The 72089-nt window shown below is 42.2% G+C and overlaps 3 protein-coding genes across 4 annotated transcripts; 2 read left to right on the forward strand and 1 right to left on the reverse strand.

The window, feature by feature from the left end:
• Positions 1-15683: 15683 nt before the first annotated feature.
• On the forward strand, positions 15684-39944 carry LOC134842321 (tropomodulin-3-like). Of its 2 annotated transcripts, XM_063858597.1 has the most exons (14): positions 15684-15693; positions 31507-31675; positions 31833-31989; positions 32199-32321; positions 33832-33927; positions 34417-34431; positions 34960-35090; positions 35711-35818; positions 36401-36487; positions 37027-37086; positions 37552-37696; positions 38114-38365; positions 38596-38756; positions 39189-39944. In XM_063858597.1, exons 2-14 carry the CDS (start codon positions 31517-31519, stop codon positions 39738-39740), a joined length of 2046 nt encoding a protein of 681 aa, XP_063714667.1. In that variant the 5' UTR covers positions 15684-15693; positions 31507-31516; the 3' UTR covers positions 39741-39944. The 2 variants fall into 2 exon arrangements, with proteins under 2 accessions (XP_063714667.1, XP_063714668.1); XM_063858598.1 differs by lacking the exon at positions 34417-34431.
• Positions 39945-42691: 2747 nt separating this feature from the next.
• On the reverse strand, positions 42692-46942 carry LOC134841554 (uncharacterized). Its single transcript, XM_063857585.1, has one exon. The coding sequence runs from the start codon at positions 46940-46942 to the stop codon at positions 42692-42694; it is 4251 nt and encodes a 1416-aa protein (XP_063713655.1).
• Positions 46943-52909: 5967 nt separating this feature from the next.
• On the forward strand, positions 52910-54742 carry LOC134841555 (uncharacterized). The gene has a single exon (XM_063857586.1). It carries the CDS (start codon positions 52910-52912, stop codon positions 54740-54742), a length of 1833 nt encoding a protein of 610 aa, XP_063713656.1.
• The last annotated feature ends 17347 nt before the right edge of the window (positions 54743-72089 follow it).

The raw sequence follows: 72089 nt of genomic DNA on the forward strand, positions 1-72089 counted from the left end.
GTGGATGGAGGAGTAAGGGGATTCGACTTGGCAAGGAACCCTGGCTTGAGCAACAATACCGTGTATGGCGCAGGGGAGTTCCCACTACCGATCAGACCATCAGCAAGATCTACAGGCCAGAGCACGAGTAAGAGGCCATCGATGTCGCGAGCGCAACAAACGGGGGAAGCGTATCCTGACTTCAGTATCATGAAGAGAGAGCTTGAGAGGACTCAGCGGGAGAGGAACAAGGCGAACCTCGACCGGGATCAAGCGAAGCTTGAGAGAGATCAGGCGAAACTTGAGAGGGATCAAGCGGTCGTCGAGAAGGACCAAGCGCGGAGGGAACTGGATATGTTGAAAGCTTAGCATCTACAAGAACAAAGAGTACGAGAGAATGCCGCGAATTGTGAGCAGCTGAAGTCGGAGCTTGAGAGGATCCAGCAACGACAACGCGAGCTCTACATGCAGAAAGGGGCTAGGCCCAAAGAGCGGATGGTTACCGGCTCAAGGCCAGAGTCGCGTATGGAGGTGGACGAAGCTCCCAGATCGAAGGGACGATTTAACCTTGATCGCGCGGCTCAAGAGCATATGAATGAGGGGTTGGAGGTGTGGATACCAACTGAATCAACGTCCTCCCTGCGTGGCCTAGAGACACAAACGATACGCCCATTGATGGACGTCGCGCTGCCTGGATATACCCCAAGTTCAACCCTGAGTAGTAGTCAGGTGAGCGGTAGCTCGTCACGACTGAAAGAATTGAACAAGAGGCTACAGCTAAGGAGTCGTGAGAGTCCAGCAAGAGTGGAGCTACCCTCGACGTGGAGGGAACAACCTGTCAGGAGTGTGGTGATCTCAAGTTACAAGAAGAATACAGTAGGCAGATACCACAGGCACAATCGGATGGATTGGAGCACGGCGCAGAGAGATAGGAGGGATTGCTTCCATGACGCGGCTTGAGTGGAATACCTCACGCAGCCACGTGTGCCTGAGGGGGCGGTCCACCTGACCATAGGGGACAGCTTGTTGCGGGTGCTGACCCGGATTCAATCCCATTGGCAAACGGGGATCTTGAGTTTCGCTGGAGCTGCGACGCCACAGATGTTGGCAACACTTGAGATGCTAGGGATGGCAAGAGTATACACGGTAACTCTGATGGTCGGGACGAATGACGTGTCTAGGGGGAGGCAAGGAAGGTGACGAGGCTGCATGACAAGATGAGCTGCATTCTTGAGGAATTGCGGATTCAAATGGATCCTGCCATTCTCACGGTGTGCACCATTCCTTATAACATGAAAGCGGATCAACATGCGATGGAGATGAACACGAAGGAAGGTGCGAAATCTGAATGAAATAATCAGGCAGATACACCAAAGGAGCGTCCTCCCCGTTGGACTACTGGACGTAGCCGAGCAGATGGAGCGATCTGCTTTTCCCGACGATGCATCCTCAGACGGGATTCACTTTGACAGGCCCAGGGGGGTAGAGTGATTAAATGATGTCTTCCAAAGGCACATAAGCGCGTTGGATGCAGAGTTACTAGAGACGGCCCAAGTCACGTTCGGACCACCCCCAAATCCACCCTTCTTCAACCCGAGAGCTTTGTCCAGTCGCCTGGGAGTGACGGCCGATTCTAGAGACAGTTCGAGGAGCAGCCGGACCAGGTTGCCAGGCGCCGCACCTATGGAGGCCGAGGAGGCAACGTCATCAACTCCTCAGGGTTCGGTAAAATCCTCGGTGGTGGTGGCGGAGAAAAAGAATTTGGAGAGGCCAGCGGAGACCAGTAGGTCGAGATATGTGGAGAAGGTGAAAGAGCTGGACTTGGAAGATCTGGAGTGCAGGCAAGAGTTGGCGGAAGCTTTGGGTCTTGAGCGGGTGTCACACGAAGACTTGGGTAGACACCAGTGCGTGGACTGGCTGAAGGCTCACGAGACGCATTTCTCAAGAGCGAAAATAATGGAGACAGCGGATCTGACTGGGATTCCCACGAAATCGGTCATGGGACCCATCAACTATAGGCCTCTCAAGTCGCTGGGGAGTCCGGGACTCGTGGTGGAGCCTCCCAAGCATCGAACCAGCATTGCCAGGATTAGGCTGGCAACTCCAGTACAGTTGAGGGTGGTGGACAAACTGTTGGACCCAAGGGAGATGGAACTACCGGACGCCGCTTATGAGAGTACGAGATTAGCAGACGATCCTAGATACGAGAAACCCTGCGGGAACACACAGCTGGACAAGATCTTGGCAGTTTATGACAGAGCAGATCCAGCCGCTGCAAGGGTGGTCATCGTGGCGGGATCGGATTTTGAAGGAACGTCTCCCAAGCTATTTTGGCCGGAAACTTTGATATACTCACTACCGGGAGCGGAGCTAAACCAGATGTTAACCTTGGTGGTAGCAATAAAATCGGAGATGCCTTGCGAGCCCGAGCTATTACTGTTTGCAGGAATGAATGATCACTTGCATGCGACAGGGTTTCTTGAGCAGCTCAAGGGTGATGAACCAGCGCCGAAGAGAATCTGGGAAGCTATCCAGACGTTATTTGCAGCGATGAACGAGGTACAAGAGAACGCTGCCTCACGATTTGGCTCCAAGACAAAAGTAGTGTTCACGACGTCCCCCGGGTACGCGAGCATGCCTCCCGCTCTGCAATTTGTATCTGCGGTCTTAATCTTGATAGCGGAAGGGAATGGGTGGCGTATTCTGATGGCAGCTCCCAATCGGGAGTTGGAACCAACGAACTTGAGACTTCGCAAGTCAAAACTGGCGGCGGCGTGGGCGCGGCGGCGTGGACGCGTTGAGGGGCTTCTACGAGTTGGCAGACATCCTCATTGTATTGGACGAGGTCCTCTTGCTGGAGATATCAAACTTCGCCAGGAAAACTTAGGCTCAGTCCGGCTATAGGGGATGATCATCCAATAGTGACTCACCTGACGGCCAGCCTGTGGTTTCGAAGCATGGAGTTAACTATCACAAGCTCCACCAGTAAGTCTAGGGGGCCGAGCAATGAAAGGAAGAAGAACGTGGCTGCAGCGGAGAAGCAACTGGAGTCGATGGTGTATCGACTGACACAAGAGAGAGGCAGATGGCCCTTCCTGACACCAAGATTGGAAAACGCTACGGAGAAGACAAGAAAGGATGCCCCACCCCTTGTGAAGCAAATCTGGGATTTTTTGAGGAGCAGCTGGAAGTGGCCGAAAAGAAGGAAATGACGGTGGCCAGGTTCGTCACAGCGGCCAACGAGGTCACGATTGGAGGATTCTGGAGGGAGCACGCAAGGGGTGAGCTGAAGACGATGAGGGATCACGAGATTCTTGAGTTCTTGAGTCCTTGTTGGGGAAAGGAGTTCATGGCTGGAGTGTTCAGCGCAAAAGAGACTATCTTTGGAGCCTTTATACAGGAAATCTTGAACATGCCCACCAGTCTGTTGTTGGCACTGTACCTGGTTTACCCGAGGTACGTATTCAAAATGGGCCCAGCGTACATGTTCAGTCGGGGCGTCGACACACTCCGGATTGACGGATATTTGGCATTGGTGCTTCTAACCCATGGGGAACTGATGTCATTTCATCGGCTAATGAAATACGGGGAGCCCCTGTCGATGGGAAGAACACACTCGAGTATTGACACCTATTCGTACAAGTGTGCTGCCGGGCTGACGACGCTGCTAGTGCAGTACCTCCTGATGCAAAACCGACACCTGACTGGTGAAGAAAAGAGCCCGCAGACGCGAGATGAATGGAGGAAAGTGAATGGGGGCATGCCTCTGTTGACAGACCTGTGCCTGGCCATGAGATCGGACCCCATGGGGATAATCCGGGGGCTAGAAGAGGTCGTAACCTGCATTTATGGACCGGCTGTGACGTACGCGTTTCCAGATCCTCTGGTGACAGCTTAGCGCTACTCAGTGACCCACTTGAGCCTCATAAGCATACTAGATGGGACGACACTCAATTGGTGTCAGTAAGAGGTGCTAAGGGCACAAATGAGCAACACCGGAGTTGGTGATATACAGTTTCCGAGGACAACTGCAGTGTAGGATGGGAGGTAAACGCGAAGGCCCCATCGAAACCTACCCCAAGTTCTGGAACCTAAATCCCCTGACAGCAAGTGGACAAGAGGTCTTGAGAATTCCCGCATGGAAGAAAAGCTTTGAGTTGGTGAAAAGGGAGCTAGAGGCAATATTGGAAAAGGAAGTCCTACCAGCAAGCATTCCGGAGTTTCCAAAAGTGAGGAGAATGACCCTGGGAATGAACAGCTCCCTGGTGGTCCCGTCGCTGTTCGCGAGAGCAGCAGCAAAAGAACAACTGAGAGAGTTCATTGATGGCTGGGATCCCCTGTTCATCGGCTACACTGCAGCGGTTTATTTTCACACTAGCGATACGAAAATAAATTCATGGACAACTCAAGCCAAGAAAATGAGAGGCTCGATGCCCCCGAAATTCGAGGTGCGAGAAGTCTTGAGAACACTTGAGCGGGCAGGTCTGGAGAACAAGTTGCCGGTGTGGGACGATGGCAGGATGATCGTGGAGGAAGGACACATCGCACTAAAAGGAGATGAGATGATGTTTGCCACGAGAAGATACTGGGCACCTTACGGACTGGAGCAAGTGGAGATGAGACAGGAGGGGAAGGAGATGGATGCAGCAGGCCCACTGTATGTGGCTCTGACAGAATATAAGAAAACGGGTTCGACGACACCATCACCCCTATCGGTGGGCTCTCCTGGGGATAAAAGGAGCGGCCCTGTAGAAGATCGATTCAGGAGGATTCTTGAGAGAAGAGGAGTAGAATCAGGAGAGGAAAGCATGGACGAGACTCTCAGCGAGGCAGGAGAGGATATGGAAGTGGGAAACACGCCGGAGCCAAAACCATCAGAGGAGGAGTTCACCACTCAAGAACTGTTGAAGGATCTGAGCGGAGAAAATTGGGCAGACACTGCCACGCCACATCTGACCTCATCTCCCCGCAAGAATCTAGAGTTACCACTGACGAGCGAGAACCCTAACATGGGAATGATTTTCCTGAGCGCAGAAAGAAGGGAGAAGAACACCTTCGAGGGAAACAGGGATGCGTTCCTAGGCACTGTGGATGAGGACGCTTGGCGAGAATTCTTGAGCGATTTTAATCGAGAAGTGAGTGACGAGATCACATTGGATGATTTCAAAAAAGAGCTGTGGGACACAGTGGTGAAATTCGGAGAGCCTGTCCTGATGGGGACAGGTCTGGAAGAGAAAGCTAGAGGAGAACTGCTGAGCAAGATGGTCGATTTGAGGAAGGCATCACGGAAGACCAAAGAAGACAAATGTAAAGACAGCTCTACTCTGAAACAAAAAACTGACAATAAAATAATTGAAAGGGTAAGGGGGGATAAGGTCGAAACTAGTAATATAATTAAAAGTACTAATATCCTTAAGGCTCGAGCAGGGGGGAGGCAAGAGTTGGAAGGGTTGGATGGAGACAAAGAAGTCGAATCAGTGATGATAACGACAACGCCCCCGAGTAAAGACGTGAGGTCTCGCAAGAGGAAGAGAGACGTGGAGGGATTGGGCAGTCCTTCAGCGGATACGGTCTCGGAGAAAAACTTGAGAGAGACGGCCCCATGGTTCTGGCACGATGGAAGACAGCAGCCTACAAGAGTAGCTACGAGCCAAGGAAACTGCTCGACGTGGAAAGAGAGATGGAGATCCCCACCAGCTCAACAACGGAAGAAGACTTCAAGCCTCAGAGGACAAAAATGAAACGAGGTTCGACGAGCGGGCAGACTTGGGAAGTGGACGTCGGCAAAGAATGGGTCTCAAATGAACACCAGGCCACTGGGAAGCAAGTGACTAGCGATCCTCTTGAGAAGAATAAAACGAGGAACACCTCCCGACCGTGGTGGGTGGCCCTGGAAACATTGCAGGAATTGGAAGACTGCCTAAAGAAGCTCGACAGTGGAGTGTCACGCAAACGACGCAACTGGGCTACCCAGCAGAAGGCTGATATCAACAAATTGGAATTGGGTAGCCAACTGAAGAGAACTTGGCAGAAATTGTTGAGGGATCATTTTGAAGAAGCGATGAGAACATCCTCATTGGCATCGCCGTTGATGGCGAATCCCTTCATTAGAACCGCAGGCAGCTGATGTTCGCGTGGAGCCTGTTGGGAATAGAGTTAGAGACACTGACTTCGTACGATAAGTTGAAATTGGGAGGCAAGAATCTAGAGGTGTATCGAGTACTGATGCAACACGTTGCTAGGGATAACTCAGGCTTGAGTCTGGCAAGGAGGAAAGATGCTACCTGTTTCTTGAGGTGGATAATGTCGATGATGACTGATAGTACCATCCTAGCATGTCACCAGAGAGCAATCTGAAGCAAGACGGTGGAAAGGAGAGTCTCCGCAGTCATCTTGAACGTGTACCAGAGTACTGGGATAGAAAAAGAGGATGGTTCTAGGCAGTCTCTAGAGAGCCACAGGAAGTTTGTTGAGATACGGAGATTCTACAACAAGAAGTTGGAGGAGAAACACGACGTACACCGTAACTTGGCTTCGTCAGGAGAGTACTTGAAACCCAACAAAAAGGGAGAGTACCAGTATGTGTCTGGAGTGATGGGGATGGCGTACAATCCTTTCTGGGACTCGGAAGCAGGAGGCGCCCACAGAAACTACGAGGTGGCGGAGCTGCTGAAGTTCTGGACAGAGAAGATAGTGGAGATAGACACTGTAGAGAGAGAGATTGACCTAGTCTGGGTTTGATTCTCCAGAAGACACCAGAAGTAATAAGTGTTCCGCACTCAAGTAAAAGAGTCGAACTAAAGATGGGTAACGGGAACGGCATGTTGACCACGAATCTGGGAGTGGTGTGGAAATTGCTGAGGCCCTCCTGGTGTCCACATCCCCATGCGAGCCTGATCGAGGAAGTAACGGAGCGAGTGAGACTAGCACCGACAGAGGATGAAGATTTGGCGACATTGAGTATACTGCATAGACTGATCCTGCCTCAGGTGAAGGAGTCAAGTGAAGTGACGAGTGGAACAGGGTCGGTAAAGAAAATGGAGCCGGGCAGTTGTCTTGATTCGACGTGTGGGAATGGCAAGCACACCTGCGATGGACCATCATGTGTCAGGATACAGTCTTTCCAGAAAGAAGACCTAGTCACCTGGTTTGAAGACATTACCGAAAGGGAGAAGAGTGAGGTACAGATAGTGGCTGAGTGTTACGCGAGTACCACGGTGAACCTAGCAACAGCTCTGGGATTCTTCTCAAGAATGTGCAGTCTCCAGTCACTGGAGAGGCTAGAGTCAGAACACCACTTGTTGACCGCGTTGAACGTGGAGTCATGGCCCGGGGTGTTGCAAGTGACCCAGAACTACACCAAGAGTTGGATGGTTGGACTTGAAGCGGAGATGGGATTTCCCATGAGCGAAGCCTATGGTCTGCCTCTAAATGCGAAGTCCTTAGTGGGGTCAGTGATGGCCAACCTATGTGGCAGCCACTATCCATTACACATGGCGATGGTGGAAGTATCCAGCAAAAGGGTATTGATAGACAAAGCCTTCTCAGTGCCCAAAGGCGTAAGACTGGCTGGGATGTCGCATCATTCACACAAGCTGTTGAGGAAGATCCGAGGGACAGTGCCGAAAGAACAGAGGGACGACTTGAGTGAAATCTGGGGTGAGGAACTTCTGGGTTTGGAGGGTGAAAACACAAGTGACCATGAGAGACAAAACGTGATCGGGAAACCCATGGTTGGTGCTCCAAACCTGGAAGTGATCGACGCGATACACGAGAAAATGATGGAACTTGAGCCTCTCCTAGAAGCCTCCGGAGAACGCAATCTTAGGAGCATCGACCTCACACATGGGGATTGTCCATGCCACTGTCTGGCGCAATTAGTGTGGTACCCAGACCACGCCAATCTCTGCCTGATCTGGGATGTGGAGGAAATCAGGTCGTTGGGACTGCCCGATCATCAGCAAAAGGTGACCATCTTGGTGGTGAGCACGATGCTGGCCCTACGATGGATTGAAAAAAATATGGCGAAGTATCGGGAATCGAAGACGCCAACGGCAGAGTCGATTCACGCGATAGATTACAGCAGGAGACTTGAGTTGTTCGAGACCGCATGCAAGGTGTTCGCCATACCAATGGAAGTCAGACACTTGTGGAGCCGCTTAAGGTTCTTTCCTTGGTTTTGCGTGACGTTAACGTCCTGGTTATACATGGTAACAAAGGATCATATGAGGAAACATCAAAAGGAATATCGACAGTTCCAGGCTGAGATAGGACCAGAGGCCTTCAAGAGACCTCTGTTGACCCATCGGAATGCGATCACGACGGGGTGGAAAAGAGTGGGTTGAGTATCCAGAAACAACACCAGAGCGAGGGAGTCGATACTAGAGGAGGACTTGGCGAAGAATGTAAGCATGAGTCTTCACAATTCCTTCTGTTTGAACCGAGAGTCGAAGGGGAAGAGCTTACCGAATCAAGCGAAGAGATTGCAGGAGCAAAGGGAGTGGATGCGATCCTATGAACAGCTGAAGGCTTGGGAGGAGATTGTGATCAGCTCCGATGATGAAGAGGCACTATTGAAGCAGATCACGGTGCCAAATGTATGTGCCAGTCGGTCATATTTGGAAGTTTGACCTTGAGAGAAACAAAAAAACACTTGATTTAGGAGAGAAATTTAATTTTTCAAAATTTCCAATGGAGCATGTCATGCACGATTTTCTCGCGATAACTGAAAATCAGAAAAGAGAAGTCAGAACAATCGAGTAACAATCGCGGGAAAGTTGCTAAATAAAACGGTGGGAAATTGCTATTCGCAATTTCTGTCATAATAGAACAAGAGTAGAGCTGTCCCATCTAAAACAGAGACGAGAGCATTCCCACGAACTGGATTGTTGTGATTGGAGTACTATTATTAACTGGACCAGAGTGAACCTTCGGTGGAAAGGTGGACAGCTAGAGTGTCCCAATGGTTCACGAGAACTTACAGTCTAGAGAAAAAACTTGTTCTTATTATTAAAACTGACTAACATTAAACTCATTTTAGTTACTTTATTAATTCTTGAGTTGCTTACCGACTTATTTACTTCCTGGTTCTTGAGCGTGCTACAATGTGAGTACTTAATTTAAATTCTTAGAGTGTGTTTTATAATTGTTATGTTGAGGTAAGGCGAGTTTTAGGTTGATCCATCTGAAATGGATCAAAGTTCCACTGTCTAACAAAAAAGTAACTTAACGGATTGTTCCAACCCGGTTTTTAACGGCGTTCATGTATTTTGGGTATCTAGAGACCTAAGTATGGGGACGTTTCTAATTCTAGAGTGGGGGGTATTTTAGTAGTAGCCTTTAAGCTGTAACGGGTCGTAGTCTCATGTCACAAACGAACCGAACTGGCTCCGACCGTTCTTGAGGTAGAAAAACACAAGAGATGGTGTCCCTGACCCTTGAGCCAGTGGTTATAGGGCCTATTTTTCTTAAACCTCATGTGTGACTGCAGTAGACGAATGTTACATAGTGTTTTTATGGCGCTCCTGGGTGTTTACGACATCGAGACTACGGAGTCGAACCCACTTGAGACAGCTTCGGGCTGAATGCCCATTCTAGAGTACCGGCGGTACGGTTCGACAGGAACGTGCAAACCTTCCGGTTGTACCGTGATAGCTTTTTAAGAAAACTCGAGAAAATTTCCTGGTACGCTCTCCGAACGAGGCTTAGCTAACCGAGTAAAGGGGGGCAACTAGGGGGACAAAAACACGAGCAAAAAGACAAAAAGCAAAACAAAAACCAAAAAAGAATAGAAAAAGGAACAAAAACCATAAAACGAAATAAGACAGTGACTTTGACACCAGATTAGTTGGATCAAACCTTTATATTAATTAAATAGTATACCCATACTGCTTTACAAGTTCGATCGTTTCGATCAACCTAGCAATTTAAACCAGTAAACTGAATAAAGTGCCCGAAGTGGGGCGTTGTCAAGGGTTTTCAGATAGCTTGGAACTTAGCTGGACCAATAGGAGACTTGACTGGAAGAGGTGACCAGCCGAGTGGGAAAGTGGTTCAGGGACACTTGAGCTGAACCAATAGGAGACTTGACTGGAAGAGGTGACCAGCCGAGTGGGAAAGTGGTTCAGGGACACTTGAGCTGAACCAATAGGAGACTGGACTGGAACAGGTGACCAGTCGAGTGGGAAAGCAGCCAAGAAGGATTTGGCAATTCTCGAGTTCTCAAATTGGGCAGAACGGGTATCGTTAAAATCCACATTACATTATAGGAGATAAGTGTAAAATAGGATAGGCGACATCCCCCGGTTTTGAGGAACGTTTTTACTTGAGCAGGCCTGGAGACAGGTCTACGGTTTTCTCTTGAGAGGTTTAGCACCCGGCGCTTAAGGTAATTTTAGGCTTAAGAAGGGGGGCTAAAAAGGGGGGAGGTTAGAAGGGGGGCTGGTTAAGTTAGAGGTTGGCGGTTGTAAATTGTAAAAAGGGGGAAATTAGAGTAACTAATTAGTCGACATCGTTGACTTAGTTACATTAGAAATTAACACGCGTTGGTAATATTAGGCGGATATCGAAATTTGAACTTGATTTAAGGAAGGTACCCTGGTCGGATTGGTAGGGGGGAAGGGACATAGACAGTTTTTGTAATACCCCATAAGATCGCTAGCAGGGGGGAAGGAAACGCGTGGCAATTAGGTGCAAGACATTTTTTCGATAGAAGGTAGACATTTGTCACCTTTGAATTTTAGGTGGGCTCATCTTTCTGTTTTTATTACTTTTTCTTGCTTAGATTTTTGTTGCATTTTGGTGAGGATTTGTGTTAAAATTTTGTACGAACAGGTGATCACAAGATACCTGCGCACAGGTTTTGGTCTCAAGTTACTTGGAACATTGAAATAGAGGTAGCCAAAAAGAGAAATAAGAAAAAGGGGGGTCAGCATTTGGCTTTTAAGAGAGGATTTTGGGAAAATTTTACTAGAGCTTGAGTGGTGGTACAAGGTACGGCGAATCAAGAAGTCCCCATAACGAAGAGGGAAAAAGTCCCACCACCCAGACACTTGTCAACAGTCTTGGGACAGTGCCGAAGAAGTCTTAGGACAGAGCAGTCTTGGGACAGTACAGTCTTGGGACAGTGGTCTTGGGACAGGGTCTTGGGACAGGGTCTTGGGACAAGGTCTTGGGACAAGGGTCTTGGGACAGGGTCTTGGGACAGGGTCTTGGGACAAGGTCTTGGGACAGGGTCTTGGGACAAGGTCTTGGGACAGGGTCTTGGGACAGGGTCTTGGGACAAGGTCTTGGGACAAGGTCTTGGGACAGGGTCTTGGGACAGGGTCTTGGGACAGGGTCTTGGGACAAGGTCTTGGGACAAGGTCTTGGGACAGGGTCTTGGGACAAGGTCTTGGGACGGGGTCTTGGGACAAGGTCTTGGGACAAGGTCTTGGGACAGGGTCTTGGGACAAGGTCTTGGGACGGGGTCTTGGGACAAGGTCTTGGGACAGGGTCTTGGGACAAGGGTCTAGGGACAGGGTCTTGGGACAGTAGTCTTGGGACACTAGTCTTGGGACACTAGTCTTGGGACACTAATCTTGGGACAGTAGTCTTGGGACAGTAGTCTTGGTACACTAGCCTTGGGACAGTAGTCTTAGACAAGAGTCTTGGGACACGGCCGGAAAGTACTGGGACGGTACCGAACAGTCTTGGGGCAGGAGAAAGAAGCCTGGGACGGTACAAAGAAGAGTAGGGACGGCAATTGGAAGTCTTGGGACAGTGTAAAAAATTGAAGTAAAATTACAAGAAGTGTTTTAAGACAGAATTAAGATAGAACAAGACTAATTGGAACCAGGTACGGTTGAGACCACAAATAAGGAAAGTTTCTCGAAAAGTTAATAAAGAGAACTGAAACAAGGTTTTCACCACGTTGTATATATTTTTTTCTTTTTCTCTTCCTTCCCGAAAGATTTTATTCTTAGAATAGGATTGTGTATATAGTAAAACTGTAAATAAAAGCAATTGTAAATAGAAATAATGAGGCGGAGCAGGGTACCGGTAGCTGAAAAAAGACCTACCGAAGCAAAGTATAATTCGTCGCTACGCAAAACAACATCAATGGGCCCAAAGATAACAAAGAAGAACTTTTCAGTTAACATGGCCAGACAAGGAGTACAGCGGAGAGAGCAAGAGAGGGCATGGAAGGGGAACGAGTAGAACCCACCATCGAGATTGATCTAGAGACACCTGATCAAAGTGTTGATGAAACAAGGAAAATAGCGACGGAGTCAACTCCAATGCCCAATGCAGAAGAACCAAACTCGAAACCCATAGAATTCTCACCAATAGACAACATGGAAGATGCAATAGGCAACACCGAAGAAACGGTGAAAGAAGACTCTCAAGTAAAAAAGACATCTTTTACAGAAAGGTTGGCGATGATGGTCGGAATAAAAACGAAAGAGAACGTGACTGAAGAACCAAAAGCTGAAAGAGCACGAACATTTGGAACAGTAAGCACGAAGACGACAGAAGCCAATCCGAGAGAGGAACAAACTAGAGCAGAAGCGACGGCCGAAGAAAGACCGACGGCTGACCATGAAGAGGCTACTCTTGAGCTAGGTGACTTGATGGCGAAACTGAATCAGATCGACAAAAAGCTGAAGCACAGCGAAGAGGACAGAGAAGTGATAAGAAAAGAATTAAGATACAACAAAAACGAGTATCTGGATAGTTATTTTAACCTGGCCAAGGCAACAGAAGAGAGACTCAAGGAAATGTCAGATAATGTAGAAACCACCAATGAAGAACGAGATAAGAACATCAAAAAAGATTTGCAACAGTTAAAAAACCGATATGATGATGTCAACAGCCAATTAGGTAGCCTGGAAAAGAGAATGGACACAATGAGCAAAAATCAGGCCGAGAGTTCGTGTGCAATACAGGCGAAATTGGATGCAATCTTGAGTAATTCTACCTCACAAGAAAGACCGGCAGCGGATCGCGCGCAAGGCACCAGAGTTGACTTTGTGGAACCACAAAAGAACAAGCGGCAATCGACACCGTTGCCCTTAACCCGGGATACGGTGAGCATAGCACCAACAGCTGCTAAAACAATCATGAAGAATGGAATGTCAAGTACAACGACTGGTCCGGGGGACTCAACAGCTAACAGCAACGCAGGTCCGGATGCTATGACATGGGCAAACACTTGGGAGATGATGAACAGGACTCTAGAGGCCTTCGCCACGAGGAACACTAAATCGAGCGATAGGAGAGATGGGAAATCAAGAAAAACATTCAAGAAGCCAAAAGAATTCAAAGACGACTCAGATGGATGCATTGACACGTGGGTGGAAGTGATGAGATTACATCTAGAGCAAGACAACTTGAACGATGAAAGACAAGCATGCACAGCCATACTCAGCAATTTAGAAGGCACAGCATTAAAATGCGTGGTTGCGAAGAAAGAAGAAGAACGCGATACCGCGGACAAGATCTTCGAGATATTGCTGAATCGATTCGGGTCAGGCATGAAGGGTCACCAAGCGATGATGCGATTTGAAAAGAGAAGGCAGAGGGACGACGAGTCAATAGATCGGTTCCTAGATGATCTCGAGAGCTTGAGAAGAAGGAGTGACCCAGAGGAGTCGACAAACAGAAGAAACTTTAGCATTGCCTCGAAGTTCATTGATGGGGTAAAAAGTGACGACTTAAGGACAATGTTAGCAACATACTACACATTGTCGAAAGACAGCGCACCAACCCCAGAAGAAATGAGACAGAAATCAAGGGAATACATGCTGATGAAACCCATGAAATACTCGTATTCAGAAAACAGGAACACACAAGGGGGAAGTCAACCGCAGAGGTCGTCATGGTACAAACCTAGAGATGACATGGACAAGCGCAGATCATGCGCGAACTGCGGGTCGGCGGATCACCACGTGGCTGACTGCACAACATACAAACAAGGTATGAAGAGTCTAGGATATGCACCAGATCAGGAGGACATGAGCCAGATGGAGGAACACGAGTACTATAGTGGCTTAATCATCAAGATAGGCGCAAGATGCTTCTTCTGTAACCAGGAGGGGCACTTCCGAATGGATTGTCCCTTGTTCTGGGAAGCGGTCAAGGACCAGAGTCACCCTAAACATAAGTTGGCATTAGCGGCGGTGCAGAATCAGCGGAACAGGCAAAACGAATTTGAATCGAGGAACTTAGGAGCACCAAGCACGGAATTGCCGACGAAGACAGTGAAAGCTGTATCACATGTTAATGATGCCATAGAATCCGCGGCAGGGAACTCTCTAGAGATAAATTATGAGAAAGCGGCGACGGAAGCAATTGCCAAAGTGAAACAGGACCTGGCTGCGAAAGAAATAGAGCAACGACTAAAGCTGGAGATAGAAAGACAGAATTTTAACGAAGCATTAACTGGATCGAACCAAGCACCAGAAGCTGTACCGGGCTCAACAAAGACCGGGAATTGTAACACTGTAAAAATGATTACGGGAAAGCCATTCGGCATATCGAGAATCGGGGCTAGAATAATGTCGATAATCACAGTGGGCGGCCACGAGGTAACCAGAAACTTGAGCGAACCGAGTGACCAGACAGTAATGCATATTGATGTGTACGCAGATTACTTGAGTCGTATAAGCCCACAAACGACTTCTAGAGCGCTGAGAGCACTACTCACGAGAGGGGGCAGCAAGTCGGTACGTGTTGATAACAGGTATACTGAAGCTTATGGTCCACACGAGGTGATGCTAAATATAGATGGGATTAACATCTACACCAAGACGATGATAACATGTGACGAAGACCTAATTGGGCAAATCTACGTAGGTAAAGAAGAGTTGAAAGTGAGATCGATTGGACACTGCGCCATGCTTGAAGAAGATGCAATGCACATCGGAACAGAGGCAGATGTGACAGGGCACGTGCTAGATATAAGTGGCAAAAAGACTCAGTTGCGTGGGTTGCTTGACACGGGAGCAGTCTTGAGCGTTATACCAATCGAAACTTGGGAGAAGATGGGCTTTGACAAAGGTGACTTGATAGACTCGAGAATACGGCTGTCAGCTGCAAACAAAGGGGCCCTACGGGTGCTGGGCAGGACGCCGATAATAGCCCTCAATTTGGGGGAACGTAACCTGTGGATGAGCTTTATCGTGGTAGAAAACCTAGATGAATCTGACCAATTCATTTTGGGCAGAGACTTCATCAGGAACTTCGACGTAACGATTGATTTAAATAACGCAATGTTCAGGATACGGAACCCGGATAGGAGGTACGCAATCAAACCGGTAAATTTAATAATGGTAAATGAAAACAAAGCACCGGTATTCTTGAGTAGGAGGGTGAGGCTAAAAGCTAATGAAGCGGCAATCGTAAGTTTGAGGATGAAAAATTACAATGAACTAAGTGACAACAAGCAAGTGTGCATAGTTCCGAATCCTAATAGTCAAAGTGCTGCTGTTTTAGGAAGATCATTTTCGATAACGAAGAGCGGCCTCTGCGTCAGTGTCTTGTTGAATACCCTTGATATACCGATCACGATACAGAGAGGGAGGAAACTGGGATATGCTTTACCGGTTAAAACTCGATATGAAACAATTGAGAACTCAAAACAAAATGAAGTTGTTGATTGTCCCAATCACAGGGACAAAATTTGTATCTTGAGACGATTGCAGAAAATAAAAGATTCTTCAGGTCTTATTAAATCACTTAAGTCAGAAACGGATGATGGTCTTTCGAGCTGTTCGAACTTTCCAGAGCGACCCACACTAGATAAAATGCAAAATGAAAAACCGGTTCTGCCGGAGATTGAACATTTGAGGGGCAAACTGAAAGATGAACAGCTCGAAGCCATCAAGGACGTACTAGAGCGGAACGAGGATGTTTTTTCGAGGCATAAGGCGGATATCGGGTGTTGCAATTTCGTTGAGCATGAAATAGAACTTGAGGAAAACGCGGTACCACACAGGGAGGGGGCGAGGCGCATGACCCCACACAAATCGGACGCGTGTAGAAAAGAGATCGAGACGTTACTAGAGTATGACATGATAGAACCATCCAAGTCACCGTGGGCGTGTGGAGTAGTGATAGCCAAAAAGAAAGGCGACCAGTTGAGGTTTTGTTGTGACTTTCGATACCTGAACTCCGTCACGGTGAAGGATGCCTATCCCATACCTAGGATTGATGAGAGCCTCTCGAAGTTAGGTGATGCAAAATTTTTTACTACTCTTGATTTAGGCTCAGCCTTTTGGCAAGTACCACTAAGGAAGCAGGACAGGGACAAGACAGGGTTTGCCTGCGAGTTGGGTCTGTTTCAATGGAAACGGATGCCGTTTGGACTTTGCAATGCCACAGCCACGTTTCAGTGGTTGATGGCACACGCGCTGATAGGCGTAACGAAGAAGTATGGCAACCTGGTAATGTGCTACGTGGATGACGTGGTAATAGCGACGCCAACACTGGAAGACCACATTGAGAGACTAGACGAAGTGTTTGCATGCATGAAGAGGTCGGGGCTAAAGTGTAAACCATCAAAGTGCGAGATACTCAAGGACTCATTAAAATACTTGGGCAGGATGGTAGACAAGCACGGCATCAGACCTGATACGGACGCCGTGGAAGCAGTCCTGACCTGGAAATCACCGAAGACAGAGCACCAGTTGATGAGCTTCCTGGGTTTCGCTAACTATTATAGAGAGTTCATCAAAGGCTATGCAGACAAGGTATACCCGATGCAACAATTAATGAGACACAAGGGCAAGAAGTTCACGTGGAACAACGCAGCAGAAGAGTCATTCCAGAGGATAAAGAAAGAGCTATATGAGGCACCAGTACTGGGTATGCCGACTGAGAAAGGGATGTACGTGCTGGACACGGATGCGTCGGTAGTCGCGATTTCTGGGATTCTCCACCAAGAACAAGAATGGAATGGGAAGACAGTCTTGAGACCAATAGCGTACGGGAGCAAAGTCCTGAGTGACACGGAAATGAAGTACGGAGCACCGAAAGCTGAGATGTTCGCGGTGGTTACCTTTGTCGAGAAATACAGGGCATACTTGGGCAGTGAACCATTCAAGTTGCGAGTCGACAACAGAGCACTGAGCTGGCTGAAAACGTACTCAATGGACCAAAGTTACATTGGGAGGTGGATAGTTCGCCTGGACGGATACAACATGATAATTGACCATAGAACGCGAGATAAACATCAGAATGCCGACAGCTTGAGTAAGAAGACGGAGTTCTATGAGAGACAAGAGCAAAGAGAAGCAGACAGGCCTGAAATCAAAGATGGCTTCTCATTCATGGACAAGGAAACGTACGACAGTCTTCCACTCACGAGATGGCTGGACAAGTCAGGCAAACCGATAGAAGATCATCCTGAATTGCCTAAAGAGCCTCCAGAGAAGACCATCTTAAGGAAGAGCAAGAGGATTCCGATTGAGATTATACTCAAGTCGAAGATCGTGAAGGAGACGCTCAAGGCAAAAGGCTATGATCTTAACCAGGTGGAAGCAGGAACTGCACAGATAGATGATGACTTAATGAGGTTGCTCGAGAAACTATCAGATGATAAGCCCGTGATCCAGGAGAAGGGTACAGAGAAACCGGAATTCACTATACTTCGGAGAAAAGAGACAGTGAACGATACTGACTCATCAAGAGGAAGCGTCACTGACAGCAAAGATGTCGTGCGGTCACTAGTTGACAAAATCCCCGAAGACATTCTGGAGCAGACCAGGGTTAGGAAAAAGAAAGTGACGTTCAAGGAAGATACTGAGCACCTGGGACCAGGTCAAGAGTCCGGGGAGTGTTCCAGGTTCACGGAAGAAGGAACCGGAGAAGGAAAATTGTCCGGGGAGCGTGAAGGATGGGATGAAGACTCGGATGAGAGCAGCGAAAACCAGGACAGTCTGTGCATGATACTGGCGGAAGAGAAGACAAGGCACCACGACAGGGAGTTACAGACGGATCCATCATCAGGAACGTACAATCTGGAGATACAGGAGATACGAGGTGGTGAGGAACTTGAGAGAATTGCGGTTTCAAGGAAGCCATACAGAGAACTATCATGCAACTCAAACGTCAGAACAAATCTGGTGCCAGAAGATGATATGAAAATCGTGAAAAGGATGATATGCGTGAAGCTGAGTGATGACATCCACAAACCTGGTGAGATGAATGGACAGATCATGGCGCTAAAGGAGCATGTCAAGGCAAGATATAGGCTGTCAGACCTAATAAGAGCCCAAAAGAATGACAAAATGACAAGTAACCTCTCCAAATGGATCCAGTCGGGGGTCAAGGAGAAGGGGGAACTCGAGGAAGACAGCTACAAGATCTTGAGCCAGTTCTACAAAGAGAAAAAAGACTTACTCTACCACACAGCTGATGGGGTGGTAGCATGCAAGAGGAAAGATGAGGAGAAGATATTACACAAACACAACCTCATCATACTGCCGCAGTTGTATCAAACGGAGGTGCTTTTCAGATCGCACGACCAGATGGGCCACCAGGGGATAGACAAAGTACAACAAAGGATACTTCACAGGTTTGATTGGCCAGGAATGAGAAAAGCTTGCGAGAGATGGGTGAATGCCTGCCTGGCATGTCTCCAGGTAAAAGACCCAAGGAAGATGAAGTTTCCCCTCAAGTCTGTTGAGAGCTCAGAGTTCAATGAAGTGGTGCAGATAGACCATCAAAAAATCTGCATGACGGAGTCGGGATATAACCAGATACTGGTTATAATAGATCACTTCACAAAGTTGGCGGAAGCGGTCCCGTGCCAAACAGCCTCGGCCGAGGAGACATGTGATCATCTGATAACGCATTGGATATCGCGGTATGGTTGTCCAATGACTTTCCAGTCGGACAACGGCAAAGCTTTTGTAGGGGACTTGACAAAAGAATTGATGAAGAGATCGTACATTGCTCAAGCACACTCGACAACCTATCATCCACAGACCAATGGGTTGGTAGAGAGACAAAACAGGACACTGGTCAACATGTTAAGGGTGTACTGCTCAAGATACATGACGGACTGGGACAAATACCTGCCACAGGTAGTAGGAGCCTACAACAGTACACAGCACTCAACTACGGGCATCAGTCCTTTCATGATGTTGACGGGCAGGGAGAGAGCAATGCCTCTGACATTCTTTTACCCGGAATACGAAGGGAAAAAGACGTCGCCTCAGGCATACGTGAAAGAAGCGATCAAAAGACAACAGGAATTGAACGAGCTATGCAGGAGGAACACGGCGCAAGCGCAAATGAGGCAACGCAGGAAATACGACGAAAAATTATTACGAGCAAAGCCATATGAAGTGGGCCAATACGTGTGGGTCTTCCAAAATGTCATACCGCCCAAGGGAACAAAGAAACTACTCAAGAAGTGGAGGGGACCATTCATGATAACGGAGGTTCATCAACAAGGACGGTTCTATCGCTTGAGTACTGGGCGAGCGGCACATTATGAAAATCTGAAGCCTCACGTCCCGTCTCCAGAGGATTGGTGCATACCGAAGGACATGGAGGGTCTTGAGTATCTGGTGGTAGAGCCAGCGTGTGAAGTGAATGAGAAAGGCACTAGAGAGAAAAATGATGGTAATGAGAACTTGAGTTTGGACGACAATGAAAAGATAGGAGTGGAGTCTGATGCAGGATCATTTGTAGAAGAAGACTGGAACGACCCGGAGCAAGACGAGGTGCCGAAATGGATGGAACCGGATCGAACAACACCACCGGAAACCAGGACTGGCAATCGCAAACGCACAGGCATGAGGTACAACAGGTACGGGGACGACTTCTTGATCGATAAGATACAGCCAGACAAATTGGGCGAGGAATTACTGAAGGCAGGCGAACTGGAAGCTGGAGAGGAATGGCAGGTCATTGACGATGGTGGTCATTATCTGCAGGATGATTACTCGACGCCAGAAGTAGAAACGGATCTCGAACAGAGTGAGATAGAGAGGAGGGAGAACACGAACTTGAGGATTCTAGAGTGGATGCGTGATGTCAAAGACGAGAGCCGCAAAGGACAAAGCATTCAGCAAGTCGATGTATCAGCAGCAAATTACATGAAGACAGAGGACCCTCTTTTCGGATGGACGGCAACAGACAGGCCACTGGACATTCCTCAGGACAATTCAGACCCGACAACATCGACGGGGACGTCGATAAATATTTTTGTCCGGGGAGTGGGGGTAGGACTTACCCACACCGAAAATTTGATGATAAAGAAGCTCAAGGAAGTGAGAGAAACGAGCGAATTGGAACTGGAGGAAGAAGAGCCAGAGCCTACTATAGGTCGGAATTTCAAAACGAAATTCGAAATACCCAATGAAAACTCGGAGAACATCATGATAACAGATAGCGACTTCATCCTGTCAAACAGGACCAGCGCGATCTGCATCACGGCGGACATGAGTTTCAAATCAAGATTGGAAGCTGACTTCAAAAGAGAGTACCAGCATGTAGAGTTTCTGTTCAGACAGAGACCAGGACTGGGAGGGATGGCAGCGCTTCCACCGTCAGTGGCACAAGTCCCGGGCAAATATCTGTGCTTCCTAGTAACGAGGGTCAATGACAGGAACACAATCGATCCCGAACACATGATATTGGCACTAACAAGATTACGAGACTTCATGATTGAAAGAGGGATAACAGAAGTCTCAATGCCGGTGTATGACCCGAACAGGGGCAAACTGAGCCCGAGGGAATTGTACGCTATCCTACATGTGGTCTTTGCAGAAACTGAGATAATGGTGTATCTTCATAAGAAGTACTACTTGAGCATCGCCTGAGTCGGGTACATGGGGGTATCGAGTCGGGTGTGAGGGAGGAGTCTTGAGTTAGGTACTGGGGTGCGGCGCAGGTAAAGGGATCTTAAAGATATGATTGGCATGACAATTAAATTTTAAAACGAGTTAATGGTGCTAAAACATAAAATGAATCTGCATGCTTTTAAGGGAATTCCAATTGAATTGTTTTAAGTGATATGAAAATGATAAGATTTTAACCATACTGGTAAAAGGGGGGTCTCTAGGTTAGGAACATGACATGTCAAGTTTCAATATGCTTTCTGTTTTCAGATCAAGTTTGAAAAACAAAGTTGAAAATCCAACTATACTCAAGCGAGAAACAGAGAGAGAAACCTTGATTGAACTCGCGATAATCGGCACTTACAGCAAGTATTTGCAAGGGAACATTTCGAGAGAATTCTTGAGTTGGGTAATACTTGAGTCGGTAAGGTAATTCTTGAGCTGGTAAGGTAATTCTTGAGCTGGTTAACACCTACCTGTATACATCCCGAAGTCACGAAGAATGGCAGACCGATTATGGAAATCCGTGCCCGCGACCCTGAAGAAGCCCACTCTTGATGAGCTGTACAGACGCCTGAGGGACTTGGACTACACCCAAATAGACGAGAGAATGGCGGTGATGCTGAATGCCATCCTCCAGTTGGAGGACCAGGGTGAGTGCAGGGAGTCTGCAACGGAGGCTGTCTTGATGATCGGCTACACCACCGAGGGAATATCGAACCAAGAACAGACCAGATGGTTGTCTTGGAATGTGGATGGAGGAGTAAGGGGTTTTGACTTGGCAAGGAATCCTGGCCTGAATAACAATACCGAATATGGCGCAGGGGAATTCCCACTACCGACTAGGCCAACAGTAAGGTCCACAAGCCAGAGCTCGAGTAGGGTGCAATCGATGTCACGAATGCAACAGACGACCGAGGCATATCCGGATCTAGGTGTTCTAAAGAAAGAGCTCGAGAAGACGCAGAAGGAAAGGAATAAGGCGAACCTCGATCGGGATCAGGCAAAGCTGGATCGGGAGAAGGTTCAGCTGGAAAGGGACCAGGCGGTCAACGAGCGAGACCAGGCTCTGAGGTTGCTTGAGATACAAAAAGCTGAACATCAACAGGAGTTAAGGGTGCGGGAGAACGCCGCAAATCGTGATCAACTGAGGTCGGAATTGGACAGAATAGAACAACGACAACGCGAGCTTGATGCACAGAAGGGAGCCAGGCCGAAGGAGCGAGTGGTCACCAGCTCGAGGCCAGAGTCACGTATGGAGGTGGATGAAGCCCCCAGAGCAAGAGCACGGTTCAACCTTGACCGCGAGGCCCGAGAACACATGAGTGAAGGGTTGGAAGTTTGGATACCGAATGACGCAACATCTTCCTTGCGTAGCCTAGAGACGCAACCCATACGCCCACTGATGAATGTGGAGCTGCCGGGATATACCCCAGCCGGGTCTGAGAGAACTGGGCGAGAGATTGCGACAAAAGAGTCGTGAGAGTTCGGCAAGACCGGAGCTTCCCCCGACGTGGAGGGAACAGCCGGTTAGGAGTGTCGTGATCTTGAGTTATAAGAAGAATACAGAGGGGAGGTACCACAGGCACAATCGGCTGGACTGGAGTACGGAGCAGAAAGCTAGGAGAGACTGCTTTCATGATGCGGCCTGGGTGCAGTACTTGGCGCCACCCCGGGTACCAGAAGGTGCGGTTCATCTAATCGTAGGGGACAGCCTGGTGCGGGTGTTGACCCGGATCCGATCGCACTGGCAGACGGGAATCTTGAGTTTCGCTGGAGCTGCCACGCCACAGATGTTGGCAACGCTTGACATGCTGGGGATGACCAAAGTATACACGGTGACCCTGATGGTCGGGACCAACGATGTATCAAGGGGTGAAGCGAGGAAAATAACAAGGCTGAACGATAAGGTGAGCTGCCTTCTTGAGGAACTGAGGATTCAGATGGACCCCATCCTGTTGACGATATGTACTGTCCCCTACAACATGATGTTTGATCAGCACGCCTTGGAGATGAACGAAAAGGTGCGGAACCTAAACAAGGTGATAAGAGACATCCACCGGAAGAGTGTGCTCCCTGTCAGACTGTTGGACGTGGCAGAGCGCATGGAGAAAGAGGGATTCCCTGAAGACACCTCCAGTGATGGAATCCATTTTGATAGACCGAGGGGAGCAGAGTGGCTAAACGACGTCTTCCAAGAACACATAAATGTGCTGGAGGCGGATCTGCTAGAGACAGCCCAATTCACATTAGGACCACCTCCGAACCCACCATTCCTTGCCTCAAGGGCCTTGTCTGGTCGCTTGGGACCGAGAGTTGACACTAGAGACAGTTCAAGGAGCAGCCAGACCAGAATGGAGTCTGAGGAGGTGACGTCATCAACACCTCCAAGCTCGGCGATATCCTCAGTGGTAGTGGCAGAGAGCAAACGGGAAAATAAGTCTATGGAGACCGCTCGCTTGAGATATCCTGAGAAGGTGAAAGAACTGGATCTAGAGAGTTTGGAATGCAGGCAAGAATTGGCGGAAACCCTGGGGATCGAACGAGTGTCACACGAGGATTTGAATAGGCATCATTGCGTGGACTGGTTGAAAGCTCATGAGGCGCACTTCTCGAGAGCGAAGTTGATGAAGACCACAGACCTGACTGGAATTCCCACAAAAGCGATCATGGGACCCATTAACTACAGACCTCTCAAGCTGCTGGGGAGTCCTGGACTTATAGCAGAACCCCCCAAGCACCGAACTAGCATCGCCAGGATCAGGTTGGCAACCCAGGCACAGTTGAAGGTGGTAGACAAGCTACTCAATCCGGGAGGAACGGGATTGCCAGATGCCGCTTACGAAGGCTCGAAATTGGCGGAAGATCCCAGGTACGGGAAGCCCTGTGGGAGTACCCAGCTGGCCAAAACCCTGGCAGTTTATGATAGAGCAGATCCAGCTGCTGCGAGAGTAGTCATTGTGGCGGGATCAGACTTCGAAGGAACGTCTCCCAAGTTGTTCTGGCCGGAGACTTTGATATACTCTTTGCCAGGAGCTGAATTAAATCAGATGTTAACTCTGGTAGTGGCAATAAAGTCGGAGATGCCCTGTGAACCTGAGCTGCTGTTGTTTGCAGGGATGAATGATCACCTGCACGCGATGGGACTTCTTGAGCAACTAAAGGGCGATGAAATTCCGACATCGAGGAAGATATGGGAAGCCATTCAAGCGTTGTTTGCGGCGATGAATGAAGTGCAAGAGAATGTTGTCTCGAGATTCGGGTCCAAGACGAAGGTGGTGTTTACCACATCCCCTGGATACGCGAATATGCCACCCGCCCTACAGTTTGTGTACGCGGTCTTGATCCTGATAGCAGAAGGGAATGAATGGCGGATTCTAATGGCAGCCCCCAATCGGGAGTTGGAGCCATCGAACCTGAGGCTTCGCAAGTCAGAATTGGCGGCGGCATGGGCGGACATATCTCATGCACTAAGGGGCTTTTATTGACTAGCCGACATCCTGATGGTATTAGACGAGGTGCTCTTGCTAGAGATATCGAACTTTGCCAGGCAACTCAAGCTCAGCCCAGTCATCGGGGACGATCACCCGGCGATAAGCAAATTAACGGCCAGCTTGTGGTTTCGGAGTATGGATGTGAAGATCACAAACTCCACCAGCAGGTCTAGAGGTCCCAGTAACGAGAGAAGAAATGTGGCCGAGACGGAAAAGCAATTAGGATCGATGAAATATCGTTTGACTCAAGAGAATGGCTGGTGGCCATTTTTGACACCAAGGCTGGAGAACGCCACGAATAAGACAAGGGAGGAAGCACCACTCCTCGTGAAACAAGTCTGGAGTTTTCTAGAGAAGCAACTGGAGCTGGCCGAAGTAAGAGACATGACGGTGGCTAGATTTGTCTCGGCCGCCAATGAAGTGACGATTGGAGGGTTCTGGAGAGAGCACGCCAAAGGCGAATTGAAGACTCGGAGGGATTACGAGATTCTCAAGTTCTTGAGTCCTTGCTGGGAGAAGGAATTCTTGGCAGGAATATTTGGTACCACGGCGACTATCTTTGGAGCCTTCGTGCAGGAGATACTGGGCATGCCCATCAGCCTGCTCTTGGCCCTGTATTTGGTCTACCCCAGATACTTGTTCAACATGGGCCCAGCATACATGTTTAGTCGGGGAGTGGAGGATTTGTGTCGTTTCATCGATTAATGGAATATGGAGGGCCTCTGTCTATGGGGAGAGTCCACACGAGCATTGAAACCAGCTCCTACAAGTGTGCCGCAGGGTTGAAGACGTTGCTAGTGCAATACCTCATGATGCAAAATCGGCACATGACGGGTGAAGATGAGAATCCAACTTCGAGAGAAGAATGGAAGAAGACGAACAGAGGGATGCCTCTGCTGACGGACCTATGCCTGGCAATGAGGTCGGACCCAATGGGGATAATCCGGGGCCTAGAGGAGGTGGTGACCTGCATTTATGGTCCAGCAGTGACGTACGCGTTCCCAGACCCCCTGGTGACAACGTATCGTCACTCTGTAACGCACTTGAGCCTTATCAGTATACTGGATGGGACGGCGTTAAATTGGTGTCAGCAGGAAGTGCTCAGAGGGCGAATGAGCAACACGGTACTCTTTGGAAAGGTGAAAGATGCCGAACTAATAGTGTACAACTTCAGGGGGCAAATGCAATGTAGAATGGGAGGCAAGCGAGAGGGTCCCATCGAAATGTATCCCAAATTCTGGAACTTGAACCCATTGACGGCGGACGGACGAGAGATCTTGGTAATTCCTGCCTGGAAGGAGTGCTTCGCACTGGTGAAGAGGGAGCTGGAGACCATAATGGAGAAAGAAATCCTCCCAGCCACCATGCCTGAGTTCCCAATAGTCAGGAGGATGACCTTGGGAATGAATAGTCCCTTGGTAGTTCCCTCCATAATGGCGAGGATGACGACGGAGGAAATGCAGAAGGATTTCACTGATGGCTGGGACCCCCTGTTCATTGGCTACACGGCGGCGGTCTACTTCCATACCAGCGAGATGAAGGTAAATTCGTGGACGACGCAAGCGAAAAAGAGTAGAGGTTCGCAGCCCCCAGGGTATGAGGTGCGGAAGGTCTTGAGAACTCTAGAGAAGGAGGGACTTGAGAGCATGTTGCCCATATGGGATGATGGCAGGATGATCGTGATGGAGGGGCACGTCGCACTGGTGGACGACATGAAATTTGCCACGAGAAAATATAGGGCGCCCTATGGCTTGGAACAGGTGGAAATAAGACAGGAAGGAACAGAACTAGATGCAGCAGGTCAACTGCATGTAGCACTGACGGAATACAAAAAGCTGGATCCCACGACACCATCACCACTTTCCGTGGACACACCTGGAGACAAGAGGAGCGGACCCGTCGAGGACCGATTTAAGAAAATTCTCGAGAGAAGGAGACATGAGTCAGAAGAGGAGAGTATGGATGAAACTCTCAGTGAAGCCGGTGAAGACATGGAAGTGGGGAATACGCCTGAACCAGGGCCATCAGGGGAGGAGCTCACCACTCAAGAGCTGTTGAAAGACTTGAGCGAGGAGAATTGGGCAGATACTGCCACACCACCCCTGATTCCGTCTCCCCGGAAGGATCTGGAATTGCCATTGGCAAGTGAGACCTTCAATATGGGGATGATACTCTTGAGCTCGGAGGAAAGGGAAAAGAACACTTTCGAAGGGAACAGGGACATATTCCTGGGATCACTGAAGGACGATGCTTGGCAGGAGTTCTTGGAAGAATTCAATCAAGAAGTGGGCAGCGAGACGACGCTGGACAAATTCAAGGAGGAACTGTGGGACACAGTCGTAAGATTTGGAGAACCGCTTCTGATAGGAACGGGCCTGGATGAGAAGGCGAGAAAAGAGCTACTGAGCAAGCTGGTAGAGCTGAGAAATTCACGATCTAAGACTAGAGAAGAAAAATGTGAGGACAGCTCTACTCGGAGACAAAAAACTGTAGATAAAATGGTTGATAAGGTTGGGACTAGTAATATGATTAAAAGTACTAATATCCTTAAGGCTCGAGCAGGGGGGAGGCAAGAGTTGGAAGGAGTGGATGGAGAGGTCGAATCAGTGATGGTAGCCACAACACCCTCAAGTAGAGATGTGAAGACTCGCAAGAGGAAGAGAGAAGTGGAAGGATTGGGTAGTCCTTCAGTGGATGCTGTTTCGGAAGGAAACTTGAGAGAGACGGCGCCCATGGTTTTGGCTAGATGCAAGACGGCGGCCTACAAGAGCAGCTCGGAGCTCAGAAGACCACTTGAAGTAGAGAGGGAAATAGAGGTTTCCACCAGTTCGACATCGGAGGAAGACTTCAAGCCTCAAAAGATAAACGTGAAGAGAGGTTCAACGAACGGACAGACATGGGAAGTAGATGTCGGCAAAGAATGGATCTCGAAGGCACACCAGGCCACGGGCAAGCGAGTGACAAGTGATCCATTGGAAAGGAACAAGACGAGGAACACCTCCCGGACGTGGTGGGTGGCTCTTGAAACATTGAAATCTGGGGAGAAGAACTTTTGAAGTTGGAGAGAGAGAACACAAGCGATCACGAGAGACAAAACGTGATCGGAAAACCTGTGGGAAGTGCTCCAAACCTGGAAGATAACGACACGATGCATGAGAAAATGATGGAGCTTGAGCCTCTCTTGGAAGCCTCGGGGGAGCGTAACCTCAGGAGCATTGAAATCACCCATGGAGAATGCCCATGCCACTGTTTAGCGCAAACGGTGTGGTATCCAGATCACAAGAACCTTTGCCTGGTGTGGGATATGGAAGAAATCTGGTCGATCGGACTACCGGATCACCGACAGAAGGTGACGATCTTGGTAGTGAGTACGATGTTGGCTCTGAGATGGATAGAAGAGAATATAACGAAGTATCGGGAAGCGGGGACGCCAACGGCTGAGTCAATATACGCGATAGACTACAGTAGGAGACTCGAGTTGTTTGAGACTGCGTGCAAGGTATTCGCCATACCAACGGAAGTCAGACATGTCTGGAGCCGTTTGAGGTACTTCCCATGGTTTCGGGCGACGCTAACATCCTGGTTGTACATGACAACGAAAGATCACATGAGAAAACATCAAAAAGAGTATCGACAGTTCCAGGCCGAGATTGGGCCGGAAGCTTTCAAGAGACCCCTGTTAACCCATTGTAATGCAATCACGACAGGATGGAAGAGAGTGGGTAAAATGTCTAGAGACAATACCAAGGCGAGGGAATCGATACTAGAGGAGGACCTGGCGAAGAACGTGAGCTTGAGCCTGCACAACTCCTTTTGTTTGAACCGGGAATCTAGGGTGAAGGCACTACCCAACCAAGCAAAGAGGTCGCAAGAGCAAAGAGAATGGATGCGATCCTACGAGCAGCTGAAGGCTTGGGAGGAGATTGTGATTAGCTCCGATGATGAAGAGGAACTGTTGAGACAGTTTGCCGTATCTAGTACTTCAGGGTGCAGTACCTCCAAGGCAAAGAGTGCGAGATGAGCAGGTGGCTCGAATGGATCTTGAGTCTTGAGAGGGAAAGGGGGGCTTGAGCGTGGGTCCGGGTGAAACCAGGATTCATGAAAAAGAAGTTTTAACAAAGCAAATATTGTTATTAATATACTAAATTTATTATATAAATGGAAATACTGCATGACAATTTCCTGATTAAATGGGACAAAAGAAATTTTAAATGATTGGCTTAAAAAGCGAGAATTCGAGGGTGCAGGTGTGTGCAGATTTTGATTGCTGTTTAGCGATAGTGTGAAAATTTTACATGGCTGTGAATTTTGGGGTGTAGATAAACTTAAGTCTGCTGCAAACTTCTGTAAATGACCACTGGCACTGTATCTTGAGTAACACTCGGTTTTCTGGGACTCACTGGCAGAAGACAGCACGCGATGAGGACATCGATCTCGAGTCCGGGGAGTATGTGCCAGTCGGTCATATTTGGAAGTTTGACCTTGAGAGAAACAAAAAAACACTTGATTTAGGAGAGAAATTTAATTTTTTCAAAATTTCGAATGGAGCATGTCATGCACGATTTTCTCGCGATAACTGAAAATCAGAAAAGAGAAGTCAGAACAATCGAGTAACAATCGCGGGAAAGTTGCTAAATAAAACGGTGGGAAATTGCTATTCGCAATTTCTGTCATAATAGAACAAGAGTAGAGCTGTCCCATCTAAAACAGAGACGAGAGCATTCCCACGAACTGGATTGTTGTGATTGGAGTACTATTATTAACTGGACCAGAGTGAACCTTCGGTGGAAAGGTGGACAGCTAGAGTGTCCCAATGGTTCACGAGAACTTACAGTCTAGAGAAAAAACTTGTTCTTATTATTAAAACTGACTAACATTAAACTCATTTTAGTTACTTTATTAATTCTTGAGTTGCTTACCGACTTATTTACTTCCTGGTTCTTGAGCGTGCTACAATGTGAGTACTTAATTTAAATTCTTAGAGTGTGTTTTATAATTGTTATGTTGAGGTAAGGCGAGTTTTAGGTTGATCCATCTGAAATGGATCAAAGTTCCACTGTCTAACAAAAAAGTAACTTAACGGATTGTTCCAACCCGGTTTTTAACGGCGTTCATGTATTTTGGGTATCTAGAGACCTAAGTATGGGGACGTTTCTAATTCTAGAGTGGGGGGGTATTTTTGTAGTAGCCTTTAAGCTGTAACGGGTCGTAGTCTCATGTCACAAACGAACCGAACTGGCTCCGACCGTTCTTGAGGTAGAAAAACACAAGAGATGGTGTCCCTGACCCTTGAGCCAGTGGTTATAGGGCCTATTTCTCTTAAACCTCATGTGTGACTGCAGTAGACGAATGTTACAGTATCTGGGTCTGGTACCTCGAAGGCGAAGAACACAAGGTGAGCCGGTGGCTCTAAAGGGAATTCTAGAGTCTTGAGTCTTGAGAGGGAGGGGGCTCGAGGGTGAACTCGGATGAAATCTGGGTTCACCAAAAAGAAATTTTAACAAATGAGATATTGTTATTAATATGCTACATCTATTATATAAATCAAATTGCTGCATGACAACTTCCTGATTGAATAGGACAAAAGAAATTTTAAATTACTAGCTTAAAAAGCGAGAATTCACAGGTGCAGGTGTGTGCAGATTTTGATTGCTGTTTAGCGATAGTGTGAAAGTTTTATATGGTTGTGAATTTTGGGGTGTAGATAAACTTAAGTCTGCTGCAAACTTCTGTAAATGACCACTGGCACTGTATCTTGAGTGGCACTCGGGTTTCTGGGGATTCACTGACAGTGGCAGCACGCGATGAGGACATCGATCTTGAGTCCGGGGAGTATGTGCCAGTCGGTCATATCTGGAAGTTTGACCTTGAGGGACACGAATATACGTGATTTTGGAGTGAAGTTTTATTTTTCAAAATTTCGAATGGAGCCTGTCATGCTCAGTTTTCTCGCGACAACTGAAAACATAAAATGAAAAATGAGAACGACCGAATTTACAATTGCGGAAAAGTACTTAAGAAAACAGCGGGAAATTGCTATTCGCAATTTCCAGATACAAAAATAAGACACGAGTAGAGCCGTCTTATCCTGAAATAGGAGGCGAGATAATCACGAGAGAAGAGTACAATTATTCGAACTGAACCAGAGTGAACCTTCAATGGAAAGGTGGACAGCTGGAGTGTCCCAATGGTTCAGACTAAAACTTCAATTCTAGAGTCAAAACTTTATTCATTTATTGAAACTGATTAGTATTGAACTTATCAAGTTATTTTATTTAATACTCGAGTTGCTCATCAATTTAATTACTCCCTATTCTCGAGTGTGTCGACAGGTGAGTTCCAAATTTAGTTTTCTTGAGTGTGTTTTATGATTGTTATGTTGAGATAAGGCGAGTTTTAGGTTGATCCATCTGAAATGGATCAAAGTTCAACTGTCCAATAAAAAGTAACTTAACGGATTGTTCCGACCCTGTTTTTAACGGCGTTCGTGTGTTTTGGGTATTTCGAGACCTAAGTATGGGAACGTTCTAATTTTCTAGAGTGGGGGGATATTTTGGTAGTAGCCTTTAAGCTGTAACGGGTTCTAGTCTCATGTCGCAAGCGAACCGAATTGGCTCCGACCGTTCTTGAGGTAGAAAAACACAAGAGATAGTGTCCCTGACTCTTGAGCCAATGGTTATAGGGCCTATTTTTCTTAAGCCTCATATGTGACTGAAGTAGGCGACTGTTACAGAAAGAAAGCTTTTGTGGCCCAGTTTTAGTTTTCCAAATTCAAGCTCAAATCCTGTTCATTCTGACCGGCTGATACAACAAGAGATATTGTCTGTTCCTTGGAAAATCGTCTAAAGAGTCTATTTTCTTAGCTTCTTATGCGAATGAAGTGAATGACTGCTACATTGAACGATATTTCGCTGATCGCCTTATTCAATAGCTTTCTTATTGTAGATCTGTGGTTTTCAGGGGGATAATCCTGAATGTACAACCTCTGTAAGGCAATTGATATGGCTTCTTTCAGGGCAAATTTTGTATAAACTTCTCGCATCAAGAGATATTTTTGTTTCATCTAATGCGGTGTTTTCAATCGATTCTCTGGCATCTTGGGGTTCGACTTTGGCTCTTTTGATCTTGTCTAAAACTTTGCCAGTGTTTTCTTGAAGGTTTACTGAGCAAAGTAGTATTTTTTCTTTATCGCTGATGTTTTAAGATATCATAATGAGTTCGATCGCGGCGAATAAATTGAGAAAGCAATGGACTATGACTGCAGAAGAGCGGGAAGAGTATCTGCAGATAGATGAATCAGAGTATTTAGATGATCTGAATGATGAAGACATTGAAGAATTGGCTCAGTTCCTGGATGATATAGACCCAGAGGTTAGAATTTTAAAAAGCAAATAGATTATTACTCCTTAAGAGTTATTTAAGGGTAAGGACGATTGTCACTAGTCGTGCGGTGGTTTTAAGGGTATTACATGATTTTATTCCCTACATTACTGGTATGTTGTTAACAATCAACGCTGAGTTTTTGTAGAACAACGCGCTTCCAGCAAGAGACAGGTCAAGGTACCAAGTTGACAAAGAACCAACTGACAAGTACAGCAGAGACAATCTCATGAATTACATTGACAAACTGGCAGAGGAATTCAAGCAACAAGAGGGATATGTGCCTTTTACGGGGGAGAAAAAAGGTTAGAAATTGTCGAATTTATTCCTAGCATACTAGCTAATCATGTATTTATTTAAATTTACGGCAAAATTAGTTGCAATATCGGTGACCCCTTTTATTTCAATCGGATAAGTAAAATGTTGAAATTTCTAAATCTGATATTCAGACATAATTGACTTAATTAGAACTGTTCTGCGATTAGACTGTGGTTATATAATTCAAATGTTTTAGGCAAAGTTTGGATTGAGCCCGAAAGCACAAAAGTTGACGAGCCAGAGGATATTAAATTAGAAGACGAGAGTTGGGAACATGCATTTGAAACGGTAACTGGAGACGATCTCATCGATCTGGCGTGTAAGTTAATTTTATGCAACTTTGAATCTGTTATATGTTGCTTTGAATGATCCTTTTTACAAAAAAAATCTCGTATTAAAAGTTTTTTTTTCATGGTATTCAATATTGATTTAAAGTCAATAAGCGCATTGAAGAGACTCTTTTATAATTTGTGATGATTTGTTCGTTTTTTTCGTAAGTTATAAAATTTGTTCACGCTCAAATGTGATTATTCGCGGTGTGGCTTATGATTTCTTTTTAAGCTCAAGTCATTTCTTTGTTAAAAGGAAGGCAAACTGCACTATCGAAGAGCAAAAGTGTAAAGGTCACAAAAAATTTGTCGACTTTTAGTTTCAAACGTGGATTTTAATTTTCAGATTTCCTTGTGGAATAAAAAAGTTTACCTATTGTTCTAGTTTTTTTTCTTAAATTGTATCAAAAAATGTCAATCATAGATTGTTCTTGAAAAAAAGTTTCAGTTTAAAAAAAGTGACTTTTTCCGTTTCCTTGCATCCATTGAATAATTTCCAACTGGCTGTTGGCAATGATTTTTAACGATTGTCAACTTTTGCAAGATTAAGTGTCAGGTAATTTAGAACTAGATTTATTTTCCGTAAACAACTTTTCTTACAATTCTATAAGAAATTGAACTTGCCGTGTTATTGAACCCCAACAACCAGGCTCATTCCCACTTTGTCTGGAGGCAACGTGAATGCCTTTGCACCGTTTTTCCGGGTAAAATTCTATTTTTGGATTTTGGTTTGTCTGCTTTTGTCGATTATATTTTCAAAATATGATTTTTTTTCTGATTTGAACACTTCTTACTTTAATTGAACACTAGTCTTGTTATTTTGTCAGTTTATTTTGATTAAGTTTTCTTTGTTTTTTTTGTTCGGTTAAAAAGATACCGGCTAGTGTTGTTTCGAATAAGTCTTCTTCTTTTATGTCATTTGAAGGACAAAAATTGATTCTTACGATTTTTGACTAAATCGGGACGGTTTTGGTATTAACCACTCTGAACTTAATCGCTCAAAAAATTTGATGACAATAATTATAATTCTCTATATTTTTTTTGTTTCTGCTCACATTTTTGCCTGCCAAATTTTTTTTAGTTTTGTGATTGCTCTTCAAATAATACTAAAATGTTTTTTAATGCTGGTGGTAGATGTTTTTCTGAAATTAAATTTTTCTATTTTTGTGTCATGTTTTTCAAATTAAGAAGTTTTTCTAAGAAGCGATTTCCGTGTCATTTTTATTCACTAGCTTGCAATGCTACGCTTGCTTTGAATTGCAAGTGACGCAAAGCAATGCTTCGTCTCTGTGTAAATAGCGTGTTTTCTCAATGATTTCATAAAAATGTTTACGAATTTACGTTGGCAATGTGGGAATTGCTGAAGCGCACGCTCAGATAAATATGCATGAAACAAGCGAACTATTCGTAAATCGCTCTGTTGAATTTTAAGTTTTTTGTGTGCATTATTTCCGATATTCGTTTATATTTTCATATCATTGTGAGTTGTTTGTGTTTCAGCCATTCTGGGCATCCATCAGATGGTGGACCAGACACAGTACTGGGCAGCTCAGACTGCAATTAAAAAGGGAGGATTTGACGACAGCCAAGTATCTGGTGAGTCATGAAGAGCAATACTTTTTTTGGAAGTTCATTGATTGTCTCGAATTAAAATTTGAGTTCATTTTCTCGACAAACAATATGTTTAGGGTAATTAGTTACTTTTTTGGGCCTTTTTTATTTATTACGCCTTAAATCATAAAAATTAAACTTTCAAAACTGAAATGGAAACGTAAATATAAATACTGGATTCTGATAGGCTGAAATGAAATACTTTGTAAATGAAGCGCTGTTATATGTTTTTGGGCGAGATAAGTAAAACAATCTAAATCGGCATAAGTTATAGGGTTCAAATGTCGGGTTCAAATAGCCGCAGCATTATTACAGTAAAATATATAAATTAAATTAGTTCATATTCCAGATTGGTTACGTATCTGTATCTGGTCACTAAACAGTTATCTTGAAGCAGATGTCGTAATTAACTTCTTTTTTCTTTGACCGAATCTGAATTCTTTTCTCACCTAGTTGAACTTTCTTCGGTTTCAGCTCTGATACCTCATGGCAAGTAGTATCTGGCTTAGAGATGGTTTGCTGGCTGACATTGCACGTCTATCACGCTCAGGCATAACAACTACTTACGGGTTAACGAAACTAACGTGTGCTGTTTTCTTAGTACTTAACTAATCAGCGGAGTTTTCTCGGAAGTTTGGTTCGCCCAGCTGACGCAAAGATGTTCCAGAAATTAACGTTGTTCTTTGGTAAGTGAAATTAACCAGCGATTTTTTTTTCTATTGATACATCCTAAAATTATTATTGTAGATATCCACCTAAATGGTGGTGGGCAGAGATGTTTATGAGGAGCGGTTGTGCTTTGTTGCATACAAAAACAGAAATTACGGGAAAACATTTTATGAAATTAGGACGATTATCTGGATCATTCTGTTTCAATATCCAACTCTCATAGAAAAGCATTCTTTAAGCTTTTTACAATTCCGTTTTTGTTTTGAAGTAAAATAAATACTCGGTTGCTCTTTTGCAAGAAATCATGGGTTAGATAATTGTCTATGGTCTTTACGGGTTTTGTGACAGGTGTTCCGACGGTGTCTGTGCCCTCCCGCTTCGACCCGGAGGCGAAGAACAACACAGACGTAGAGTTAACTGTACAGATGGTTAAGGACAATGACCCCAACTGCACAGAAATCAACTTCAATAACATACCTGTTAGTAGACGGACTGCTTGTAATGAAAGTTGAATATATATATTTTTCACTATCCGAAAGACAAGTTTGTTGGTGAGACTATGATACTGACTTGTAATTATTGGTCGTGAAAGTAGAGTAAGAAGGCTTGTAACATAATAACAGATGGGATTGCTTTTCCGTGGACAAATAATGAGTGTTATGGAGTTGCTACGTACGGAGTTTCAATCTTCACGGAGGTTAAATGTGGAGGATAGAATTATATGGAGTTGATTTTCACGGAGTTTAATTTTGAGGATATAATTATATGCCGGATGTTCAAAAATTCGACAAATCCGACAAAATTTTTCAAAAAACTTGGGGTCGGATTTTCAAGTTTTTCGAAAAACTTCGTCGGCCTCTTTTTCAGGTTGACTAAATTGGTTTTTCGAGCTCTCCCAAAGCACTAACTGTTTTGGCCAAATTTTTTGGGCCGCAGGCGATTTTTTGAAAAAACAAGCCAAAAAACGCATTTTTAGGCACTGCTTGAAAAATTTGAACCAAATTTCACCACTCAAGGTTAGTATAAATGAACACGAAAGAGGACCCCCAGTGTTTGACTTTTCAGCCAATAATAACTTGGTTGTTTTTTGTGTGTTTAGAAGATCCCAAAATACGTCTATGTTGAGTTTCTGGAGGCACTGAAGGCTAACACGGTAGTGAAGAGAGTCGACTTGGCCAACACAGGCATGGACGACATGCTAGCCTATGTGAGTCGCAAAATTTGCATTTTTAATGGAATGTAATACAATAGAAGCCCTTTTATAAACCCTATTAATTGAACAGTTGAAGGGCGATAACTAGAATTTTCTTGAGGCGGGCGGTTTTTCTAAAGGTTTCTTTCGGCTGATTTTCTGAAAATGTCTATCGGAAACTTTTCTGTTGGTTTCTATCGTTTTTTGGCGCATGTTGCCCCTCACTGTTAATACGTAGGTGCCAAAGGAGCGTTTAGAAATATCTGGGGCTCGTTCAGCCAAACTGAACGTAAAATTGTAACAAAGGATGGTAAGGGTCTTAATATTCTGAGCCCCCCCCCCCCCGTCTTCAACCAGCTCTTGGAGAGTAGCATGTAGTTAATCTCCACGGACATGTAGTTGCTTTTGCGGACGCCTACCTTTGTAATCTTTGAACAGAAGATTGAGCAATTACACTTTCTAAATGGCTAAATAACTGATTGATATCATGAAATTAATATAGAAAGCTGTAATGCTTACAAGGCAGTCAAGGAAATAGTTAATTATTAGTTCCGGAAGTTTTGAAACAAGGTATTTTACTGAAAACTGTGTTTTTAGGCGCTGGCAGATGTGTTGGAAGCGAATAACGTGCTGGAAACTGTTAACGTGGAGAGCAATTACATCACAGGCGAAGGAGGACTCACGGTTAGAAATCGACACTTCGATTGCCTCAAAAACTTGTCTTCGAGAAACCCGTGTACCAATTCTAATTTCCCCATCTAAGATCATTGTTTCTTATCAGTCCAAAATGATATATTTCTCATGGAGAACTGTTATTGGTCAACTTAGTTAAGCCCGAAGTCGCAAAAGCCAACTTTGAGGTGAAAATATTTTGCATTCGAAAATTAAGGGAATTTACAAAGCAAAAACGAAATGTTTTAGGTGCAAGTGATATGTTTCCTCGGTTCATTCTGCTTTCCCCACTTGTGAATTATCAAGGGGATTTTTTGTTGATTTTGTCCGATTGTTATAAAATTTGACATGCGGACTAATGAAGCCATGACAAACATATTTGGTTCTCATATGTAACCGTTAAATACCACTCCTTACACCATAAAACTGATGCTCTTACAAGGTGCTGTTGAAAAAGGAAAAAGAGCCGTTTGCTCTTCTTGATACAATGGAAGATGCTGTTACCACGAAGCACGACTTTTCCTTGGAATCCTTATTTTTTTTTATTTCAGAGAATCGCAGAGATGGTGGAGGAGAATCTAGTGCTCAAAGAGCTCAGACTGTCCAATCAGGTTAGTAGAATAAAATCGGTTTATTATTCAGTTTGTAGAAGCAGCGAGCTGGAAGTTCAGTATTCGAGCGCTATAATATGGCAATTAACAAAATTATATTTTCAAAAATCCATTTTTTACCTAAGTGTTGACACTTATGTTACTAGCCTGTCTAATGACACTTAAGTTAATTTTGAATGCTGATTTATAACATAAAATGTAATATTAGATAAGGATCGTGTAAACCACCCCCCCCCCCCCCCCCCCCCTCTATGGTACCTAGTAAACAATTTCCACAATTTACCTTGAAGAAATATTTCATCAGATAAGCATATACGATTTTTGTAGCTTTGAGCGAACTTCACCCGTTTCCCTTTTGTAATAGGTAAAAGACGGATAGTTATCAAGATGCTTAGATATTTCAGGATAAGCTACATTGAAGACAATTCAATTACTTAAGTTAATTAATGGGTTTCTTATTTGCAGTATCAGATTGCTGGACAGAAATGTGAGATCAGAATAGCGGAGATGCTAGAGGCGAACAAGACCATACAAAAGTTCGGATACAACTTCCACATGCCAGGACCCTGTTCGAGAGCCATGAATGCCCTCAAGCGAAACGTCGAAATTAGTGAGTAGCACTCTTATAGAATAAATCTGATAAAAATGAATTTTAACTGATTCCTGGCAATAATATTTTTTGGTTGTTGTAGAAGTAATAGCTGATGCTGAATTTGAGAGGATTGATTTGAGTAATATAAATGCCAGGAGATAGCACCTGAAAATTTTGGACTGCCAGTCGCTCGGTAGAGATTAACTTATAAACGCACCTGATTAATGCTTTGAAAAGTTTGGAATTCGGAAAAGCTTTGCATAAATTGGTCGGATCGCTGAATTTTTTTAGAGCTGAAGAATTGACTTATGAATATTTCGTGAATATTGATCACATATTCCGTAATTGATGTTCGAAATATGTTTTACTCAGTATTTGTGCTGTAGAAGGATAAAAAAAAACGTTGTCATTCAAACTTCTTTGATTGAAATTTAGGTCGTAAAGTGGAACGCGGCATTGTGGATGACCCGACTCGGGAGCGAAAGCCGACGCCAAAACTACGAGATGACCTTCTGAGCCAACTGGCGGAGAAGAAGCGCCAGACGATCGCGACGCTGAGGAAGAAGCGTGTGGAGATGGAAAAGGAGGAGATTGAGAGACGGAAACAGGAGGAGTCCAAACCGAAGAAGCCAGTGTACCTGACGCCAGACCACGTGCGAAGGAAAAGGGCCGCTGACGGAATCACGGGTGAGTTGTTGTTCATGTTTCATATTTGATAGTTTTGGAAGTCAAGCTTCCCATCAAAACTTTTTCAACGGATTTCTTGAACTCGCCTTGAGGGGTTTTGAAGAAAGTTTTTTTGAAGAACGTGTTCTATCTGCAGAATTTTGGGACTTGCGGACTTAATGAAATAACTTGTAGATTGAGGTAACACATCGATTTTTCATAGTCCAATTCAATTTTTTGTGCGTTCGTAGGCGAGGAGGCGGAAGCATCAGAAGAAAAAGAGGAACGAGATGAGGAAAAAAGTGACAATGAAGAAGACAAAGAGAAAGATGAGGATGAAGAAGACGAAAAGAAGGAGGGCGAAGATGATAAAGATGACAAAGAAGACGAAGAGAAAGAGAAAGATGATGAGGTTGGTTGGTTAGAGAAGCAGAAAGTTGTAGACAGTTTGCCCCTATCCAAATGGCCATGCTTCACATCATATTGAATCTTCACAGAGGAATTATCTGTTTTGACTTTGATGTTTGTGCTTGATTTTAGCCAATTTCGATGTGTAAATGTTTGAGAGCTATTTGATTATCTGTATTACACTGCGAGCGTAGTGTAATAGTACGATAATTGTTTTTTCTGCAAGCTAAGATTTCCTCCAAAGATTGGTCGGAAGATCTCCTGGTCGTGGGATCGAATCATCCACAGGCTTTGCCTAAGTGTATTTATTTGTAATGAGCAGGATAAAATGTCTTGTTGCTCCTCATTTTTTGTTCTAAGCGTTCAGCCTTTTACTCATAATTTCTCATTTTTCAATCAGTCAAAAACAAATGTTTAAAATTAGTGTTTTTGACAGGATGAAGAGACGGAAGTCGACACAGAAAAGAAAGAGGAAGACGCATCAGAAAAGGACGAAGAGGATGAAGATGAGAAAGAAGAAGACGACGAGGATGAGGATAAGGACAAATCTGAATCGAAAGCCGAGAACGGCGAGGAAGAAAAAGAAGACGACAAAGAAGAAGAATCGGAAGCAGAAGACGAAGAGGACAAAGAAGAAACAGCGAAAGATGACGAAGAGGAAGAAGCCGAAAAAGTGCAATCAGAAAAAGACGACGACGAAGAGGAGGAAGAGGAAGACGACGAAGACGAAAAGAAAGAGAACAAGAGCGAGGACCGAACAGATGCAAAATCTGAAGACGACGAAGAAGAGGATGAAGAAGATGCAGATGAAGATAAAAACGATGTGAAAGAGAACGGAAAAACTGAAGACGATGACGAGGAAGAAGATGAAGACGAGGACAAAGAAGATGATAAAGGCGACAAAGAAGAGGAAGACGACGAAGAAGATGATGACGACGAAGAAGATGAGGACGACGAAGAAGATGAGGATGACGAGGAAGAGGAATGAAATGTTGTCCTTTAAGGAAACGTGACCAGATGCTTCTTATAGTTAATTATTTATGCCCTGTTAGGAGGGCCAATTTTCTTTACTCTCTACGACTTAAAAAAATGATATTTAATCAAATTTGCTACTGTTAAAGTTTCTAATTGATGTTTTAAAAACACAGATCATCTAAATCAATTCACCCTTCTTGAAACTGGTTTTACCCTTGTAATTTCAAATTCGGTAGTGCAGATACTTGAACGTTTTGTCCTTGCTCAACTTTATTTGTTAGAAATTAAGAATTTAGTTGAGCGTAATTCCACGTGCGAGAGCAAATACACTTGTATCTGAGTTTTAGATTTTCCATTACACAGTTTTGTTCCAAGTCTGTTAGAAATCGACCTTGCCTTAATGTGAAGCCGCAGTCACTTCCAGACCCGTTTCCAGTTGATCTAGTAGAAAAGTGCGTTCCTAGGAATCGCAAGGTTCGAGTCCCCACCCGAGTCCTCACCCTTTTTTTCAGGAAAAGTCTTAAAATTTGTTCAGGCTCAAATTTACTTTTTCGCGGTTTGACTTTTGATTTTTATCCAAGTTCAATTCGTTTCCTTTGTGAAAAGGAAGGAAAACTCCACCATCGCACACAAAAGGGTAAAGGTTACCAAAAACGTGATCGACTCCTCTTAGTTTCGAAAGTGGAAGTTTTCACATTTCTCAGCGGAATAAAAATTTTCTTATTGATCCAGTTTTGTCAAAGTGGGTTAATTTTATCAAAAAAGTGCCAGTCATAAAATGTTTACAAAAATGAAAGAGCTTTTGAGGCGTCTATTTTTTCTTTGAAATTCGAAAGTTGAAGTTTGTTCAAAAAACGAGTCAGAATGTTTTTTTCTGTTTACTTGCGTTTATTGACTCTGACTGTCTGTTGAATATGTTTGTCTTGCAGAGTTTTTGCTGAAGCACAGACGTTTTCTGATTTAAGCTAATTTTCTAACTGATAGTCGTTTTGTGATTCGCACATTTTTACCACCTGCGATTTATATAAATAGCTTTTTTGTTTCCTTTTTTTTCGCTCTATAGGTTTCGGCTTTGTTTATATCTGCTCAGACACCTAATATTAGGTCGTTTGAACGTCAAATTTAGATTCGATGTGTTTTAGGAGACATAAGTGGTCCAAATTTTCAACACTTGGTAGATAACTTAAGAGTCGATGAACGTAGTTCAGACTCTCATATAGGTTGCGATGATATATTTTTTTCGTTTTTGTAAGTTTAACAAAAAGGGTCAATCATTAATTGTTCTAGAAATTGAAAGCGCTTCAAGGCCATACATTTTCTTCGATTTTCGAAAAATGAGATATTTTCAAAAAACAAGTCAGTATTTTTTTTTGTGTTTATTTGCATTCATTGACTCTTTTTAAACTGTCTGTTGCTCCTCGGTAGAAGTTTCCGAATGCTCATTCAACGTTGTTTCCTTGACACAAATTTTACAAGGTCTTTTGTTCTAATTGTAAATTATTGAAGGCATTTAGTGTTTTATAGCCGAGAACTAGACTCTTAAACGTAGTCATAAGAATTTTGATTGTAGCCAACTGAACGTTTTGAGTGTGTTGGAGAATGGGCCCTATTTGCTCTTGGAATAATTAAAGTCCTAAACAAAATAGAATAAATAGCACTTTTCATATAGTAATTTTCTTATATTGTTTTGTGGCTGAAAACAGGGTATCGCTAGTCGTGCAAAGTTCAAACTCGCCTGTGTCAAATATTAATGAATCAATTTTTTTTTGAACTTTGACCAACCAGGCTTTCAAAAGAATGACCTAAAGACTGCGCAATGGTAGCGATTCGGATATTCTCTGCTACAAGACCTAGCCTCACACAATTGTTTCCTTGAGCATCTGAAGCAGCGATTAGCAAGCGTCTTTCAACAGGAATATACTTTTGATTCAATCCTCATTCACCCACCTAATTGATCAACACCAAACTCAACAGCATATGATAGAAGTTCATCAGCATCATCTGACATATCACGCGCATCTTGCTCAATTTTACATAATCTTGCTTCGCCAACAATTTTTAAACTGGGCTCAGACCATTTACACGAATCATCCCCTTGCGGAGGATATCTCTTTTGCGCATCTTAGAATTTGAATGCATTTTAAAAAAAGCAGACCGGGAAAGTTTTAAAAATGAAAATACTCTTGCAAAGAAACCTATTCAGCTTGATGTAAATGCCGCTGAGCAATTTTTCGTTATACAATTCTCTCTGCATCCCGTCAACAGATTCCTGCAGGCCGTCATCGTTTTTTTGTGCTTGCACTAAATGCCGGCAAAAAAGAAAAGAGGACAACAAAGAGACATCAGATTAACAAATCAATCAGATCTACTTTAATATTAATTAAACAAATCATGTTCAAAACAGTCAAGGAATCATAAAAGAAATGGCGAGGATTCCTCCAGAGCTTCAGTCATCATACATCATCTAGCATGCTCTGGAAAGTAGTTCGATCGTTAAATGGCTATAAGTCTGTGGTAGGAAGCAATCTAACACACTAAACGGAGAACACACAAAAGCATAAAGCTCAAAGACTAACCAACTGAGAAGCTCTGACACTCAGGTCAGCTGATTCTTTCAGTCTTACACTATTTGAAATGGAAATATATTTGAATGATTAAACCTATCAAAAGGCTTAGGACCAGACGGTCTATGCACGGTTCATCTAAATTATTTTGGCCTGGCAGCTATTGTTTTCTAACACACATTTTTATACGCTCTCTGTCTCTCAACCTCAAATATATAAAATTTAAGTGTTACTCTGAGAAAAAGTTGGATAAAAAACAGTCGTTAATTACAAAACCCCGCGACACATGACAATCTTAAACACATGACAATTAAGCACATTACAATACATTAACAATCTCCCGTGTAATTTAATCAATTGGAAAGCTCCGCAAAGCAGCGATGTGTTATAGTTACAGCCGCTATTGAATGAAGTCAATTGAAGAGTGTTGTATACAGCGAATCAGCGTAGTGCGTGATACGCGACTATCTTTGGTCAGACAATCAGCGACCTGTTGGTTGGTTGATATCCATCTGAGACTTATTGATGTGTCTGAAGTCAAATCTCGCAGATGGCCGATCTCAACACGCAGACGACGGTCTGCGACGGCTTTTGTCGAATACGTCGCATCAACCAGGGATCGGTTGTCAGTATATACATCAATAGGGACAATTTTTCCGACTATTTCGTGCAGCATCTTTTGCATTAAATAAGCAGCATCTACACCATCCGAGCAAGCCAGTGCTTCGGCTGCGAGTGTACTCCGAACGACGCGTTTTATTTTCTGCGAGCGATAAGAAATGAGCGAGCATCTGGAGTTTTTGGTATTCGCCAAGAAGACCAAGTAGCCTCCTTGGGTTGCTCCTCCCGCCAAGTTGTTCAGTGATGCGTCTGTGAAAACAATGATTCTCCAGGACTCAATGTCGTCTCCAAGAGATGTCATGCACGTTCCGTAATTGTCGTATTTGAGCTTGCGGACTACTTTGTTCGCTGCCAGGACTTGCTCTACTGTACTGGCTGGCAGTTTGCTGATAAGGAGGCTAACTTCGAACGATATATCCGGTCGTGTGTTAGACGACACCCAGTTCAGCTTGCCTAGAAGTTTCCTCAGGTCTCTCACGCCTTTTCTAGACAAAAATTCTGTTCGAGTCGCATCAGATGGAACATCTATCTCCTCGATAGCTTGGATGTACTTCTGTTGTTGGATCAAAATGCCACGTTCTTCTCTGTCTAGTTGGACGCCTAGGTAGCTGCATGGCAGATCTGACTGCTTTCCAACATCGAAAATCATAGAAATGTTGTCTATAACTTCATTTTTGAACCCAACAGTGCCTGAATACGCAAAATCGTCTACGTGGACGCACAGAACACCGCTGACGTTATTTTGCGGATCTCGCCAGATGAACAAACAGGAGTCGAACTGAGAAACTTGACATGACAAGGATAATAGTTCTTTGCGAACACGATCGTACCAGAGTCTGGAGGCGTCTGCTAAGCCATACACTGGTTTATGCAACTTCCACAGACACTTTGATTCGGCTTCTGGAGGTGGTTTAACATATACTTCCCGCTTCAACTCAGATCCCTGCAAAAAGGCAGTGCTTATATCCAAAACTCCAACTGGCCAATTCTTCGATGCAGAGACAGTCAGTACAAGCCGGAACGCTTCCCGGGCACATGTAGGAGAATCTTTCACGAGGGTTTCCAAATCCATATCTTGAAAACCTTTGGCTACCAAACGTGCTTTCTTGGCACCAGTTGTCTTCTGAGAGCAAACCCAGCGTAAATCAATGAAGTACTGTCCAACATCATGAACTTCCGTGTAAACTGAGCGTTTAATCCAGTTTTCGAGCTCAATCTGCTTTTCAGCAACAAATTGATCGGGTTGGTGTCCTGCGATTAACGCATGGCATTCATCAAGTTTCTCCCAAGTCACCATGTCTTTTGTGAAATCTATGTTACCGGTCATACCAGCAACATTGTCTGGAGCTGTAAATTCAACATTGAAGCATCCTTTGTACTTCCCAGTTGCTTTTCCAGCGCGACTGATTACTAGACCTTCGTATGACTTCTCTGGGTCACATCTGGGTACGAACTTCACGAAATCACGCACTTTCGGATAGTCTTCTCTTTCTTGCGTCTGAAACTGCTTCTTCATACCGTTTTGAGCGTGATTATTTACTTGTTCAACGCTTTCCTCTGGTGGAATCCGGTCTTCAGCGACATTATATTCTTCTTCATCACTCTCCACTGCAGTTGATGGGCAAGTTCTGGTGTCTACTTTGGTACTTTCTGAACCAATGACTAACGGAATTTCTGTTCTGTTCTCGGGATGCGCCGCTGTGGTCAGCGTTTCTATACTGTCCGACTGACACTTCCGGACGCGAGTTGGATGGACACTGATCAACTGACCGCCATGTTTCACAACAATCTCGGATCCTAGCCGGTTCACAACTGTGGCTGGGCCTCTCCATTGGTTTTCAGATCTTTTGTAAAACACTTGATCAGACGGTTGGACTTCTTCGCTGCTACGAACATTTGTTCTCAATGCTCTTTTGATACGGTTAGAGGACTCGCACTCTATGTAGGCTTGTCGAGATTTGTGGAGCAGGTTCAGATGTTCACGTGCGTACTCTGAGGTCGTCACGCATTCTAGAGCTGGATCTCTATCCTCAATTACATTCGGCAAGTTTGGGGAGGACCCGAAAACCAGCTGAAAAGGAGTGAAACCTGACGCGTTAGACAGACAATTCTTGGCATGTACGGCAAACTGGAGACATAAATTATCGTCTGTGCTCTCACCAGATGACCTTGTTTTCCAGAAAGCTTCAGTAACAATCGCATTATGCCTCTCAACAACCCCGTTAGACCAAGGGCTGTACGATGCACTCGAAATAACCCTGATGTTATAGCACTCAGTCATAGACAGAAACCTCTCGTTGTTGAATTCACCTCCTCGATCACTCATAAATGTTCCTGGTGGTCCAAATACAAGGCACCAATTTCTCAAAACCGCACTTATGATGGTCTCAGGAAGTTTGTTGTGGATTATACAGGCAACGCTGAAACGCGTAAAAAGATCTATAAGATGCAAATAATGCGTATTAGGCCCGAGCTCGCTCAATTTGTGCAAATCCATAGAAACCACCTGGTTGAACTTCACTGCAAGAGGCAAGGAAACCGAAGGTTTTGGTTTAGCACGGCCAAACTTCTTGCAAGTTTCGCATTCATCAACTACACTTTCCACATCAGACTGCAAAGTTGCGCTTTTGTAGCCACTCTGCTTGAGTAGTTGCTCGAGCCGTTTTGCGGAGCAATGTCCAAACTGGCGGTGCATTTTCTTAAAATCTGACTGCGCAAACACTGCCAAACAAACATCTTCATAACCAGGATGAATGTTCAGAAGAAGATGGCCGGTTGACGTCCTCTTGAGGTCTAGCTTTTCGTCAGATTCTTGTATAGCAACAAACTTGCCATCAAAATTGAGCACGAACTTGGCAGATTCCATCGATTTGACACTCAGCAGTAAAGGCAACTCACCGTCAATGACATCACAACTCACAAAACAAGAAAGTGAGCCAAATTTAGCTGGCAAAAAGGCTTTGTATTTAGCGTTTTGACATGCTCCATCTCCAAAAACAATGCGACAACCAGTCTTGTTGTACACAACAGTGTCTGATTGCGTCTTCGAAAGTTTAGATACGTACTGTTTGACCCACTGATCTCCCGCGACTGTTGTTGTACAGCCGGAGTCCAGAATTGCTGACTCATAGCATTCTCTCAGCAACTTCCCGCAGTTACTTGCAAACGTGAGGTATACTTGCGTGTCTGTACCTGAGTCGCAGCTTGAAGGAACGGTACTGGAGGCTATTGCGGGCATTGAATCAACACTCTTTCCGGAATCTCTGTCCGGGCAGTTTCTGAACCAGTGATTTCTGGAACCACACTCTGTGCAGGTGGTAACTCTACCTTCTTTGTCAACAGGATTTCTACCTTTTTTCTGTACGCCTCTCAAAAAACTGTAACTGGCCTGTCCTCGACCTCGAAAACGACCGCGTCTCTGAAACCGATCAGATATCAACGCAGATTCTTCGTTTAGTTCCTCGTTCGCCACGAAAGCTGGTTCGTCTTTTAGCTGCACTCCCGAGGTGGAGGAGGAACTTCCTGAGAAAATTCGTCGCAGTGACTTTTTCATAGTGTCAAAATTCAGCTCATTCGACGCGGAGAGAACCAGTTGGCGTTCATTGGAGGTTAAATTACAGGAATGGAGCAACTTGCACGCTAAAATAGAATCTGGTAATTCCATTTTGAACCGCTTCATTTTCGTGTATGCTCTCTCAAAGTCAGCGATATGCTCAATAACGCTAGCCGAGGACCTTGAGATAGATTCAAAAGCAGTGTACATCTCGTAAGATTGGTCAACTGTTTCTTTGCCAAATATACTGTCCAGTTTTTCCAATAAATCTTTCAAACCGTTCTCACTCTCTAAGGTTTCACCGCCCACTTCCATAGCAACTTCGCGACGTCGGCCACTGAGGGATAGTGCCACAGCCAAACCCAACTTCTTTGCAGGTAGATCTGTTAGACGCTTCCAAATGTCAACCTCGTTTTTCCAAGCGTCATAAGGCATATCTGTTTCCCATGTCGGCGGGGTTTTGACGGAAGAGCTCATTTTCTCCTGCTACCATGAGAAAAAGTTGGATAAAAAACAGTCGTTAATTACAAAACCCCGCGACACATGACAATCTTAAACACATGACAATTAAGCACATTACAATACATTAACAACTCCTGACTCTTTTTTAATTCACCCAACCTTAATTAATTATCTGCCCAAAGCCGAACGTCAAAATGGCTTTCGACCGATGCACTCTAGCACTACGGCGATATCAGTCCTCGCATTTCTCATCAGTCACGGTTTTAGACAGCAAAAGCCACCCACTAGAAAAGTTTTAGCCACGCTTGACATATCCAGGCTGCTCAAACTGGTCACTTTTTGGTCACTTATTTTTTCTAGGTCACTTTTTGTTGAAACTGTTGTGTATTTCATGGGAATCCTGCAATTGTCGAGAGTTTTTTCAGATAAGGTCATTGGACGTTTAATCAGAAACTTCAACAAGAGTTCACCTTTTTGTCCAAAATTGTCGACCTTTTTTTAAGGTTGACCGAATTGATTTTTCGAGCTCTCCCTAAGCACGGTTTGGTCCCTGTTGTGGCCAAATTTTCTGCGCCGCAGGCAAAATTTTGAAAAAACAGTCCAAAAATGGTGGGTCACTTTTTTTCTCTGACCGATTTGAGCAGCCTGGACATATCTAAAGCTATCGACATGGTCTTTCATCGAACTCTCCTGGATCTCCTTCATAGCATCAGCGCACGGGGAATCTTAATCAGATGGTTTTGAGGGGTCATTTTAGGAGTTGGTCTGTCAACAGAAAGGGTTTTTTGTAAAAGTGTTTAACAAAGCTCAGTCCTATCGCAAAATCTATTCAATTTTTGAGTTCATAATGCGCTGTTATTCCTCGAAATTAAACTACAATCATTTAGAGACGGTTTTCACCCCTTTTTCCAAGCAAACAATTTTCAAAAAGCTTCCTACTTTATCGAAATACTCAACTGAGTTACATCGACTTTTAACGTCTAAATATCTTGTAATTTCCTCAGTACAAGGCTCAGTCAGATTTTTTTTCCTCGTTCAATAAGGAGTTCAATGCTGACCCCTAGTGAAATTGAACAAAGCTCTCCTTCCTTTAGAAAAGCCAAACCCCCCCCCCCCCCCCAAATACTCGTTATCTTTTTTGACCCATTCCTTAGGATCGTAGACTTTTTCAAGCGAGCTTCAATAAAAGCCTCGCGCAGGATAGCGATGCTTAAGATCTTTTCGCGGACAGTTTGCCTTCAACCGAAAAAGACGCTACTGGTAACCTAAATCGATTTGGACCGGCCAATTTTGGATTACGCATGCACAGCATGTTCTCATGCCGCCAGTTCTACGTCCTTGAGAAAACTTGAAGTAAAAAATGCTGCTCTGCGCACTACAACTGGTTGCACAAAAATGAGAGTGCTCCAGAACATCTACATTCGGAATTTAAATCTTTAAGTGTTGCTCACCTTCGTCAATTACTCTGCTCAGTCTACATTGAAAACTTACATCCTCTCAAACCCTTCACCTTTTTTTTATAACAACCAACCCAAATCTCCCCTGAATGTCCTCAACCATACGTGAGAAATATGGTACCGGAATAGACAAAATCCTCCAAGACACAACAAACGCATCTTGAACCACTTAAAACGATTTCAACGAACTGGACGGCAGAGGAACTAGTTTCGAATCTGACAAAAACATGATTCGAATCTGACAAGACATTTTTTAAACGTGCAATATTCCGTTAGCAAAGTATCGGCGTTTTGTGTGCTTATGTTTTTTCGGCTCAGTTGCCGCATCTTAGAATTGTTTTTTTTTTACTGTACGTAGTTATTATTTTAGTTGTTTTTAATGTTTTGACTTCTGCTGTTTGTAGTTTACTAACTTTGAATTCTTATATTTTTTTATTATTTTTTTTCGCTTTGAAACTATTCTGACCGAATATTTTTTAGTCTTTTCAACCTAATTTTGTGTCCTTTCACCGTTTGATCGCACATAAAGCTAACAATCTTAGAATAGAAATTATAGTTCAAAGGTTTTCATGGCAACAGTTTTCTACGATTCTACCCAAGTTTGCCGGCTCATTTTCCGCTTCATCATAAATTTTATAGCATTTTCAGTAAACGTCGTCAATTGCGTTTCTGGGAGAATTTTCCGCAAATAGAACATCATACCACTCAATTTTGAAGTTATTTTTTTCGAAATTGTTACATCTTTTTGGGACTTCATTTATTTTGTGGCTTTCCTGTCTTCTAGTTTGCATTACTATTTTTATGTAATATTGCAAGTAGTGCGAAGCTTCTCTTCAATATTTGTAAGAATTTATGAATTGTAGCTCTGTCTTTACTTATCATAAGTGAATTTTTGATCTCATTGCAAACTTTGGAATTTGTTGGCATATGGGACCGTCTCTGATATGTAGGTCTCTTTTTGAAAAATTTTTGTTTTAAGTCGAATTTGATTTTTGGTGGTTTGACTTTAATTCATTTTCAAGTCCAATTCTGCATTTGTTTGATGGAAGGCAAAATATGCTAATAGCTCTTTGAAATAAACTTGTAGTGTTTCAAATTTTCAAAAATTCCATGCATAGAATGGCACTTTTCGAGTTTCATTGGTTGAAAGGGTCCAATATAAACAGAAATTTTTCGCCGTTCGATTCTTTACTTGATTACAATGAAAGTTTTGCGAACCATTTCGCTCTATGAAATAGCTTAGAATTTTTCTAGTCTCATCGCTTGACCAGCTAGCTTAAGAAAACTTGATGTGGCGCAGTTGATTCGCTCTATGATAGAACTTGAAATATTTCATAGTTACATAGCTTGAACAAAAGTTAATTTTTTAGCGGATCGATCAGCTCTTTTAAATATCTTGGGCTCTTTTTCCTTTCCCCCCAACTCACTCAAACATGAATTTTATGGTCTAACGAGCGGTCTTACAAGGTTGATTATGGAGACCAAATATGTTTGTCATGGCCTAATTAGTCGACATGCCAACTTTCATGACAATCGGACAAAGTGAACAGTAACTTCAAATATAAAAATTTGCAGGTGGGGGAAAAAGGAAAAAGAGCCATATCTTGTAGTATTTCAAATTTTCAGCGCTTGATTAGCTTCATAACAAAAACTTTAAAGAAAAATTTAATCTTTTCCTGAAACGATTTGGTCTATAAAATTATGAAATATTACAGTTTCATCGTTTGAATAGCTCCAATAGAAAAATTAAATTTATCGCCATCCGATTCTCTTCATGAAATAACTTGAAATGTATCAAAGGGTCATAACGTTGAATAGATTTTTCGAACCGATTTACGACATGGCTTAACTTGAAAATATTCGAAGTCCTATTGCTTGAATAATTTGATCAGAATAACAACTAATTTTTTTCGCGCCGATTGCTTATTGGAGACGGGCTTACTAGTTATGGTGTTTAACTGAAAGTAAATAAAAAACAAGGGACTAAGACTTATAATCAAAAACACATTTTCCTACTCTTATTTTAAATGATTACGGTACTCTTGTTTTTAAATGATTTCACGCTTGCGATTAAAAATAGTTTTAAATAAAATGATAATCGAAGGAAAGGCATAATATATTCGGCAAAAAAGTCAGTTATGTGAAGTTTGAAATTACGTGAAGCTGTATTCAATGATTTCCTGTTTCAGACATTGTCATGACTTCTGTTGAATATTCTGTAAACTTGATTTCGGCAGCGGAAGTCGGCCGAACTGATTTATTGTCAATTGGGAGCGGCCTTGGATTGCTTTCCCACGTGCAATATCTGGAGAGCTATTTTGATCTATTATTGTTCTTTTTGACTTGGAATCAGATGTTAACTTCATCGCCAACTTCGGTTACCAACAAATTCAAGTGCAAAATACAAAACCAGTGCGGAATAGGACATCGAGCAGAAATTTATGAAGTGCGGCAACCCGTGCGCATGTTGTAGACGTTGTTGCAGAGGAAGCGGAGATCAGGCGGGGCTGTTTTCTAGTTCACAAAACTGAATGTGAATAAATTTAATTTTGGGGCTCTCAATTTAATTAAGGTATACCAAGCTATTTTCTGTAGCCTGTAGCCGCTAGAACATTTTTTCCGTGTCAGAATCAAAAGATTTGAAGAAAAGCTGATTAGAATGGCTGATCAATTTCGCTTGGTATGCTTACTAATTACTTTAAAACTTAACTGGTAAAACCACATGCAACAATAAAATTGATGCGAATGCGGAAAAAGGCCGAATTTTCAAAATTTAAATTTGGAAAAATTATCAGGGCAAAGTAACTGGAAAAGAGCGTTGAACAGGCAGACACAGAGGAGATCACGCACTTGTCGGAGGACGCACCCCTCAAACACTTTGGAATCGATAAGAAGTACTCAGAATTAATAGCACAGAGTAGAGCTCACAACACAGGCGACGCCCCAGATCAAAACGCAAACGAAGCAGGCAAGTACATGAGAAAACTAAAGCTGGCTCTGTTCTTGGCCCCTCTAGTTAAAAAATGGGCTCTAGTCCTCCTCCTCCAGCCCCCCTCACTCCTCGCATGGTCATCAATTTTATGGCTTAGCTAGTGGTTCATTGCAGTTTAGAACAATTCAAGGCATTTTAGAGCTCTTTTGCACTTAAAACTTCTATTTTTATAGTTTTTCTACGAATTATTATCATGGCTAAATGCGTGATGTTACGATGTAAGATACGAGGAACAAATTTGTTCGCAATAGTTTGTTTGTTCATCATGCCAATTTTCATTGCAGTATGGCAATGTCAAAATCTTATTCAAATGTGGGGTGGGAAGAAAAAAGGGCCCAATTTTAGATCGGCTTTCTTCTGCTGAATTTTTTAATGAATTTTTTTCTGATTTTCGATTTTTTCCGAAATGTGATTAATGAAGACTTTTTTCACTTGGCAAGAGCAAGTGACTTGTAATAGGGAACAATAAATTTTTACCGTATACAATTTTTCTTGCAAATTCAGCTGACATGCTCAATTCTGCTCACAAGCTAAGTTCTGTTCACATGTTCATGACCAAAATGCTCAATTTTGTGAAGATTCATTGAAGCTACATCTTAGTTGATTCGATGTAGTAATTAATTTTTCAAGTATATTTATTGAAAAAAATGTAGGTTTTTTTTTCGGATTTGTAGTTTTCGTTTTAAATTATGTCGGCTGATTTTCCGTCTTTTTCCAAGTGCAATTAAATTATCTGGTACGCTTTTCAGGCCGTTCCGTTCCTTTACAAAGCTTCGGTTTTTTGTTTTTTGATTCAAACAGATTTTACTATAGTTGAATGTTACTCTGGTGTTTGTGATTTTACCAACTCTGATTTGTAATAGTTTTATTGTGTTTTTTGGTTTAACGGGTTCGGCTACAAGATCCGGCTGTTTTCCACTTCCCCGCCCCATTTCAATTTTCAAAAACTATTTCAATTTTGTCATAATGCAATGAAACTTGGCATGCTGAACAAACCAGCAATTGTGAACCAATTTTTTCTTCATACTTACAATGTAAAATTACGCATATAGGCTTCTTTCCACCCCCCCCCCCCCCAACATGAATTTTAGGATAGAACAACTAATTAAAAGTTTTCACAATGCAACGACATTTTGCATGATGAACAAACCTACAATTGTGAACAGGTTTGTTTTTCATGCCATCGTAACATCATGCGTTGGCTCTTTTCCAGTTTCCTCCCTTTCAAAATACCGAGTTTTATGTTTGTTTTACGTGTTATTACGGCTAAATGCGTGATGTTACGCTGTACAGTATGAAGAACAAATTTGTTCACAATTGTCGATTTGTTCACCACGCCAAATTTCATTGCAATATGACAATGTTATACAAGCTTTTCAAAATTGATTTTGAAGGGGGGGGGCTGGAAAATCAATTTTTACGGTCCCCCCCCACCCTCTGAAGTTACTATAGGCGGCAACTATAGTAAAAACTCCACACATGATCGCCGCTGAAAGGATCATGTGTGGAGCCTTTCAGCGGCGATCGATACCGATGTCTTTGGACATCGCCAATTCCACATTCAATGGTGCAGCACGGACGGAGAAGAACGAATCGGGCGGGTTTTTGGCAAGGCGCTTGGGTGATCCTGTCGACCTGAGTCGCCGCCTATTAGAGGCAGGAGATATAGAACCCAACCCGGGGCCGAAGTGGCCATGTGGCTTCTGCAACAAGGAAGTCAAAAACACAGGATGGTCCATCAAATGCGTAGACTGTCTCCAGTACATACACAGAGAATGCTTGGGATGGAGTGTCAGAGAGATAAAATCCTACGATGGATACAGATGGCACTGCGGTTGCGACCACCTGAAATCAAACACCGCGGACCCCAACCCAATCAGACCACGAACTAAGGAAGGTCTAAAAATCATCCAGTTGAATGTAGATGGATGGCGCGGGAAAGGGGATGTGGTAAAAAAGCTAGCGTACGATACGCAAGCGGACATTCTAGTCCTTCAAGAAACGAAACTGACCGAGAAGGCCAAAGTTCCGAACAGCGGCGACTGGGTTGTATTTAGAAAGGACCGCACTGTCCACCAAACGGAAACTACCAACGAAAGGGCACAAGGAGGCGTAGCAATCGCTGTTAGGCCGGGGCTAGAATGTAAAGAAATCAGCCTAAGTATGCCTTTAACCGCAGTTCTAGAGACAGTCAGCATAGCTGTGAAAACTGGCAATTCGTGGCTGGAAATTCATAATGTGTACCGACCACCAGCAAAATCCGGACAATATGATCAAAGAGACTCAAAGCCATACCTGGACAAATGGCCATGCGGCAGTAACTCCATCATATTCGCGGATATGAATGCCCATGGAAGCTGGGACCGGAACAAAGTCGAGGACAAAATTGGCGAAGAAGTGGACGAATGGCTAATCAATAAGGACATGTGCCTGCTTAACAGCGGAGGGGCAACAAGAGTTGCGAAAAATGGATCAGGGACAGCACCCGACATTACAGTAGTGCACTCATCCAGAGCTAACCACTGTAACTGGACCACAATAGACTCGGTAGGGTCCGACCATTTGCCAATTCTGATATCCTCTTGCAACAAGGTCAGTAAAGTTCGAACCCGACCAAACCTTAACATGAAGAAAGCCGACTGGCCGGAATTCGAGAGGCTACTAGAACAATCTCTATCCCTGCCGGAGGACTTCAAGTCCCTTGAAGCTTTGGAAAAATTATTTGCTAAAGCAATAATGAACGCAGCTAAAGGATCTATTCCGGTAACCACTCGAAAAGATTGCAAACCATGGTGGACCAAAGAGTGCGCTGTTGCGAAGAAAAGTATGAATAATATACAAAGACAGCTTAGGAAATCCCCTGGCGACGATCTTCTCATTTCGGCAGCCGAGGAAGCTTCTAAGGTGTTCAAGAAAACGATAGAGGTCAGTAAACGCGAGGCGTGGAGGAAATATGCAGCTGAACTCAGCCCGCGGGACCCGACCACAAAAGTTTGGAACACCCTCAGGGCCATGGACGGCAGAAAAAAAGAGCGGCTCCCAAATACTCCTGTTGATTACGGAGGTAAATCCATCACGGCCGACAGGGAGAAAGCAAAAGTTGCTTGTAAGACGTATGCTTCGGTTAGTAGAGTGACAGTCAAAAGGGAAGATTCGAAACAAGCATACTTGACCCTACGCGAAGCAATTAAGTTAAATTGGGACTCGGAAATCAACGAGTCATTTTCCATAGCCGAATTAGGAGAAGCATTAAGAAGTCTTAAACCCAAAAGTGCGGGCTCCGATGGAGTGCATCCGCTAATGCTCAAGCACCTTGCTAATGCTCAATGGGGAGAAGGGAAGGGAATATCTACTCTATTTGGTTAACAGAAGTTGGAGTGAAGGCAAAGTTCCGGCAAACTGGCGAACAGCTACAATTGTGCCGATACTCAAAAAGAAGAAGCCGGCAAACCTAATAAAGTCGTATAGGCCAGTTTCCCTCCTCTCTTGCATCGGCAAAACTATGGAAAAAATGGTCCTCACACGTTTGGAGGAGTGGGCGAAAGAAATCGAATTAGTGCCGCCTGAACAGGCAGGATTCCAGGCACACCGCTCAACTACTGATGTTATAGCAAACATTACACAAACGGCAATGGATAATCTACAGGTCAAAAAAAGAACGCTAATAGTTGCGATCGACTTTAAGGCCGCTTTCGATAAAGTATGGAGGCTTGGTCTCCTACGGGACCTCGCCGAGAGGGGCCTAGGAAGCGTAGCACTAAAATGGCTGAAATCATGGCTGTCGGATCGCCGAGCCATGGTCAGATGGAACGAAGAATTCAGTAAAACTCTAGTTTTCTCCCAAGGTATGCCGCAAGGAAGCCCGCTCTCGCCCCTTCTATATTGCTTTGCAACAGCAAAACTCCCGGAAGCAATTAAGGGCAAGTCGCCATCAGTCATTGTTAACCAGTTCGCTGACGATTTAACTATACAAGTGGCCGCCGAAAGAATAGAGGAAGCGGCAAATCAAATCAAACCAGCGCTTGAATCAATAAACATGGGCTAAATCGAACTACGTGGAACTGGCAATGGACAAAACTGTAGGCTTAGTAGTAACAGTTGATCCGAAAGAAACTGGGTGTAAGAACACTCCAGATTTACATATGGGGGGTGAACCGATTAAATATGAAAACTCAACAGTAATCCTCGGAGTGGAAATTGACACCCAGTTACGTTTCAACGCGCAAGCCAACACAGCCAAGAAGAAACTGAAACAAAGGCTACAAATAGTACGCTCATTGAGCGGAAAAAACTGGGGAATAAAAGCCAATGACTTGAGGCAACTCTACAAGAGCTATATCAGACCCGGTGGCGCGTATGCCTTTGAAACCTGGGGTATGTTCCTGTCGCCTTCAACGCGCGAAAAAATTGAAGTTTGCAATAATGCAGCGGCTAGGTGTATTGTGGGGGCGCCTGCAGGGGCCCCATCAGTCCAAACTCGAGCTGAGGCTCAGCTTAACACAATATACGAGGAGGGCATAGATAATGCAGCCAAGTTACTGGCCAAATGCTGCAACTTCAAACAAAAACATCCCCTTAACAGACTTGGAACAAACCAGTCACAAATAAGGTTAAAAGGAAGGTCGGACTGGCGATCGGAAGCGCAAAAGAGAATCAGCGAAAAGATCTTCGAAGACATCAGAGAAGATGTGAACAGACAAAAGGAGGAGCGTCGATATGAGTTATACTCGAAGTTGGTACCGGAAAACCACCCACACAGACGAATGACAGGTGGGAAACCACTTCAGGAAGGAGAAGGACGTTCGAGAGAAGCAGAAGTTAGTCTCCACCGTATTAGACTCAATAGAGCTCCATTTCTGCGGGAAACCCTCTTTAAACACGGGAAAATAGAGGAAGGGTCGTGCCCGCATTGCTTCAGCGAAACTGAAGACACCATACACTGGCTTACGAAATGCCCCAAATGGGATCAAGAAAGAAATGCGATTTTTGGTGGCCAACCACCCGCGTCAATTATCCAAACGAAACCCGAACAAGTAATCGAATTCATCCGTGCTACGGCGAGCAAGCCCCCCAATCATTGACGGGGACCACACACACACACACACACACACACACACACACACACACACACACACACACTGGAAAAGAGCCGCAAAAATGAGTAACTTACTTACACACATGCTAATTTTTGCAAAATGTCAGATTGCGTTTTGAACTCGTGTAAATTAGCCAAATCTTTGATAGGCGTTCGACTGTTTAACAAAAATTTATAAATGGAAAAATTCGGGGTTCGATCTCACCCCTTTGCCTTATATAGATAGATAGTGGTAGGGCGATCAACCGTGACCTTGAGGCCTCTTGGCGGCTACTACTCGTAAACCCAACTCAGACAAACCACCAAGGAAGTTTCTCAAGGTGACCTGCCTGAGCTAGATCCGAAGAGGGAACTAATGCTCTGCGTCCTCGAGAGTAGTAACCTCAGTCAGGCTTAGCCTGGACCTGAACCAAGTACCCTAGATCCTTTGGTATATCACCCTACCAGTTGTGCTATACGCACTGGAATGTAAAGGATAATGTCGACATTTGAACCATAAGCTGTGTCCTTTTCAGAAGATTTCCACGTGTCTAGAACAGTTGTGTATTGGGCTCTTTTCCAGTCCCCCTTCAATTTTTTTTCTAAAATTCGTTTTATGAAAGTCTATTTAAAATCCATGAGGGTCCTCCCCCCCCCCCCCCCCCCCACCTGCAAATTTTTATATTTGAAGTTACTGTTCGCTTTGTCCGATTGTCGTGAAAATTGACAAGCAGACTAATTAGGCCATAACAAGCATATTTGGTCTTCATAATTAACCTAGTAAAACCACTCGTTAGACCATAAAGTTCATGGTTGAGTGAGTGAGGGGGGGGGGGGGGGGGGGAAGAGCCAAAATGACTTTTCTTGATAGAAATTGCATCAAAACGTGTCAGTGTGAACAGGTGAATAAAATTTTTACAACATTTCTTACATGCGAAAAGCCGTGTGAACAATTTTTGAACATCTCAATTTTGCAATTTTACAAGGGGGTGGGAAACTGGAAAAAAGCCCATGCGTTTAGCCGTTATAACAAGTAAAACAACTATGAAAAAGGAAAAATTGAAATATGGTTGGAAAGTGGAAAAGAGCCCGCTTTTAGTCATAAAAACACACAAAAGAGTTAGAAGAAGAGAGAATTTGAAAGTTGGGGGAAACTGGGGCTCTTTTTCCTTTTCCCATCACCTCACTCAAACATGAATTTTATGGTCTACCGAGTGGTTTTACAAGGTTAGTTTTGAAGATCAAATATGTTTGTCATGGCCTAATTAGTCTGCATGTCAATTTTCATGACAATCGGACAAAGTGGACACTAACTTCAAATATAAAAATTTGCAGGTGGGGAGGAAAAAGAGCCGAAACTGGAAAAGAGCACAAGATCCTATCTCAATGGTCTTAAGTTGTCTCTTTTTCCTCTTCTCCCGACCTGCGAATTTTAGTAAAAAAACTTATTTTCCGCGTTGTCCGATTGTTTTGAAAGTTGACATGCGGACTAACGAAGCCATGACAAACATATTTGGTCTTCATACTTAACCTGGTGAATCCACTAGTTACACCATGAAATCGATGGACTCTTTTCCAGTTCACCCCTTTAAAAATACCGAATTTTGTTTGTTTTACGTGTTATTACGACTAAATGCGTGATGTTACGCTGTAAACTATGAAGAACAAATCTGTTCAGAATTGTCGATTTGTTCACCACGCCAAATTTCATTGCACTATGACAACGTTAAATAGAAAATTGATATTGAAGGGGGGAACTGGAAAAGAGCCAATCGATGATTATGCGAGATGGGGGGAAAGGTGAAAGAGCCTTAAGTTGTTCTAGATCAAAACGTGGGCTCTTTTACAGTTCCCCACCTTGATTTTTTCTGAAATTCATTAAAGGAAAGTCTGTTTAAAAACTGCATTAATACGTGTCAGCGTGAACAGGTGAACTGCGTGAACAGGTGAACTAATTTTCACAACATAACATGCAAAATTCCGCGTGAACAATTTTTGGAGCAGCTTCATTTTGCTATTTTACGAGGCGGGTAGGAAACTATAAAAGAGCCAAAACGTGTCAGCTTGAAAAGGTGAACAAATTTTTTCAACTTGCATGAAAATTGGCCTTCCAGTTTCCACCCCATCGTACGATCGCAAGATAAAGTTGTCGAAAAGTTGGTCATACGTTTTTTTACTGAATTGTTAAAATGCTTTAATGACGCGAACACGTTTAATTTTGGTTCAGAACATCAAAAAAAATTTTGAGTATCTTTTCGTTAATCGAATATCAGGAAAAAATAAGAAGGCTTGCTGGAAAAAATACATTTAATTTTCGTCGGCTTTTTTTCAATTTCAGCGTAAAAAGCTGCAATAAATGCTCTTGAATGAATGCGTTTAACCTTTTCGCAATGAAGTCCTGACCGTTACAGACGAGAAGCTTCAGATATGACAAAATTATAGCGTTGCCCCGCGAGGAGGCGACTAAACTAAGAACAATTTAAAAACATAAGCAACTGATGCTAAATACAGGTAACATTTTGGGGCTTCTCATGAAAATCCTCCACAATGCATATATATACTCTCAAATTTTTAAATTCAATTTGTGGTTTGATTATGTCTATTCTTTTCTCCAAGTTAGTGTCGTTTTGAAAGCGTAGTGAAATTTGAGAACTATAAAAACGCGTAGAAGTTTAGTGAATTGGACGTAATCGACAACCTTTGTCCTCCAAAAACAAAGAATGGCTAACTTTTTCTAATTTAGCTCAAATTGTTTTTAGAATACCTTTATGGCCAAGAAAGCACTATATTATACATCCAAAATTAGTGGCTTTTACAGTAAATTTGAGTTTTTTAAGCCTTAAAGTCTAAATTAAAGTAAATTTTCATATAATCATGATTACTCGATCGCTTTAGTCTCTCGTAATTGAACTAAAATTAAAAAATTAAACCAGTTTTTCTCGACGCTGGGACGATTTTTTGATTTTTTATGTCATTCGAATCACTACTGAAAGGGCTTTAGTTTGGTATATCGACTTATTCCAATGAGTATTTGTGGTACCTGATTTTGCGTGGAAAACAGACAGAGAAAAATCTAAATTACAACCGAATACAAAGTTCCTCCCAATTTTCAATGGTCGGAACAAAAGTTTTATGGCTGCGATTTACCGAAATAACGCACCGATTGTGTATCTTATTAGCTATGTATAATAATGCGTTTTAGCAGGACGAGCTGAGGACAATAGTACTAAAAGTAGGAGCAAGAATATGGAGCGAGCAGCCAAAAGAGCATCTACAAGGAGCACCAGCGAAGTGTCCGAAGAGACTATGAAACAGAAAGAAGGGTTCATTACTCACGCAGTGTCGCCACAATCTCTCTCGCGCATGTCGGATGAAAACATGGTGACGGGAGGCGAACAAGATGCATGCTATGTTGAATCACACGCCGGTGGAGCTAGTACTGCCCAGCCTCAGAGCAGTTCAGCGTTTGACTGTTACGAGTGGAATGCACAGGCGAAGATGGTGAAATCCAGGGAAGCAGCCAGCAGACGTGCCTCGATGAGCGAGCCAGTGAGCATGGAGTCGATGGACAAGGTGCGTTAAGAATCTCCTCTGATTGCGTTGTTCCGAATAGCTTCCACGGGTTCTTGAGCAAGCAAAAAGGGAAAAAGAACCTAACAAGTTAGGTGAAATGACATTTGACGCTACGTGAGTCAAAAACTTTTTAAACATGAAAGCGTGTATTGTACTATATGCTACTAATTAATACGTGTGTAATCTCTCACTATCTTTTTCTTGTTGCACTTTCAGTTATTTTGAACAATCCGAAAAAAAATGAAAAACGAAATTTTTTTGGATCATTTTTGAAATAAATGAAATGGTAGCACCGTTGATATCTTTCAGACTGAAAGTGCAACTGATGTATATTCTCTTTAGTATTTGAAATGTTTGCGCTATTAACCTCTACAACTACCTTTCCTTGTAACCTCGTCTCACTGCAACTCACCTTTCTTGAATAAACAGTTTAAACACTGACTGTCTTCTCACCTAACTTGTTTCAAGGCTCCTTCTCACCTTAGCTGCTGAAATGCGTCGAATCGCTTGCTGCTTGTTAATAAAAACGTTTTTCGGAAGTAAAATAAAATAAATACCATAATGAAACTGTGTGTCAGTCATGATTCGAGCTCCATGCAAAAATGGATAAGTTTCTCCAGTGATAATCAAAGTTATTTGAATTTTTGGCTCTTCGCCCCCCCCCCGTTTCGAATTTATTATTTTCGCAGTAGTTTGATGTGTTTCTATGACCAAATGAGCCATGTTGCGATTTAAAATTTAAACAAGAATAGCCCATTGCTGTTCAGGTAGCACAGATTGTTCCGACCACATTCATTACCCTTGCGATAAGCAAATGTATTGCAATCGGGTACTAAACTTTTTTCCCCGTAAACAACTTTGTCCTAGAGAATCACTTCTAGAGGATCTTTCATCTTAAATGCTCAATTTTCAAATAAAATTCAAATAAAAGTACCATCAGTTAGCTAGTAATTAGTTCAAGCCCGTTTCAGGTTATTATTATCTTTTCAAAAAAAATCGATTTTTTTCGTGTTCCTGGTTTTCGTCGGTTTCCGTTTTGAGTTTTTTTTTTCATTTTTCTCTTTTTTAATTATTCAAACAGTTTCTGTTTGTTATATCGACCAAGTCAACTTATTTTGCGCAATTTGGAGGGCAAAATTTATCCGTTTTGGATTGTGTATCAGTTTGGATGGGTCGTGAAAACTTTTAAATTCAATGAAAATTTATATGACAACAGTTTTGTTTTCACTTAGTAGATATTTGCTCATTTTTTGATCCCAGAACGCTCAAATCATTCAATTATGGTAATTTAAGTTTATTTTGCAAGTGAAACCAGTTTATTCACTCCATACTTCTTGGTTGGTCTAGAAGCAGGTTGTATCTAGAATTTCCCAGGAAGGGGGTTTGAAAAATTATTGCATTATAGAGAGTTAAAACCTCAGATTGCGTTTGATTTTGACCGATAGTTTTGAAGAAAGCCTCAGGTTATCTATCACCAGGTTTGGCTAAAATAAAGGTTGAAAAATTTGTATAAAATCAGCAATTCGATGCATCAGCGAACCAAAACGGGCGCATAGTTTTTGCTCCTTTCAACTACATAAGTATACGAATTGAAATTTCAGATTTGTGCAATTTGACGAATTTATTCCTCGAGGCGAAAATTGAGTTTAAATTATCATCGCCATGATCCTACACTTGTAGACAAAATCAAACGCAAATTGAATTTTAAACACACTTAGTCTGTTTTCAAGAAACACACTTTGTACAACTTATAGATAGAATGCAAAAAATTACGTCGGCTGAAATCAAATGATCTGAAGTACAAACATGAAAGTTTTACTGTCTGATACATGCGTTAAACTTTCCTGTGAAATGAACTTTTTCTCGAATGAGCGGAGAAAAAATATTTTGTTCATGCGATGTGAAACCAAGGAAAAATTTGAATAGTGCAGCTTCTTGCGATTTCTTATTGATTGGAAAATTTACTGCAAATTGGGTAAACTGGCATTTTCAGAACTAGCATGTCTTTGAAACCAAGTATTGATGCTTTCCTTTAGTGTAGCTCAGAACATTTTCTTCGTCGATAGAATAGTTTTTGTTAGTTTTTTTTTGCATAGTGGGCCATGAAAATATGAATTATAGAGAGTGAAATTGCATTTAAAATTGTCTCTTTGTGAATTAGTTTAGAGTTAATCATTCTGGCGCATGAAAGACTAGGTCTATAAATCTCTGCATACGCAATTAAAATAATTTTTACAGCTGATTAACTTGTTTAACCTGTCTTATAAGTTGCAACAGCTGATTAATTTGAAAAAACTATCTCATAAGTTACTACTAAGCGCAACCCAATATAGGCAAGAAGCAGTGGGAAATTATTTGTGAAGGTGAGTCAGTGGAACTTTTGCGATACATAACCGCTGAGCCCACATATGTGAGATACCTCAGAAATTATTGTCGGTAAATTCAACTGTCCTAGCTCTCAACATCCGCTGCGAATGAAAACCTTTATCTTAATCAGCAAACATTTTTTCGCGTTTAATGAAAGTTAAATTTTTTTGAGCATTTTAACGTTGAGAAACCAAAAAATTTGGTAAAGTTTACTTTAAAGGGTCAGAGACGTATTTTTTTTACCGGGAACAAAAAATTTGTGCCAAATCAGTCCTTCAAGTTTAAATTGCTTGATGGGCAAACAGAAATTGGCACAAGTTTCAACCTCTGTGTTATTATTGAGTATTATCTAGTTTTATCTAAACTACGTGACGTTTTGCCTATTTGGACCGTGTACTTTTTGAAAACAGTATCAAAATTTGGAACAAAGTATTTTTTGGAACAAAGTATTCGATAGCTGATTAAAAAAGTTACCTGATGATTCAGTTTTTTTTAATTGAGTTGGTTTCATGAAAAAATGTCAATCATGAAAAAAAAAGTTCTTCAAATTCAAAGAGCTCTAACGTGATTGTTTTTCTCCGAAATTCAAAAATCGAAAAATTTAAAATTTTGTGGTTTCAGTGAGTTCACTGACACTTTTCCAACTGTCTTTTGGCTTGGTTTTTTTAAACTCAGAATTTTGATTTTAGGGAAACTTTGTCAACTCTCTGTTTGTGAATTTTTAACAGGCGGTTTTTATGGCTCCCAAATCCTTAAAAGAAAATTAAAATGATAGAAGCTGATAGATTGAAGTGGAAAAAAATATATTCTATGAGAAAGCTAACTGGCTACTTTTGAAAAAACCGTTAAAATGGAAAATACATCAAAGCGACATAAATCCTTAGAAGTTTAATTCAGCAAACCGATATCAAATGCAAAATTTTTGAAGATTTACGCTTTTCAAGTGTTATATCATTTTGAAGCTTTTCCAGTTTTTCTTAGCATTCGGTCCCATTCAATGCAGGAAACTTCCACAATAGAAGCTTAATTTGTACGTTTGACAGCAGAATAAAAATTTAACCTATTGGTCTAACTGTCTCAAATTGTGTTATTTTACCAAAAAGTGTCATGCATAAAACTTTATTGAAATTCGAAGAGCTTTAAGGCCTCATATTTTTACTTCGAAATTCGAAATTTAAAGTTTTTTTCCTGAAATAATTGACTTTCATTTAACTGTCTGTTGGCTATGTTTATGTGTAACAGAAGGTTAGTTTTTTTCAGGAAGGAGTCAAACAGTTTGTTCAAACTGAAATTTATTTTTTCGTGATTTGACTTCTGATTTCTTAAGTTCTAGTCATCTTTTTTTCTTACAAAGGAGGCAAACTCAACTTTTAAAAAGCAAAATTTGAAAGGTCACGGAAAAGGTGAATGACTTCTAGTTTAGAAAATTAACTTAAGCTATCGAATATCCAGCGCAATGAAAAAACTTTTTGTTCCATTTTTTGATTTTCTTGTTCCATTTTTGTTAAAATGGGTTTATTTTAGGAAAAAATTGCTAATCTTAATTACTCCACAAAAATTGCACTCGGGTACTAGGGTATTGCAATCAAGTACTAGACTTTTTTCCCGCATATAATTTTTTTCACGGAATGTTCAGAATTAGAAATGCTTAATTTAGGTTCAGTTCATTATGAATTCAAGTTTCTTTGTGTCTCCAGTACACTTGGTTTGAAGGTAATGAGTACGCCTAAGACGGCAAAATCCTGAGTTCGATTATGACAGGACCTGTTTTTTTGAAAACGTGCAATATCTTGTTTAAAAAATTTCCGATTATTGTTTATCTGCTTAAGTTTTTGTCGGTTTGGTTGCCACGTAGATTTTTTGCTGTACGCAATTTACATTGTAGTTAGGTTTTAGTGTTTTGATTTTATTTCTTAATTTTACCAAGCTTGACTTAATATTTTTTTGCTGAAAAATTAAGTCTGTCCAAATTGTTTTGGCTCAAATTTTATCGGCTTACTGACCTAATTTTTGAGTCGTTTAAAGGGAAACAAAAGATCGCACAAAAGTTTCAAGGGAAACTCCTCTGGATTGCGCAAAATTTTCATTTATAAATTTATTTTTTTCGTCGATTTAATGGTTTTGTTCCATTTTTTGGCTCACTGGTAGTGTGTTCTTTTTCTGATATTTCTTAATAGCTTTTCTATTTACTTTTTTTTCTGAATTTTCAAGAGGGTAAATTTAGTTCATGGTTTTTGAAGACGCTAAAATTTTCTATTCGTACTTTTTTTTCAAAAACAGGAAAGTTGTCTGCAAGTGATTACGCTTATGGAAATTACGCAAATGGAAGCTTACTTTGGTAAATTGCTACGCCCAGTTTTTTTTGAAAAAGTTATGGCCTTCAAACAAGTAAAACTTTTAAGCTTTGACCATTTTTTGGAAGGTTTTTGAGGTTAAGAACGTAATCGTGCCAATTCTCAAGCAAAATGTTCAATCGATAAACCAGATTTTGGGAATCTTCTCTTCTTTACCGGCCACGATCTGCTTTGAGCAAAAAAAAATCACGGATTGCGGGAAGTCGTAGTTTTTGAATTTTTACCGTTTTTGCAGAAACTTTAAAATTTTCTTGAAAATTGCCCTAACAAATCTGAGATGATCAGTTGTATTGAAAGAAGCGGTTGCGCGAATCTTCCCTGCTGAAAAGGTTTTTTTAATATTTTTTTGAAAGAGAAATGCTATGTCTTTGGGAAAATACCATAATCTCAAGTTTTACTCTTCTCATTCAATTTAGTAGAGAAACAACTAAGGTTATGGGCGAAGTGAAATTTTTATACGGCATCAGTATAACAAATTCAAAAATTATGAAACACGTTCATCCAGTTTCAGCTGGGTCCTTAGTGTCCTTCATCAAGTTAACCGAAAAATGTAAGTTCACCTAGTTTTTTTCAACAATTTTCATTTTTTTTTCATTTATGATTGTGTTCTATCGCAAGTGGTGCGAAGCTCCGCTTTACTTCTGTTTAAAAAATTGACCTTTTTAGACCCGAACTTTTAGAAATCCAATTAAACTTTCGGTTAAATGCTTCTTGAAAGAATGCATTGTAGAAAGTTAAAATCTCAGATTGCGTTTGATTTTGACCGATAGTTTTGAAGAAAGCCTCCTCAGGTTATCTATCACCAGGTTTGGCTAAAATAAAAGGTCGATAAATTTGTATAAAATCAGCAATTTTATGCATCAGCGAACCAAAAACGGGCGCATAGTTTTTGCTCCTTTCAACTACATAAGTATACGAATTGAAATTTCAGATTTGTGCAATTTGCCATATTTATTCCTCGAGGCGAAAATTGAGTTTAAATTATCATCGCCGTGATATTGATTGGAAAATTTACTGCAAATTGGGTAAACTGGCATTTTCAGAACTACCATGTCTTTGAAACTAAGTATTGATGCTTTCCTTTAGTGTAGCTCAGAACATTTTCTTCGTCGATAGAATAGTTTTGTTAGTTTTTTTTGCATAGTGGGCCATGAAAATATGAATTATAGAGTGTAAAATTGCATTTAAAATTGTCTCTTAGTGAATTAGTTTAGAGTTAATCATTCTAGCGCACGAAAGACTAGTTCTATAAATCTCTGCATACGCAATTAAAATAATTTTTACAGCTCATTAACTTGTTTAACCTGTCTTATAATTTGCAACAGCTGATTAATTTGAAAAAACTATCTCATAAGTTACTGCTAAACGCAACCCAATATAGGCAAGAAGCAGTGGGAAATTATTTGTAAAGGTGAGTCATTGGAACTGTTGCGATACATAACCGCTGAGCCCACATATGTGAGATTACTCAGAAATTATTGTCGGTAAATTCAACTGTCCTAACTCTCAACATCTGCTACGAATGAAAACTTTTATCTTAATCAGCAAAACTTTTTTAATCAGCAAACAAAAAATGTGTAAAAGTTTACTTTAAAGGGTCAGAGACGTATTTTTTTTTACCGGAAACAAAAAGTTTGTGCCAAATCAGTCCTTCAAGTTTAAATTGGTTGATGGGCAAACAGAAATTGGCACAAGTTTCAACCTCTGTGTTATTATTGAGTATCACCTAGTTTTATCTAAACTACGTGACATTTTACGTGACAAACCACAGTATCAAAATTTGGAACAAAGTATTTTTTGGAACAAAGTATTCGATAGCTGATTAAAAAAGTTACCTAATGATTCAATTTTTTTTAATTGAGTTAGTTTCATGAAAAAAATGTCAATCATGAACGAGAAAATTCTTCAAATTCTAAGAGCTCTAACGTGATTGTTTTTCTCCGAAATTCAAAAATCGAAAAATTTAAAATTTTGTGGTTTCAGTGAGTTCACTGACACTTTTCCAACTGTCTTTTGGCTTGGTTTTTTTAAACTCAGAATTTTGAGTTTAGGGAAACTTTGTCAACTCTCTGTTTGTGAATTTTTAACAGGCGGTTTTTACGGCTCCCAAATCCTTAAAAGAAAATTGAAATGATAGAAGCTGATAGATTGAAGTGGAAAAAATTATATTCTATGAGAAAGGTAACTGGCTACTTTTGAAAAAACCGTAAAATGGAAAATACATCAAAGCGACATAAATCCTTAGGAGTTCAATTAAGCAAACCGATATCAAATGCAAAATTTTTGAAGATTTACGCTTTTGAAGTGTTATATCATTTTGAAGCTTTTCCAGTTTTTCTTAGCATTCGGTCCCATTCAATGCAGGAAACTTCCGCAATAGAAGCTTAATTTGCAGATTTGACAGCAGAATAAAAATTTAACCTGTTGTTCTAACTGTCTCAAATGGTGTTAATTTACCAAAAAGTGTCATGCATAAAACTTTATTGAAATTCGAAGAGCTTTAAGGCCTCATATTTTTACTTCGAAGTTCGAAATTTAAAGTTTTTTTCCTGCAATCATTGACTTTCATTTAACTGTCTGTTGGCTATGTTTATGTGTGACAGAAGGTTAGTTTTTTTCAGGAAGGAGTCAAACAGTTTGTTCAAACTGAAATTTATTTTTTCGTGATTTGACTTCTGATTTCTTAAGTTCTAGTCATTTTTTTTCTTACAAAGGAGGCAAACTCAATTTTCAAAAGCAAAATTTGAAAGGTCACGGAAAAGGTTAATGACTTCTAGTTTAGAAAATTAACTTAAGGTATCGAATTGCCAGCGCAATGAAAAAACTTATCGAGTGTTCCAGTTTTTTTTGTTCCATTTTTGTTAAAATGGGTTTATTTTAGGAAAAAATTGCTAATCTTAATTACTCTATCAAAAATTGCACTCGGGTACTAGGGTATTGCAATCAAGTACTAGACTTTTTTCCCGCCTATATTTTTTTTCACGGAATTTTCAGAACTAGAAATGCTTAATTTAGGTTCAGTTCCTTATGAATTCAAGTTTCTTTGTGTCTCCAGTACACTTGGCTTGTAGGTAATGAGTACGCCTGAGACGGCAAAATCTTGAGTTCGATTATGACAGGACCTGTTGTTTTTTAAAATGTGCAATGTCTTGCTTAAAAAATGTCCGATTATTGTTTGTCTGCTTAAGTTTTTGTCGGTTTAGTTGCCACGTAGATTTTTTGCTGTACGCAATTTACATTGTAGTTAGGTTTTAGTGTTTTGATTTTATTTCTGAATTTTACCACGCTTGACTCAAAATTTTTTTTGCTGAAAAATTTAGTCTGTCCAAATGGTTTTGGCTCAAATTTTATCGGCTTACTGACCTAATTTTTGAGTAGTTTAAAGGGAAACATAAAAGATCGCACAAAATTTTCAAGGGAAATTCCTCTGGATTGCACAAATTTTTCATTTATAAATTGATTTTTTTTTGTCGGCTTAATGGTTTCGTTCCATTTTTTGGCTTACTGTCAGTGTGTTCTTTTTCTGATATTTCTTAATAATTTTTCGTTTTACTTTTTTTTTGAATTTTCAAGAGGGTAAATTTAGTTCATGGTTTTTGAAGACGCTAAAATTTTCTATTTACTTTTTTTTTCAAAAACAAAGTGTTAGAGCACTTTGTTTTTGAAAAAAAACTTATTGTTATATTGTAAGGAAGAGTTCTGTTTTTTTTTAATTTAAAAGTGCATGGATTTGATTTTGGTTTCAATTTTTCTGTTTGCTTAAAGGTTGGAATTAATTTTGAAATCAATTCAAGTTGATGGCAAAGCGCATTGTTTTAATATGTCAAATTTTTTTTCGAAAAAATCATAAATTTCCAAGCAATGTTGACTTGATTGTCTACGAAAGTCAACGGCGAGAGTCGCTCGAGATTCAGGAGTGTGGTTCTCTCTGGCGGAAATTTAGGGAAAAAGGATTTCCGTTTTTGTTTTTATTTTATTCACGGGCCTTCATTGTTCTCTTTTTTTTTTGTTGTGACCCAGCTCATTCATCGTTGCGTATGAAGATCATATGCAATAAATTTGTGCAATTTTTTTTTAGGTTCGAGAGTTTTTTCAGATTTTTTGCAAGTTTTTGGTTGTAGAAATTGTTTGAAATTTTGGCATTCCTTTTCTTCAGTTTTTTTCTTTCATTTTGATCCTAGTTTATTGCCAATTTTCCTCTTGGTGTTTATAACCAAGTGCTTCAGTAGGTTGTGCAGGTTCTAAGCATAATTTGGGTGAACATTTAGGTACTTTGGATCTCGATTTTTGACCAAAATTTTTTTCTGAGCGTTTCGATTTATTTATTATTAGAAAGATTTGAATTGAGTTTGTGTAGCCTGAATCCTTTTTATGTTTTAGTTAATTATTTTTTTTTCTAGCAAATGCAACAAAGTTTTTCTTGATCTGCGTAATTACATTTGCGAAGCGAGTGTATTAGTACGAACCTTCTTTAGGTGTAATGAACGTAGTGAGTACTCATATATAGGTCATGCATATGTAGCTTGGTTATTAATGGCTAGTTTTTGGGGACTTTAAGCATCCGTGGCTGAATGGTTAGTGCGTGAGACAAAGTTGCAAGGTCGCAGATTCGAATCCTTCACGCAGCCGAGTTTTTGCTAATTCGAGGCTTATTTCTACTTTTTCTTTGATAGAGCAGCTTTTTGGTAGTGTTACTTTGATAGTGCTGCTTTTTGGTAGTGTTCTCGCAAGTGCTTGCGAAGTGCAGCTTCGCCTCTGTGTTAATTCAAGCTTTTCACTTTTCGTTGGAGACACATTATTTTTGTTGAGTTTTTTTTGCGTCGTGTCTGTGTTGATTTTTGAAGCTCAAAGAGCTTTAACCTGTTATTTGTTTTTCTTTGAAAGTTGTTCGAAATTTTCGTATTAGTTACTTTTTCGGTTTTGTTGTTCTGTAACACTTTTCCAGCCATCTTTTGGCTAGGTTCTTGTTTTTTTTAATACGTAGTGGAAAACATGCTTGTTTCTTACAATTTTCTTACGTAGCAACATCAGAAAGGGTCGACTGTTGTAGGGTTAGGCTCTGCATTAAAAATACAAATGCATTGATTTCATTCCACTGATATGATTGAGTAGGTTTAGCCGCAGTGTAAATGTGAAATATGTCACCCATTAATATCGGAAATACTTCTATTACTTCGTAAAAACCTTTTAAAAAACCTGAAAACTAGGTTTTCAATTGTTATGAACGAAGTGCGTTTTCACTTATTTAAGCTCTCCATTTTTCCGTTTTGGCGGTTGAAAAATATGACTGCGGTTGAAACTTTCTGTGCTTTTTGCACGGGAAATCTTATTAAGTAATTGTTAATCATACGTTAATAGAAGTAATTGTTAATAGAAGTTTGTGCAATTTTTTTTTAGGTTCGAGAGTTTTTTCAGATTTTTTGCAAGTTTTTGGTTGTAGAAATAGTTTGAAATTTTGGCATTCCTTTTCTTCAGTTTTTTTCTTTCATTCTGATCTTAGTTTATTGCCAATTTTCCTCTTGGTGTTTATAACCAAGTGCTCCAGTAGGTTGTGCAGGTTCTAAGCATAATTTGGGTGAACATTTAGGTACTTTGGATCTCAATTTTTGACCAAAATTTTTTTCTGAGCGTTTCGATTTATTTATTATTAGAAAGATTTGAATTGAGTTTGTGTAGCCTGAATCCTTTTTATGTTTTAGTTAATTATTTTTTTTTCTAGCAAATGCAATAAAGTTTTTCTTGATCTGCGTAATTACATTTGCGAAGCGAGTGTATTAGTACGAACCTTCTTTAGGTGTAATGAACGTAGTGAGTACTCATATATAGGTCATGCATATGTAGCTTGGTTATTAATGGCTAGTTTTTGGGGACTTTAAGCATCCGTGGCTGAATGGTTAGTGCGTGAGACAAAGTTGCAAGGTCGCAGATTCGAATCCTTCACGCAGCCGAGTTTTTGCTAATTCGAGGCTTATTTCTACTTTTTCTTTGATAGAGCAGCTTTTTGGTAGTGTTACTTTGATAGTGCTGCTTTTTGGTAGTGTTCTCGCAAGTGCTTGCGAAGTGCAGCTTCGCCTCTGTGTTAATTCAAGCTTTTCACTTTTCGTTGGAGACACATTATTTTTGTTGAGTTTTTTTTGCGTCGTGTCTGTGTTGATTTTTGAAGCTCAAAGAGCTTTAACCTGTTATTTGTTTTTCTTTGAAAGTTGTTCGAAATTTTCGTATTAGTTACTTTTTCGGTTTTGTTGTTCTGTAACACTTTTCCAGCCATCTTTTGGCTAGGTTCTTGTTTTTTTTAATACGTAGTGGAAAACATGCTTGTTTCTTACAATTTTCTTACGTAGCAACATCAGAAAGGGTCGACTGTTGTAGGGTTAGGCTCTGCATTAAAAATACAAATGCATTGATTTCATTCCACTGATATGATTGAGTAGGTTTAGCCGCAGTGTAAATGTGAAATATGTCACCCATTAATATCGGAAATACTTCTATTACTTCGTAAAAACCTTTTAAAAAACCTGAAAACTAGGTTTTCAATTGTTATGAACGAAGTGCGTTTTCACTTATTTAAGCTCTCCATTTTTCCGTTTTGGCGGTTGAAAAATATGACTGCGGTTGAAATTTTCTGTGCTTTTTGCACGGGAAATCTTATTAAGTAATTGTTAATCATACGAATGTTAGTTCTTCGGTTTCCCTTCTCGGTACTGAAAAATTACTGCTCGTTTGGTTGTTTTAAATTAGGGTTGTGTGCTATTACACTGGATTAGCCTGAGGGTGAATCCCGGAGGTCATTAAAATTATACGAGCAAGCTCAAAACGGTTTTAATTAATAACCAGATAGAATTTTTTGTCGCTTGTGTAAAGTACAACTTCGCTTGTGTAGCAAGCAATGACTTATGTTTAGTCTGACGACCGTGGCAACCCCAAAAAATGCGATCGTCTTTTGGCAGAGCCTGAAGTGAAAGTGATTTCAATCAGTAACGAAGACGGAAACGCAACCACGATCAGCGAAGAGCATTCTGTTTCGTTCGGTTTTTCCGACATGCCGGCTATCTACGGCTCTCTGTACGCAGCTAGACCCACAAATGGATCTAGCACGACGTCCAGAGCTTTGGCTACCTATCTGGAATCAGGGAATCGCAGCCGTTCAAACAATAGGGAAAATTACGCTTCGCTTACAGGAATGAGTAATGTAAGTCTAACTGAAGGCGATCCTCAAATGGTAAGTCTTGATCGCCGGGCGTTTCAATCCAGTTGCGGTGAAATATCCAAAGACCCTCTTGCTACTGCTAGCGGAGCTACTAACCAAAGCTCCTCGTCAACAACGATTTCAAACTCAGTGGTTCGT

This window comes from Symsagittifera roscoffensis, chromosome 3, assembly GCF_963678635.1.
Source record: "Symsagittifera roscoffensis chromosome 3, txSymRosc1.1, whole genome shotgun sequence".
Lineage (NCBI taxonomy): Eukaryota > Metazoa > Xenacoelomorpha > Acoela > Convolutidae > Symsagittifera > Symsagittifera roscoffensis.

What these genes read in the sequence shown, in the direction of transcription:
- LOC134842321 (XM_063858597.1), top strand. Translation starts at nt 31,517, where the DNA reads ATGAGTTCGATCGCGGCGAATAAATTGAGAAAGCAATGGACTATGACT. An exon ending in TCAACTTCAATAACATACCT is followed by an intron (nt 35,091 to 35,710) that starts GTTAGTAGACGG and finishes TTGTGTGTTTAG; the next exon opens with AAGATCCCAAAATACGTCTA. An exon ending in GGCCGCTGACGGAATCACGG is followed by an intron (nt 38,366 to 38,595) that starts GTGAGTTGTTGT and finishes GTGCGTTCGTAG; the next exon opens with GCGAGGAGGCGGAAGCATCA.
- LOC134841554 (XM_063857585.1), bottom strand. Translation starts at nt 46,942, where the DNA reads ATGAGCTCTTCCGTCAAAACCCCGCCGACATGGGAAACAGATATGCCT.
- LOC134841555 (XM_063857586.1), top strand. Translation starts at nt 52,910, where the DNA reads ATGTCTTTGGACATCGCCAATTCCACATTCAATGGTGCAGCACGGACG.